At 38.9% G+C, this 63,912-nt stretch overlaps 1 non-coding gene across 1 annotated transcript; it reads left to right on the top strand.

Annotated features, from left to right (window-relative positions):
• Nucleotides 1–23,956: 23,956 nt before the first annotated feature.
• TRNAF-GAA lies at nucleotides 23,957–24,029 on the top strand. Its single transcript has one exon. It is a non-coding gene; the product is annotated as a tRNA-Phe (tRNA).
• The last annotated feature ends 39,883 nt before the right edge of the window (nucleotides 24,030–63,912 follow it).

Genomic DNA, 63,912 nt, shown 5'->3' with positions numbered 1-63,912 from the left:
AGACTCACACTCCATGTCCCTAAATACCCTGGAAAATATTAGTGTCCAACCTAATACTCTCATACTGGTTGATATCAAGTACCCCACCATTAACTGGGAAAGCTACTCAAGTACCGATACACATGCCCATCACATCGACTTGGTCCTTGCTAACATGGGCAACTGTTGGTGTATACCAGTAGTCAACTCCTCCCTTTTTATATCTGAACACAAATTAATCACCGTTGTAAATCCACAGCCCCCCCCCCGCACAGGTAACCATCATGAAAACCCTTTCCAAAGCTAACTATGGCCTCCAAAAACAGAGGTGGCTAACCTCATGGCAGCCATGCAAATGGAGACTAGTTGCATGGGTGCTGAATCAAACAACAATGCACTCTGAACATGTGCACAAATGCATGGACACCACCATAGCCAATAGAACCAGGGCCCTTGCCTTCAAAAAAAGGTAGCCAGTCCCCAGCCATAAAGAAACTGGACAACAGTAGGAGGGAACTGATATGGAATAAGGTGAAGTCCCGATTCCAAGATGGCCGCCGAATAGTCTAGTCCTTACTCTCTGAGCTCCTCACAGCTATTTAACTTTTGTTTTTTTTTACAACTTTACATCAACCTTTTTTCTCAAGTTTTTATACTAAAAGATTTTATAAATCTTTTTCTACGCATTTGGATTATTTTTTCTTCTGGAATTATTATCCTGGGATTTATTTTACCTCAGAACATTCTTGGTCTCTCTGCTGCTGGGACTCCTACTGCTCCAGTCTGTTCCTGGTTCCTGGTATCCTGTTAACTGCATTCCATTTCTGGGCATGGCTACAAAATCTGACTCCATGGAGACTCAGCCTACAAAGGCCAAATATACTTCAATGCTCTCTCCTGAAAAAGATTCAGGTTCAAAAAGACTGAAATCATCTAGACAACCTACAGAAACTTTTAATGTAAGTAATAAAGATTTAAATGGCTCAAATTTCCTTTTAGAAGAACTAAAAATAGCATTAAAACCAATCCAAAGTGCTATACAAAACTTTTCAGAACAGTTTGCAGACTTTAGTAAATCTTTAAAGCAAATAAACGATAGTATTGTTACTATTGAAAATAAAATCTTAGCTTTGGAGGTTAAAACAGACTTATTGGAAAGTGACTTTAAATCTAGAGATAAAACTCTTTCAGATTTGCAAGCTAAAATATTGGATCTGGAAGCCAGGAGTCGAAGAAATAACATCATTATTCGTGGTTTACCTGAATCTTATGACAATAAAAACTTGTTATCTGTGACTAAAAATATCTTTGAAACACTGTTAAATTGTGAAGCTTCTTCAAAATCTATAATTGTAGAGAGAGCACACAGAGCACTGCATACAAAGCAAGATTCTTCCACACCAAGGTTAATTTATACTAAGTTACTAAACTTTCAAGACACTTTCCAGATCCTAGAAACTGCTAAAACAAAGAAACAATTCATATGGAAGTCTCACAAACTATCATTTTCCCAAGATCTTCCTGCACAGATCAAATTAAATAGACAAAACTAACCCCTATTGTGCTGACTTGATAAAAGAGGGATTAGATTTCGAATGGCATATCCTAATACCTTGTCTTTCACAGCTAATGACAAAAGATTTGTATGTTCAGATCCTAAAGATGCAAAAGACATTTTTCTTAAAACATTTAAAAAGCTTCCTGACACTGTATCTTAATATTCTACTGTTAAAGAACTACAATAAGGTTTGATCTTTTCTTTTCTTTAATCTGACAGTATTTGTGTTACATGATTTGTAATTCTGGTGTGACATAATTATATTACCTTAAGAACTTGTCATGTAATTTACACATGATGGATTTGGTGTGACAGTGTGCAGTGACAGGATATATGCTTGTTAGATTTGTGTGGATTAATAGAAGCATTTAAATTCCTGTATTTACTTTTTTCTCTTTCTCTCACATATGCTTGCTGTGTAAATAGATAATATGTTAATTTTACTACAAGCTTTGGAGTTACAGCCTTCTGTGTAAGCTAAATGATTTTTGGAGGGAAAAACAGTCCATCTCAACATTCTATCAAGAAAATCTTCCCCTCAGAGTTCCAGCTGATGCTCTGCATGAACATGCGCACACTACAGTCTCTCTGAGATGGATGGTGATGTCATCATTTGTGAGGAAAGAAGGACAGTTTCAAATACACAAGTCTGCTTGTTTTCAACAAGTATTCAATAGCACTAACTTTTAATAGATCTGGCTATTATTTAAAGTGTTTTCTCTTCATAAATGAAGGTTGCTTTTAAATTTAAACAGATTCATGTCACATAATATATTCAGTGACTTTTAGTGTGTCTGCATGACTTCAAAGCAAGCTGCTACTTTCATAAAGCAGAGTGAAAATGTTTCTGGAAACAAATGAACAGGTTAGTTTTATATATTAAAATTCTAAAGGATGTGTAAAGAAATGAACATATTTTCCTATTCAGAATATTTTTCATACAATATTTTATATTATACTGAAGTGTTTAATTTGACAAATGTTACAAAGTATACCTGTTCATATGAAAGTTTCATGTTCTTTCTATTCTCTGCTCTCTCTCTTCTCAGAGGCTGGATGTGATATTTATGATTAGTAGTTTATGTTTAAGAAAGCCTTTACTTATTTGAAAGGGTTGAAATAACTATCTTTAATATGATTAGCTGAATCTACCTGTATATATTTAAGCCCTTAGATTTACTGCATTTAGCTTGCTTGTTTCTGTTTTAATTAGATGTTCAAAATGTTTACTTTAAAAGCCTTGTCTTTTCATGCTGTTTTGCTATGTTACATCTATAGCTTAGAAGAATAGTATGGCTACATAACCTAACAGAGTCATTAGTAAAATATTCAAAAAGTAGATTTAAAATTATATGTATGCACATTGTTGTACATTCAGTCCAATATATATGATGCTGTTTAAGTTACTATTCAATAATATAATTATACTTTATTCATGTATATTAACTAGTGTTAAAACCTTACAGCTTATAATATTTCATTTTGAATAGTTCCTGTACTATTTTTATCTAGTTAATAGATGCATCTCCAGACTGAATTGTTTTTCATTTTGAGATATGGTTGCTTGGTAGTTGTTTTTTGCTTTATTTGAACTATAACTAAATACTCATTCTACAGGTATTAGTGCTTTTATCATACTAATGGTCATGTTGATTAATGAAATTATCACTAAAGTACTAAAGAAGGTTCAGTAGATAGTGCATGACTATTATCTTTAGTTCAGTAATGCTATGCTTATTTACTTATATTATAATGTTACCAGTTGGTTTTGTTATACTTATATATGTTATCTTACATATCTTTCAGTTTTAATTGTATTACTTCTTATGATAGAATGTTCTAGTTAAGCAGAGTGTGATTTATTTATTATTTACTTGTTTCTCTTTCTCTTGAAATACTTGAGGAAATACATTTAATCACTATAAATTTCAATTTAAGGATAGGAGCTTTAGATTAGTATTAGAAGTAGGGATTAAGCATGTTGGACGTCTTGAAATTAGTTAATTTTGTATATATTTTTAGTAGTATTACTCGGACTTTATGTTATGTTAGGCTTCCTTTGAGTAATTTGTATTCTAACTTGAGGTTATTATTATCTATAATTACAATGTTTTTTTCATGTTCTTCTGCTCTTCCTTTATCACAGGGGGATTGATGGGTAGGCACTAGGGTTAGGATAAAGGTTATTATTATACATTTCATGGTTCTTAAAAAACCTTTTTTCTTTTTTTTTCAACAAATGTTATTTGATGACTGGCTTGAATACTTAAAGACTGTTTTTTCTTTTATTTTTTTTCTTCTTCTTTTTAATGTTGTGTTGGATTTGCACCTTGAGTTCACTTTTATAGCATCAATAATGATTATACTTGCAGAATATGCCTGTTGACATAATTTTAGATTCTTGGAATGTTAGAGGCATTCAAAATAAAGCGAAAAAGTCACTATTATTGCATATGATCTTTAAATCACAGGCTAACATTTGTTTTATTCAAGAGACCCATATTTCACATATTGATTGGAATAAAGAGTTAAAAAAAATGGATCGAAAAGATTATAGTTTCAGGTGACTCATCTAACTCCAGAGGTGTAGCTATAATCATTAAACAAAAATTCATTGGGAATATTATTGATGAGAAATTTGATGATGAGGGGAGGTGGTGCTTATTTACCGCTTCTATTGCTGGTTTGGACAAACCCTTATTAATTTTAAATCTATATGGCCCATGTAATTCACAACATTTGTTCATTTTAAAAATTTACAATATTCTTGCATCCTATAAGGATCATCATATTATAGTGGGTGGTGACTGGAATGCAGTTATAAACCCTGTAATTGATCGTTCCCGCTCCACTGTCACCTATAATCTTCAATCTACTCTGGCTATAAATGATTTGATGACAGAATATAATTGAATAGATCCCCTCCGCACTGTTAAAAATATAAACAATAATGATATATATACTTATTATTCTAAGTGCTATCATTCGTGGTCCAGATTAGACTTCTTTCTAATTTCAGATTGTATTTCAAAATATATTGTGGACTTTACAACAGAACCCAGATTCTTTTTGGATCACTCAAGAATTTCACTAAAATTGAACATAAAACCCAATATCAAAAATAAAACTATGTTTAATAAGTGGACCTTAAATAATAACTTATTGTCAAATGAAGATATTTGCAAACAAGCTTCAGAAATCCTAAATGAAATGGTGAATAGTCTTGAATCATCAGATATTCCTTATGACATACAATGGGCTGCATGTAAAGCAAGATTAAGAGGTTTATTTATTAGTAAAGCTGCTTTTTTCAAAAAACAATACTTTAAGAAAGAGGAATTCTTAAAATCAAGAATTTCTTCGTTGGAAAATCATCGTAGTCTGAACTATGATGCTACTTTAGAAAAACAAATTTTTGATTGTCAGAAAGATTTAATTCTGCTTCACCAAAATAACCTCTCCTTAGCTGAACAAAAGCTACTTGCTTCATATTCAGAGTGGGCCCAGGTTCCATCTAAATTGTTAGCGAGAATTATTAAAGTTAACTTCAGAAATCCAAATATTACATCTTTATCTTATAATAACAGGTTATATAATACTGATGAAGAGATTATTCAACTTTTCACCTCTCTTTACACTGAGTTATATTCAGGTTCTTCTAATTCTGTTAAAGATAATCACTCAAAACTCTTTTTAGACTCTTTGCAGTTCCCTAAACTTAATGATAATCAGCAAAACTACTTTCTACCCTATATCGGTACAAGAAATCTCGGATTCAATAGATAATCTTAAATTGGGTAAATCTCCGGGACCTGATGGTTTTACTCCAGAATTTTTCAAAACTTTCAAATTGGTAGTTCTTCCCTTTCTATTTAAAGTTTACAATCATATAAGAGTTAATGATATCTCAGATATTCATTGGAACACATCCAAACCATTCTAATTCTAAAAAATAATAAAGATAAATCTGACCCAGTAAATTATAGACCCATTTCTTTAATTAACATGGATATTAAGATTCTGTCATCTATTCTGGCTAACAGATTGAAACGGATTTTACCCTCAATTATCTTGTCAGATCAATCAGGTTTTATGTCTCAGAGACATGCTTGGGATAATACTCTATCTTTAGAGACTATACTTCATCTCATTAAGAAAAATCCAAACCCTATATATGCTTTGATTATAGATGCATCAAATGCCTTTGACAGAGTATGTTGGAACTTTCTATTTCAAACTATGTTATGTTTTAATATTCCCTTATTCTTTATAATTTTTTTAAAAGTTTTATACAAGAATATGTTTACTAGACTATACATTAATGGTCAATTTTCTGCTCCGATAAAGATCACTAAAGGAACAAGACAGGGTTGTCCATTGTCCCCTTTTCTTTTCAACATTTACTTAGAACCTTTGCTATTGTTTATTACTCAAAATACTTTTCATAACATTCCTAGAATTCTTAATACTAATATTCATTTCTCTGCTTTTGCGGATGATTTAGTAATCTACTTTCAAACTCCATTATCTGATTACAGAATAATGAATTCTATTGATTATTTTTCTTTGGTTTCCAACTATCTTTTAAATTCTACAAAAACTCATATTTTTCCCTTAAATCATTTAGCACACAAATCTTTTTTGTTTCCAGACGATCATTTTCAGTTTACTTATAATATAAAATATTTAGGAATCAATTTAGAACACAATAATAAATCTTCCTTTCAAAATAATATTAATAAATTATGGAACTCTATATTGTCTGATATGGACAGATGGAAGCATCTAAACCTTTCATTTCTTTCAAGGGTGCCATTATTAAAATGAATATTCTGCCTAAATTTCTTTACCAATTCCCATCATCTGATCAGATAATTTCAAAAAATTTTTTGGAGTCTGTAAATAAAGCTTTGGCAAAATTCATATGGTTCCCTAAATCTGTTAGAATTTCCTATTCTAGATTGGCATTTTCGAAGGACAAGGGAGATTTGGGTTTACCTAATCTTTATCTCTATTATTTGATTGTCTCATCCAATAAACTTCTTACTATCTCTAAATTCAATAACACTTCTTATCCAAATCACTCTTTATGGATAAAATTATGGTATAATTATGTCATTTCTAATAATTTAAATCCTGAAGCTATTCCCTTTATCTCTCTGGATAGTTTATTTATTAAAAATATATCTACAGTATTTAAACAAAAGATTAGAGATTTCCAAACCTTACTCAAAATGTGTAAACTAGAAAAGATCTGCACCATGTTCAGCCAATTCATCTAAACCCAAATATATTATTGGACAATAAACTTTTGAACTTAACAAACTATCCTTTAATTAAAAATCTAAAAGTAGGAGATGTTTTGAAATATCTTGACTTGCCTTTATCTGACTGGCATAAGTTATTGAAAGTAAACTGGAATTACTCACCAATTCTTACACAACTAAGAGCAATAATTAAAAACAAATTTGTATCTCTGGTCCCCATAGACTCACAATTGAAAAACCTTAACACGATTATCAAAATACTTTCATCATCTGATAAAATGCTCTCAAACTCATATAAATTAATTAATTATTTAATGATGGACCACAACTGTCTTTTATCTAATGTTTGGTTGAATTATAATTCCCAATTGTCAGAATCTCAGAAAGTCCTGGCTATTAGACACACTAAGGAATTTATCCCTTTTATAAAATTAGCATACACACAATTAATGATTAATAATGATGCCTACTTTACCCCAATCAAATTAAACAAATTTAACCCAAATAAATCCCCTTCGTGTTCATGCTGTTCTCATCCCCAAGCAGACCTCCTTCATATTCTATGGTATTGTCATTTTTCTCACAGATTGTGGACATCTTTGAAAGTCAGACTGCAGAAAATGGGATATCAAAATCCACGTTGACGTGGGAATTTGCTATTCTACATATTCCATTGATTCATCTTTCAAAAGTTGATATTCATGTTATCATTTTTATTTGCTCATTTCTAAAACTTTATATAATACAAAATTGGATTGATCGTTCTAAATTAAAATGGGTTACTTTCCAGAAAATGGCTTTTAAATTTATTGATGCTCAAAGATACTTAGGTGGAAGTCCAAAAAAAAAGCTATTAGAAAGGTTGTGTTAGAAAAGGTTCTAAACATATTAAATAGTTAATGTTAAATATATATATATTTTTTCTCTCAGGTTGCCTAGCTTGTATATAGTGTACATATGGTGTATGTTTTATTTCTAAATAACTTATCAAAATCTCATGAAGGTTGTTATCACTAGATGAATTGTTATATGTTCATTTATGCCTTCTTGTTATGTATAATCTTTTAATTGTCTTGCTATTCATATAATTAATAAAACATTTTTTTGAGAAAAAAAGGTGAAGTCCCAAGACTGAAAAAAAAACTCTTATCAGCTTCAATTAAAGGTTGAGATACCTCATCAAATACTACAAAGTTAGCTGTGAAAACAGAATTGTAAAGACAACAACTAGACCACCTACAGTTATGTAAAGAATCTCCCTGGCAAAAACAAGATTTTCTCTGTGCTACTAGACAATGGTACCTCCTAGACTGAGCCAACAAATATTGCCAATATACTGTCTGACAAACTGAGTACAAACTGTTCTTCTTTCCCCCCAAAGGACCAATCACAATACCAGTACACTGCCAGGCACCCAGTATTACTGCTGCACAGGTTAAAACACCACTGTCCAAGGCCAAGAATATAGCTTCTATGGGACTTGACAATATCCCTGGCTGTGTTCTACATGAACTACAGAGTAACCTGGTACCTCACCTGTGTTCCCTGTACAAGCACAGCCTCACCTCAAGCTTTGTCCCTACTGACTTGTGTACTGCTACAGTGATCCCTCTCCACAAATGAGGTGCAACTACAGACCCTAGGAACTATCGCCCCAACTGCCTGACAAGTCTGTTATACAAAGCTATGGAATGTATCTTTATGCACCTAATAAACAGGGATATAGGAATCTGCAGACTCAGGATCCCACACAGTTTACTTATGTGAATGGTAGGTCATACCTGCGCAATCAACCTGGTCATCTTCTTTGAGTCAGTCACCTGAGCAGTGGATGAAGGCAAAGTGGCACGTACAGCCTACCTTGATCTGGCCAAAACCTTTGATAACATTCCCCACTCAGGAATCATGCAAAAACTCATTAAGCTAGACATCAACCCCTATATCACTGTGTGGGTTGCAAACTTGGTCACAGATAGGACTCACAGTGTGGAAATAGCTGACTACAAGTCAGACTGCTGAGCAGTCATAAGTGGAGTCCCACAGGGTTCTGTCCTGGGTGCTCTCATGTTTGTTATGAACTTCTCTGAAGTTCAAACCAACATGAAAGGACTCTGACTGACAAAGTTTGCAGACACTTGCAAGTTGGGAGCTATTATTAACAACCCAAGTGAGGTTGGCATCCTACTGAAAGGCCTCACTGAGACCAATGACTGGTGTCAGAGCTATGGCATTAAGCTCAATATCAGAAAATGTGTTGTCATCCCCTTTGGGGAAAACCCTGATCCCATGATTTACCACATTGATGGTAGTCCCCTGAACAAAAAAGGCATTATAAGAGATCTGGATACACAGATAGACAGCAATGTCTCTTGACCACCACATTGCCACTGTGGTCACAAAGTCCTTCTATGTGGCACATCTCAGTACTAATGCATTAGCATCCAGGAAGGAAGAGGTCATTGTCCCCCTGTAATCTTCTTGACAGAGTGACACAGTTTGTTTCAGCATACATATCCTGATGGATGTGAGGTAGGCAAATGAAATGTATGTCCTCATTTTATGACAACAGTCATATCATTACAATGATTTTCCAGAGAAATAATAATCTGTAAAACACACCAAAAATATGAGCAATAAACCTGTACATCCTGAAAAAATCCAACCAGTTGACAAGTATGCTCAGAACCCCTTTCTGCAATGAATCTTGACCAAGGCTGACAAACTGGTGGGTGGCAGCCATGAAAATGGGGATGTATCTAAAGTACTGGCATAGATAAGCTAACACATTTGCTGTAGTAACACCCTCCTTTGTGCCAATATGGCCATAGCATCTGACCCTCTCTGCAGTGGAAGAGATCACAACTATACCTCTCAGCTGTACAGATCTTCACAAAATGTCCAGATTTTCCCATCATATTTGTTGTTTGTTCCTCCTGAAATCTATCCATTTCAGGAAATATGATTTGGAAGAATATATGTCCCAACAAGACCTGCTGTATTAATGTCCTGCTTGACAACTACTATGGCCATAGCATCTGACCCTCTCTGCAGTGGAAGAGATCACAACTATACCTCTCAACTGTACAGATCTTCACAAAATGTCCAGATTTTCCCATCATATTTTTTGTTTGTTCCTCCTGAAATCTGTCCATTTCTGGCAAATAGCTGAGGATTGAAGTCATCAAGTAATGACAAATACTTGAGCTTAAGACTCCACATCCTTAAGAACATTCACGGTAATGCAAAATGTATCAGTCTATAAACTTCCTACTTTTGCAACAGGAATATTTAAAGTCTGCCCATTTTTATCCCCCCATAATTTTAGGCTTTGCCCAGATGTGATACTCTAAGATGTTGCGAGGTAGGCTTGCAGCTCAGGAGCCTGACTCACCCTGGGAAAGGACAGCTCACATATGACAACTGTTGAGGTGTCTGTCAAACAGTTGTGACTGTGCCATTGCTTGGCCAGTTAATGGGATGGTGTCCAGATCCATATGTTACCTGTGAATATGATTATGATGCATGTTTGTCTTGTAAAGCTAAGAGACCTATATAGGCCATATGTATAGTAAAGTACTGTTGCAGACGTGGGTTGAACTGCATGTGATATATTAAATTAATAACATTCAACCATGCAGTGTTCTGCTGGACATTAATCACATTTGTGACTGACATCTGTAGTCACATACACATATACCTGTGTTATGTCAGCCAAACCATTGGCAAGTCTGTGAGCAATGACAATGTAACATAATAGCCTACTTATGACTGTTGGACATCTTCCAGGTTATCATAGTGATGTCAAAGACTACTGTGCAATCAACTTACTAATGTATGGTGCAGCTATATTCATTCAGGATCAATACTGATGTCCCTTTCGTCTCCCATTTATGTGTGCCATTGTCCAGATGTACTGCTATAACAGGTTGAGAAGTATGATTGAGCAGCAAGACAATGTGCCATACTAGCATAGAACAGAAATATAAACCTGGTACCCCTGATCACATGTATCTATGCGTATGTCTAGCTGGAAGGCACAAAACTAATCACATGGATTTCAAGCACTCAGGTGCATAGGTTGTGTATGCTGCACATGTATGTAATATCAGTGTCAGTGCATACAACAGACATCAATGTGTTTCGCTACTGGTTGTTGCATTGCCCTGACACTGATGTGGGTGCTAGAGTAGGCATAATTATTAGGTAGTAATAGGATGTGTCCAACTGTGTTATGACACTCTGTCCATTCCAACCAGTACCAGTTATATCAACACCTATATACAGTATATATCACAAGTGTATACACCCCTGTTGGAATGCTAGGTCTGTGTGTTGTATGAAAATGAGACCACAGAAAACCATTTCATAATGTTTCTCATCTTGAATGTGACCCCTAACCTGTACAATTCCATTGAAAAACAATCAAAGGTGTTTCTAGGAAGGAGAGCAACTATTGCCAAGTGAAGATGTGCCATGATGTTAGAGTCCAAACCAAGACAAAAGGATGGTGTAATCATCTCTAGAGGTGCATACACAACACATCAGTTTAAGGGTGTGCACACTCATTCAGCTGGCTTATTGTACTGATTATTATTTCCATATGTTTTCACAGACCAGATTGTTATGTATTCAATTGTACAGGCTATAAGTAACATTAAAGGTGGGAATTGTTTTGAAATGAGTTATTGTGGTGTCATGTTTCAATTGCACAAATACCAGGCATTGTAACAAGGGTGTGCACCCTTTATATCCACTGTAGCTATATGGACTCAGCAGTACCTAACCTGCATAACCAGCCTCCAACCAACATAGAGTAATTTCCTTTGGTGGACAGCAGCAATACACAAACCACATAATAGGTTGCTATATTGGCTGTACAAGGACACATAGGTGCAGGCAACAACTTGTAAGCAAGTCGACCTCAATCTGAGCAAGCATGTAAGTTCACAGGTGACTGCCTGTAAGGCTGACTATGACTAAAAATCAGACATATCCACACCACCAAGGACAATTACAACAGTGTCTCCACATATGTTCTCAGTCTCAGAGGAAACAACACAATTGACCCTGTACTGGGGGTAGAAAACACCTCATACACACATGTCATGGATATAGGCAACATGCATCAGACAGGTTAGGTGGTAACATCGCCACCCTGTCAACCCCAGTTGTATAGGGGGATATGCACATCAACCAAACTCTTCCCCTCAGCAATGGTGAGCATGCACATATTGCCTACTGATGGTAACAAGAGCAAATCTCCATGGGGCATAAAAACATCACTGTCTGCCCCTTACATGAACTTAGGCATGTGCTCACAGCTCCATCACACACCACAGTCAAACACAGACCTGCCACCATCCACACACCATCCACATGGAAGATGGCCACTGCCAACCCTCTACACAGAAATGAATGGAGAATAGAGGATTATCCAATTAAGTGTTTAACATTGGGGGGGAATAAGATATCTCAGGGCCAGGAGTATAATGCAAGCTGCTATAGCCATGATAGATTGGAAGGTTATGGTGTAGTCTGGAATATTTGCAAGTAATATCGACTGTTGATGTGCAATTTGACAACTGTATGAGGTCATCTGACCTTTTTCCTGTTTATGTCTTCCAGGTAGCATGCAGAGGTCTCACCTACCAGCATTCTCTGTTGGGGAAACTGACACCATCACCCAACATGTGATCGAACATTTTGCCCTGTTATTTGGACGGAGAGCACAAGATGTGCAGGAGAGGACCACCCTGTGGAGTGATCTGGTCTACAGGGTAAATGATGCCAGCCTGCATAGCAGAACTTATAAGCAGGTGGAGCATTGAGCCACCGACCTCATCCACCATGCCCATCAACAGGCTGCTGTAGTGAGGGACTGGCTAGCTACAGGTGGGTCCCAGCCATCCAGCCCCCACTGACACCCACCGAGGAGCTCCTCACAATCCTTGGAGCACCCACCCAATGCACAAGCTATGAAGCTGAGGAAAGCATTGTGGAGGTGGGTTGCAACCACACACTGGATGAGAAGCATGCAGGTAAGAGCCCAATGTGGATTATTATACTAATGTATCAGACATACATGCATCTGTATTGTATATACAGCCATGTGCCAGGTCCAATTGCAGGTATGGCTGGGGTTTTCTAATGCACAAAGGTGCACATCTATGGCGAGGACAGAACATTGTGTATTATTGGGGTTAGTACTGTAAATGTGCAGACATGCTGCATCCATCCAGTACCAAGGCCACATGTGAGTCTGCTGACAATACCTCCCCCTCATAACTACCTAGGACTCTCTGGTCTGCATATGGGACAGCAGCCTGAAGCTGGTGAGTATGACGTTGTTCTGTTGTTGCCTGGCAATACCCCAGGCATGTGAAGGGCATGCAGTTTACCATGGAATGTATTATATAAATAAAGACATTGGCAACCTTCAAATACTGGACCCCACCCAGTTTTGGTTTGTTAAGGGCTGTTTGTGTCTCCTGAACCTGATTGACTTCTTTGAATCAGTCTCCAGAGCCATGGACAAGGGTAAGGCAGTCCACACAGCCTATCTGGACATTGCTAAGGCCTTCAACACCATCCCCCCACTCTGGAATCATAGATAAACTTACTAAGCTGGACATAGATCCCTACATCACTCGATGAGTTGCCAACTGGCTTACTCACAGAACCCACACTGTAAAAGTAGCCGACTCCAAATCCAGCTCCAGACAAGTGACAAGTGGAGTACCTCAGGGTTCAGTCCTGGGACTGCTCTTGTTTGGCATCTACTTCTCTGAAGTACAGGCCAACACTGGGGGACTCTGGCTAACAAAGTTCGCAGATGACTGCAAACTTGGAGCCAATATTGGATCTCCAAATGGTGTGGATATTCGACAAAAAGGCCTTACAGAAACAGATGCTTGCTGCCAGAGCCAGGGGCTCAAGCTCAATGCCAAGAAGTGTATAGTTATCCTCTTTGGGAAAAAACATGTACCCATGAATTACCACATAGGTGGCAGTACGCTGCACACCAAAAGTGTGATAAGACACTTAGGAACACAAGTGGACAGTGGTCTCACCTTTGATAACTACATCACCACAGCAGTCAGGAAATCCTTCTGTGTGGCACACCTCATCACTAAGGTCTTTTCATCCAGAAAAAAGGAGGTCATTGTCAAACTGTACTCATCGTTCATTAGACCCATCATAGAGTACAACTTCACCATTTGGTATGTACCTCACAAGACATCTGCAACAACTGGAAAGGCCACAGAAACACCTCACTAAAAGAATCACAGGCCTAAAGCAGATGCCCTATGCTGATAGACTAAAAAAACCTCCAGCTATACTCTGTCACATATTGTCTACTCAGAGGCAATCTCTGCTTAACATACAAGGCCATGACAAACCCAGAGCTGATGGACATGCTACACTTAAAGAAATCCCAAGCCATCAGACCCACATGCTCCAGGGACCTAAACCTTGTCATCACAATGAACAAAACATACTGGAGGGATAGGTTCCTGACCCAGAGACTCCCCATACTCTGGATTAGACTGTCCATACATGTCAAGCAGAGCGTGTCCTTGGCCCTCTTCAAAAGGAACCTTGATAACTGAATGGGAGATAGATAATTTACCCCAGGGATCATGCCAGTCACCCTGCTAGACAGGGTTCCAGTGAAGTAAATATTGTGGGAGGAAATAGCCAAGGAATTGTTCTGGCTAGGCTTGTATAGGCCCTGGGGCCAATAGCCTAGTATCAGCCTATTAACCTATACACAAAACTATCAGTAATAGCTATATTGCTTTATGTAATAGCTATATTGCTTTATGTTTATGTTCACTTGTGATAGGGTTAACTGCATTGCATCATATCTGTCACCACTTGGGCCTATCTGACATGAATTCAACATTTCTGTAGCATACCTCACAAGTTGTCAGTGCCAAGATGTCTGGACAGAGGCCAGCAAAATGGGCTGGACAAACAGACTATGGTAGAGACGTGTGACACATTAGTGGTATACAGTGTATATAAATTGTGTATTCATCCCTGTTAAGATGCAAGGTGTTCCTGTTACATACAAATTAGAACCACAATATGTCAGTCCACACTTCTTCCAGCCTTTAATGTGACCCATGACATGAACAGTTCACTTGTAAAACCAAGCATCTAGACAACTGTATTGCGCCTACAAGGATGGCCACCTCTGAGGGTGGCAGATGTCATATCAGCATGATGTTTCAGTTAGGTATGGCACCTCATGCTGTCATATGTGTCAGTACACTCACTGTGGCCTATTTGGCTATAATATCACATACATCGGCATTGTCAAGGCACACAGACCACTTCAAACCATGTATAGGTTGCAAACATCTGGAGATTCCAGACACATCTGTACAGAGAACAGTAGAATGATTTAACTTGCTGCATGTGAGACAGATGCTGTTACCACACTATATAAAATAATAGCAACAGGAGGTGGTCACCAGACATGTATGTATCAGAATGGTATAAGCCACAGAAGATATGATCCTCACACACACACACAAACAGTTGCCAGTATTGGTATTAGAATTCCTGCCTGTCTAGATATTGCTAATATAGTGCTACACAATTATCAGACACACCACAGAGCTTATACATTGTCACCTTTTCCAAAGGTACTTCTAAGGTGGATGACGTCAACAGGGCTACTAAATTGGAGTGAGGGGAAGTTTAAAGGGTAGTACACAGGTCAAAGATGGTATAACCCACACACTACAGGAGTCTCACACATCCAGACAGTTGTCAGTATGGGGATTAGAACTCTTTTCTAATTAGTTGTTTCTACTATAGTGCTACACAGTTATCAGATGTGCCACAGAGCTTATACATTTCTACCTCCTCCAAAGGTACTTCTAAGGTGGATGGCATCAACAGGAGTACTAAATTGGAGTGAGGGGAAGTGTAAAGGGTAGTACATTGATCAAAAATGGTGTAACCCACACACTACATGATTCTCATGCAAACAACCACTCAGATACCATGACATGGCACATGTCAAAGGACCCATATTTAGCCTACACAGTGTGCCCCTCAACCTAAGCTCCAAAGGCTAACCACCTTGCACAATACAGTGATCATGGGTAGCTCAATACCGAGGCACACACGTATCCCACTCACTAAGTTGAATATGGAGCAGGTAACAGACAATTATCTATCACATGTCAGCATCCAACACATGACACAGCCTGTCATGGCACTCCACAACAACTACGAGTATCACTCTGTATCCATGTGGGTGTGCATGACTTGGGAGACACCTCCCTGGACTACATGATAAGAGACATGGTTGAACTCTCTGATTATGTGGTCCAGAAAGGTGTGCCAGTAGCTCTGAGCAGTGTACCACCATCACCCAAAATGATGCTGCGGTACTATCAACAGGTGATTGACTGCAACATTGGCTTATGGGTTTTGTGTCATTCTCAGGGGAGCCAGTATCTCTCTGCTTGGGATGACATGATTGACAGAACCCAATGACTTGACACAGATTTTCTACATCTGTCAGCACTGGGTTTCCAGGTTCTGGCTAAGTGTCTTGCCACCCCTATGATGCCTTATTAGGCAGTGTTCCTAATGTAATTACCACCATAACAGCTAGACATGTATGCAGTCTGAGGGCCATGCTGCTCAATAGTAGACACCTAACTGTCAGGATGCAGTCACTCAAGGCACTCAGAGTGGAGGACATTAACATGTCTGCTGTAATGGAGAGGTGGTGCACATCAGCAGACAACAGCCCTGCAGTATCAATCTATAACTTATTCCACAGATGTCAGCCCCCAGACATGAACCATACCATACCTCCAGAGCTGGTGTTGTTTCCATATTCATTATGGATAGGAACTACCTCCATAGTAGTATCCCAGTATAATGGATTGTAGATACTTCTGATACAACTGTCTTGGGTTAATAGTGCAATCCAGACCATAGCCTGCTATGAGTCCACATTTATGTCCCTAGACTGTCAAAGCACATTCCTCAAGACTCTGCCATCTATGATGGTCCAACATAAAACTGACATAGTATGAAACTTCAGCTACCCCTCCTTCACCTGGGGAAAGTAGCCAAGTACCAGTACAGTAGCCCAACATTTCCTGGGATTCATCATTTCCAATGCCCTGGGTTGGCTCATACTGACCCTCGGTACAGGATGCAACAACCATGACCTGTGTTGACTACTTAAATATGGGACTCTTGCTCATCCACAGTTGTCAATCCCTGCATGGTGAGATCCACACAGGCTGTAATCAACATGGAACTCAACATGTCAGCCACACCCCCCACAAAAGTAATTACCTTGCAAAACCTCTCCAACGTTGACTTTGCATCCATGAAAACAGAGGCGGATGACTTCACTGCACTCATGGCAATTGGAAATAGCTGCATTACTGTGGAATCATACACATATGCACTATACAAACAGGTACATGAATATATGGTACTAGCCAGAGCCAACAGAACCCAGACACTGTTCTCCAAACACTGGGAGACAATGTGATAGTCCCCTGCCATTACTAAAGTGTACAACAGAAGGAGGACACTGCTGCAGAAAAAGGTGGTGTCCCATGACTGTTGAACTCCCTTGTTAGCCTCAAACAAAACTTCGGATCCTTCATGGAATCCCCTACAGGCATCTATGAAGGCAGACATGCAGCAGACACTAATGACAATCACAACAGCCTTTGATAGTTGCATCAACAACCTCCACAGCATTAAATACAAGTGCTGTGAGTTACTGCACAATGTTAATACCTATCTTGAGACAACGGATATTGGCCTGAGTCTTGGCAACACATTCAGTGCCAGCTTTACCCCTCTCTCCCCCACAAGTGAAGTGCTGAGTGAATGTGTTCTCACATGCTGTATACTATTTCTGTTCTAGGTATATGTGTGCCACCAGGATGTGACCCTGCATCAAGACCAAGTGGTATGGCAGTGCGGTAACACATCCACCATGTCTTAGGCAGGGTACAGCTGTATCTGCATGGATGTCCCAGGTCTGTAACACAGTGATTGCATATGCCTCACAGATTATAGGGCTGAGGATTGTACATGGGTATATGTTAATTGAGTACATCAGTTGTAGAGTGGAGAATGGTACATGTTGTGGTTTGGGCACACATCCAATTGCACATAACCACAGCCATAGGGGATATTCATCAACCAAACACACTGAGATTACTATTCACCCACACATACACACACACACACACACACACACACACACACACACACACACACACACACACACACACACACACACACATACTTGCAAGTACTGAGATCCATGGGTTCATTGCTTCATAGGTGTGTAGTAGGTGAATCTGCCTGAGGGCTCTACAAGGCTAGCCCAAGGGAATATCCTGGAATCAGGCCACATGACAATAGTCCCCAGTGTGGCTCAGGAGAATAGTCACTGGAGTGGTCCTGAAGGGTGGGTATTGTATTCCCCATCTACTCATCCAGATGTCTGTTGTGGGTGGCCAGTGATGTGCACTGCTTCACATGTATGTGATTTATATTCCATAATATGGAGAGTGTCTAAGTTGTGCACCTGTCCAACAAGCATGTCATTTGATGTGTGGAAGTATGTTTGAAATCTCTAGGGCATGTTTTTTGGACAGATTGGTATCTTTTGATGTAGAATTCCTGACCTAGTTTTGTGAGACATGGCTGTGTAACTGAGGTAGTGATTGCACCCACATAGACAGTATGATACGGGGATTAATTGGAGATTTTGGAGTCTCTCCATACCGGGCATGTGTATAAGGCATGGCATTCCTTTTTCCAGCAAGTAAAAGGACATGTATGTATTCTTATAGAGAGATTGGGTTCATGCTGCACTCATTTCCTACAGCAAGGATATGACCTGTGATAAACCTGTGGCTGATGATGGGGTGAGCTGTGTGCATGTGCAATATGGAAGCTACTGGCACTTGTCTCACAGATACACCTGGGACATTCCCCTTATGTTGGTTTGTGTGTGGACATCTGCTGGTGATTGGCCAGACTACCAGTATTCCATACTAGAGAGACAACTAATGTGATGCTAACCAATATGTATAATTCCAAAGTTGTGTGCAGTTGACAGTTATTTTATATGCACTTTGTGTAGGTTACTTCCACCTGTGTACTTTTTCTATGTATGGGCCCCCATTCATGGCGTGTCCAGCTTTCCGACAGTGACAAATATTGACATCTGGACAGTGAGCATGTACAACTGCTGACATGAGTATAACTGGGAAGCAGTGTGGTTGGCACTGCAGTTGTTGGAACATGGCCCTGCTGATCACTGTGCTGTACCTAGGCCACTGAGACACATCCATCCAGGCCCACATGCTGACCACTTCCAGGCAATATTAAACACACAACAAACTTACCACACTGACCCCTGCATATTGCACACATGCAACAATGCATTTTGGGACAGCTCTGGTAATCTGTGCTCCAATGATATTACTCTTCAAACTTACATGTTACTGCATTTCTAAATGGGATTGTGTGGAGGGTGCACACCTGAAGACTTTAAACATTTACAATGACTGCACTGGTATTTCAGTTACTCTGTTGGCTTCCATTTCATATTGTATTGTGACCTATCATGCAGAAAGGAGGCATATCAGTAGAGTACACATGTTAGATTTTAATGGCATAAATTTCAGTTTCAGACTTCTTACCCTTCAGAACTAAAATTTTACTGCCAGACCTGTTGTAATATATATGTGTAGGTCTGGAGGGGGGTGTACACCTGTCCTGCTGGGTGAGGCTGGTGGTGGGTATGTGACCCTCACTGGCATCCATGTGTGTGACCTATTGACACCCACAGTTATTTGGGCCATCACATGTACTGCGGTGGGAGTTGTTACCTTGTGTAGTAATCCCTAGTATGTTGACATCAGTATCTGTTATGGATTTCCTGCTGTCCTATATAGCTGTCAGCTGTCTACTGCTATCCCATTCAGTCACCCAATTCCCTTGCATGCTTGCATCCATACCATACATACAACTTGCAGAACATACTACTCCATTCAGTAATTGATAGGAATGGTGACTTACCTTGTTGCTGTGCCAGTACTTAGAATGGTTCTGGAGGGCTGACTATGTCGGATACACATAGTACACTCCCTATACATGGTAAAGCACATGTAGTGTCATGTTTGGCATCCCTTTTACTGTATGTGTGAGTCAGAGAGATGTATCAGTCCCTGGGTCCCTACAGTGTCAGTGTGTGTGCTATGAGTTGCCTTTTTGCCAAGGCCTGGGCATAGTGGGCATGCCTCCTTCTGCCTACAGGGGTAGGCTCAGGAAGTTCCTCCTCTGAGTCCCTCTGTACCTGTGCTGGGCTTGGCAATGGTGGGGGCTGTGCTGTTTCTGCTGCAGCTGTTTCCACGGGATCATATTGTGTAGCATACTATGAACATTCATGTACATGTAGCTGGAGAATACTGCAAGCCTCCACCAGATATGTCAAGGCAGCAAAACCATGACTTGAGCATCCCAAACACATGTTCTATAATGATCCTGGTTTGTGCACGTGCCTCTGTGTTTGTTGATACCTGATTTTGTGAACATTCACACTTACTACACTTCCCCTACCCATCCTTTAGCACTGCTGCTGATGTCACTCACCTTCAAAGATACCTTTGGACAACTCTCCAACATGTAAGCTTCTTGGCACATGCAATAACTTACATTACACTATATTAGCAATGCATAGCCAGGTAGGGGTTTGAAACTCAGTATTGGTAAGTGCATCTGTGTGTCATCAGTATCCTGCATGGGTGTTGGGGTGATTGTCTAATGACCGGATCCATTGCAGTGTGGGATTTGCTGCATTATTATACTGAGGACCTATATGTCCCAATATCCACATTACAAGACCAACAGTTTTCAAACACTGTAGAGATTGTTGTAGACAATCCACAGCCATAAATGTCTACTGCCATCTGCAATTACTGTGTGACAGTATGGACTAGTAAACAATATGGGCAACTGTTATAATACCCAGGTACCACTCTCCACCCACGGATCATACACAAACTTCCTTGGCTCTTTCTCTCTTCCTTTCTTACTTTCTCTCTTACTCTCTCTCTCTCTCTCCCTGTCTGGTAGATGTGGAAAAATACATCTTTTTTGCATAGACAGCAGCTTGACTTTTGTAGGTAATGCTCATGATTAGCTGATGGCCTGTGCAGGAATTGGAGTCTCCCACTTGCTAATTGCATGTGGAACAGCTGTGGTATCATTCCTATAGCTAATTGCATGGAAACATACTCCTATAGCTAAGCAATTCATGTGGGTCTTGGCCCTTTTCCTTCACTGTGAGCAGGAATTCATGTGGGTGACTTACAAACAGCATCACAGAGGGTAGTTGGAAATACTTCTTACAACAACACTATGGAGACAGGCCAACACACAGGAGGGGATGTGCTAGATATAGGGACAGAATCTAAGTATTGCTGTTCTACATTGGAAGTAATATTTGTTTAATAGGATCTGTGTGGATATGGCTGTTCTGCATGATTTAAAGTCTGGCATGACAGTGTTATGTGGTTGAGGAAACTCTCACCTGTAGGGCTATCTGCAGACTGGCCAGAGTTTGGAGTCTTACATGTGGTGTGTTACTTACATATTTTCTGTCTTTAGAAATGCAATAGTATACTCTGATGATTGCAGTCAATAAATGATGACATCCATGTGTGTTACTGACTTCATATCCCTCAGAAGAGATATGTCACAACAAATCCTGTTACTCCAGCAATTTTCTCAGTTTATCACAGCAATATGTCAATATTGACACTGTGTTTGTGCCTCAGTCCCCCAAGTCTGTCACCCTTTGTCCATATGTCATGCAGTAAGAGGTGCATATGTACAATATATCATTATTTACTGACATCATTCCTGATAACAAGTCAGTGATATATCAGACTGCCAGACACATTATGTATAGTACGCCTTATATTTGAGGACAAAACCTGGACATTCTGTTATAGTCTGTACAGTAGTGAGGCTTGTGTACTTATGGTGATTGTTGACAGAGTGTCACTATTGTGTAGCAGTGTATTGTGAATATGTTACTTGGGCTGTGTACAGACTGTAACAGATGTCAGTGTTCTTGGTCCTGTTCTATCTGACATTGCATGCTGCTCCAGTTTCTGGTACCCTATCAGTGTATATGTTTGTAGGGCCAGACTGAGACATGCCTCATACCACAGTCAGGCATCAGACTACATTGGGAATTGGGCCAGTATATGTAGGGTTAGCGTGTGAGTGGTAAATATGACGATGGTTTTGTTCACACAGTCCATATACTGTACTATTAAGTAGGCTTACTATAATGTGAATGTGTTCATATTGATTGTGGGTATGCACTTTCACACTGGTGCCTGTTACTCCCTGCTGTTACATGCCTGCAATGCCTGCTATATTTGCAATTACATGTGTATTCCCCCATAGGAAACTAGGGTTAGTGTTGTGGCAGTCTGCCTGTAGTTTACACAGTGCTTAGTGACATGCCTAGCAGCTCAGTGTATTTACCTAGTGTGATGTTATGTCCATATATTAGTCAGATGTACTGTTGCTGGGAACCATATGTGTTGTGTATTTCTGAAAATGCAGTGGGATGCTGTAAAGATGTATGTCACTAACTAGTAGGAAGTATGTGGGCTTGGGACCACTGCTCCTCCAGTTAATATGTGTTAGGACAGACAGGAGGGTGTGAATGCATCAACTGTGTGAGCTTATCTACTCCAGTATTTGTGTTATATCCCCATTTTTATGGTTGTAAACATCCCCTTTGTCAGGCTTGATCCACACATCTTGCATTAAGGAGTTCTGTGTATACCTCTGGAATGACCAGATTGTTTTAGACTGTCCACGCTTATTGGTCATATTTCTGCTGTATTCCACAGGATCATTACTGTGATTTGTGTGATGCTTCACTACGATGATTTTATGATGTCTATCAAAAACTGATGGTGTACATGTCAGTTTCAGAAGAGCCTTCCTACACAACATGCCTGTTGACATAATACCTCTTACTGTAGCAACATTCTACATTTATATAGGCAATACTTTCATTACATTCCCTTGCACTAAGAGGTTTTGAGTTATGGTGCGGAGGTATAACTCCACTACATGTTATGGGCATATGTTATACATACATACATACACATATATATATATATATATATATATATATATATATATATATATATATATATATATATATAGATATATAAATATATATGTATGTACATGTACACATATATCTACATATGTATATATATATATATTTATATATATATATATATATATATATATATATATATATATATATATGTATATATATATATATCCTTGTTATGTGTAAACATACGTGTTGTATATACCCTCTCAGATGTATCCCACTATATTTATCTGATCTGTCTATATTTATATATATATAAAAACATGACTGATTCAACACTATTTTCACTAACAAGTAGTAAACTATTGTAGTAGTCAAAGTAGTTGTTCACTGCTATTCAGTATGTGTACTGAATAATATATTTGAACAAGCAACAGGCATTTGTACAGCTCAGATGGCTTTGTGATTAAGTGCTGTGACTAGTCTACAAGGTCCTGGGTGCAAGGGCTGTTTATTTTTTTGCTTGGCAGAACAAGGGCTGTTGGATACAGAGTGGTTAAGGCAGTTTTGAGCATCTTTAAGTGGGTTTGCGCAGGTTTGTGTGATAGCGGTGCTAACGTATGGTTAAACAAAAAGGGACTTATGCCATGTAGGCTTTACTTACCAGTGCACAAATCTGCTTAGCATTTACATTTAAGCAATGCTTACATCTTGCTAAGCATAGCTCAGCCCTAATCCCCAGTGTTCACATTCCAGTCTGATAAAATAGCAGGGTAATGACATCTTTAATAGGTGTATTTAATTCCATGTATATAACATGCTTCTATGTGCTGTCATTACAGTAGCAAGGGGTATAAGTATACTGTATGGGACAACTGAGTATACATGGCTGGTACCACAATCTTTTCTCTTTGCATGTGTTTCCTACATGGGAAGTATTCCAGGTTATATGCAGTCACACTTGCATATATTGTATCATTATGAGCCGAAACAGCTCAGTTGGGAGAGCGTTAGACTGAAGATCTAAAGGTCCCTGGTTCAATCCCGAGTTTCGGCAAATAAACCTTTTGGGAGGGTGGCCTAATGGTTAAGGTGTTTGCTTTACAAACACAAGGTGCAGGGTTTGAGTCTCACAAGGGATAATTGGCTAGGCTTACAATGGCTCGCAAGGGCAGTTAGCTTAGTACTAACCTATGAACCTATGAACCTATGTTACTACTTTTAACAGTGCTTTTCCAAGTAAGAGTAGATTGCACATTGTAGTACTGGAACCATACACTCCTGCATGCAAAGCTGGACTCTGAGTACTGACTATTGTGTTCTTGGTGTGTGAGCTGTATGTTATTAAGTATCTTCTATTGGATATTGATCTGATATGTTGATATTAACTGTAGACTACTGTGTGTTTAGGACATGTCATTGAGGGCTGCTGCCATGTAGTAATGGCATACCTATCAGTGTCAGACGTCTATCTGTCAAAACATTCACCCTAATGCATAACCTGTTGGCTAGCCAATTTCTGACTGTCCTCTGTACAGATGTGCAGATGTCAGGTATCCATCTTGGTTGCTTACAGGCAGTCTCTGATTGACTGACACTGATATGTCTGCGCAGCTGTGTTATGAATTCCACCGCTAGGAAACCCCACCCTGTATGCACCATATGCCATGGATACCTCAACCAGACTACCACTATCAACAGAACATGCTTGGTTACAGGTCTCTAACCCAGACACTGGCCGTGTTATGTAATATATGTTGCATACATGTCAATTGGAGCACCTCACTGTCCCTCTGTAAGAGAAAACCAGATGATTGGATGTTGAATTTAACTGTCACCCTGGGGATCACTCAAGTGGCATCGGTTGATAGATGACTTGCTGACAAATGTCAGGTGGCATGATACCACTGTACCACATACCCTACTCTTCTCATCTCTCCATGGACATTAGCCTGGTGCACACCTAGGAACACCTGCACCTATGGACCTCAGTACTTACAAATGTGTCAGTGTGTATTACTGAGAATAACAGTGTTTGTGTGTTTGTAAACTTGTAGTTGAAAATAGACTGAGGGCCTTCTCACTCACTACACCCCATTGCTATACTTAGAAATGTCTGCTGCTGTAATTAACATTGAATGTACCTTGTTACACTCTTCACCATATGAGCTAACTGGAGCTTGCAGTACCAGCATAACACTGTTCTACAAATGGGTAGATAGGTGTGGGTTACCCTCTGAGTCCTGGAAAGTGTTTGTATGTGTGTGCAGTTGTGTGTGAGTTTACATATTTGTAGGAGACAGCATTCTGAGGCTAGATTCTCCAAATACAATAAGCCTTGCCATACATTATAAGGGATGGCGATGTTACTGACATTAGGAGAGCCATGACAAACCCTCACCCTACTATCCCTGTGGCATATGCAATAAATGCATATCCCTGTAGTAGCACTGATTAGCTAGACAAGGGTTTGTATTGCAGTCCTGGTTAATGCATGATTGTGGGTATGTCAGAGCATTATAATGGGTTTCAGTGAGTACAATATCCAATGTGGGGTGTGGGTTCTGGGTATACTGCCTTTACAACCATGGTACCCGCAGTACATGTCCCAAGGTCCACTTGTATGTGGACCGCTATCACCATCAACCGTACAGGTAACTGATTAAACTATCCAGCCCAATGATGCATGTAATGTGTACAAAAACTCTGTAACAGAATAGACTCACTGATAAGGTAGTTAGCACTTTTAAACCCAAGTCTATCAAATGTGTCTATGACTGTATGTGTTTGTCAATATGTATATGAGAGTAGGTCATACTATGTATTGTTCATTAACACCCAGTACACACCACATTAATGTACTGCACAAGGCCTGGTGATGTTCTTCACTTAACATGAAACTCGGGACACACCTCACCCTAAAAGCTCTGTGGTGTGTTCAATTAAGACCAAACACATAAGTAAAAATAAGTACCTAGATAGGGGTTCTACTCTCAGTGTTGCCAAGTAAGTGTGTGTGTGTATGTGAAGGGATGTACTTCAGTTTGCAGAAAATATATGTCCCAGGAGATAATCTGTCCGAGAACTAACTGGCAAAAGGTAACGTTTCAGAGCAATCATCTTGTGAAAATACATTCCATCAAAACTAGTAGTGGATGTGAAAATGCCCTCTTCCCCACTGTACAGCGATACTGGAGTTGGTATATATACATGTGTGTGGTTGTTGTGGACACAGCCACCCACATTGGGGTTATTGTTGTGCATATCCCCCTGCTTAGTGTGTTGTTATACTGTACAGTTTATGTTAACAGGTTAAGTCATTGTTAATCACACTATGTGTGGTTCTACATCACCCCACACCCTCCAAAGTAGGGGTCTGTGCCACCCTCATGAGTATACCTATGTTACCAACTCCAGGAATGCACTACATTGGGGAAGGGGACATATAACCTGCCAGTACCATTGTGAATGACATTAAACTGGTGGACTGATCATTTACTGATGTGATGTTTTGGCAAATTGGTCTTGGTGGAATTACATTTGCCAAAATGAGTTCACTGCAAAATGAAGTACATCCATGTGAACAGTATTCTCTGTGTATTGCATCAACACAAAAGCCTCTGTGTGTGCGTGTTATTCACAAACATTTGGTGTGTGCTACCCAGTACACTTACCATTGTCCACTGTAGAAAAGCTGCTGACATCAGCCACCATGCACTCACCTGTATACACCCCTCAGATCTATCAGCCATGTGGCACATACAGTAACTGTTATACAGACCTGTTACTTGTGTTCAGCTGTACCTGGGATATGACACAGTCAATGTGTCACCACAGTGCCACATCACTTGTAGGAAAGGACAGCAGACCAACATCCAGCTGACACATAGACACCTAGAACACAAACAGAATACATTATGGAGATCACAATTAGTCAGTGTTAAAAACAGCGATAATGCATCATGGCTAGACAGTTACACACCCTGACATGAAAGCATTAATCATTCCAGCTGAAAACATGTTAAGCAGCATTACATTGCTAAACATTAGTACATTCACCCTGTGCATCAGAACCATATTAGCATGTCTCTGCATCAATGGTATGGCTGACAGGGATGTGGCACAGGTATCATCATATGCACAGGGTGTGTTGTGGGTTTGCCAAAGGCCTGAGCTGAGCCATTTGTATGACATCATGTGTATGGGTTAAGGGGTTCTTTATTAAATGGGCTGTGCAGACGTGGGATATGTGTGTGTATGTATGCACACATTTCTGCCATGTGGCTGCCGTGTACAGGAGATTATTGAACAGCTGCAGACCGTACATGGCAGGGTGTATGGAATTCTCCCCTGATGATGGCACTTGTCTACTGGATCCGCATCCCTCTTGGAATGGACTAGGACCATGTGCACATGGTCTGCTGTGTTGTGGTGTGGACAGCACCCTCCATGGAGTGCTGGTGCTGGTACTGCCACTACGGGAGTCACTGTGACTTGTTGCATATCCACGTAGACCTCCATCTGTTGGTGTTGCTGAACTATGTCAATGTGGCTGATGCCCTACTCCCACCACATGCTCTACAACAGACATCACACTCACCATCTCACCAAACCATCTATCCATGACCTCTGTAAAATAACGATGGGCACCTGCAAGTTCACGGATGTTGTCACATACAACAGGAAGATTAGCCCTCTGGAGCCTTAGACTATCTCTGGTGTAACCCTCCATATGTGCCTGTGCCTCCATGATGGCCCAAAACATGCATCTGGTGATACCTGCTGTGGCATTTCTGCCAGGGACATGATGGCCAGCAGCCCTCCTACGAGTACCGCTGTACATCTGCTTATGTGTTACCTCGCTGGTCATCCAGATCTGGCTGCTGTATACAGACACACTTGTCATAGTCACTGCACTTGCCTGTCCCATGCCACCACCCGCCAACTGTCCCTCATCTATGCCCACTGGTGATGAGGTATGTATGGGCATTGTGACTGTGTGCAGGGATGGGGTGGATAAAAGTGGGATGTCAACCAATGGCACAGAATCAGCCCCTGACAACCTTTCCTGTGTCTCACTATGCCTATCATCATTGTCAGAGTATGTATGGACATTAACATCAGTTTGCCTGCAGAAGGGACCATGACTCACCTCGCCACCTGTGAGGGACAGACAAGAAATGTAAATTAAGACCTGTACATTATGGTTTACTTTTTCACACACACGCACACACAAACACACACACACACACACACACACACACACACACTTGCAGGTGAGGTTGCACAGATATATTACAAAGATCTCTCATTATCCAACTGTCAACATGCATGACATGTGGCACTCAAATGCAGCCATACTCAATCCTTGTTACCAAAATTATACATCTTTGTGATGCATGAGTTGTGTTAGTAGGTGATGCCCCTTCCCCTGGAACACACTGCACCCATGTAAAAAGTATTGCTATGCACCTGTACAGCACAATGGCATGTCCTGTGCACCATACTTCACAAGTGTACACACCATTGCTGAATGTGTATATGTGTGGCAGTTATGCTTGCTGTTTTGCTCACAGCCCCTATGTGTTTGTCTGACACATACGTGGGATGATATGAGGGCTGATGTCAGTAATAAATGCCTGTCCTTTGATTTACAGATCTCATCATCAGTGCATATTGTGCAATAAAGTCCAGTTACACTGACAACCTTCAAAGCTTAATGTGGATATGAAGAGTGTACACACCCTTATTGACATGCCACCCTCTTCTACGATATGCAATGGGGCCACAATACTGCATTTGTCACATTACAAATACCTGATATGTGACAGATGATCTGTGCAAACCAATGCAGTATCAAACAAATGTGTTAGTCGTGCAGATGCTGAATGAGATGCATACAATATGTGGTTTGCATACATGTGCACACCTTTATCACAATGGTTTGTTAAAGCACCTGTTAAGTGAACTACAGTGGTCACTATTACTAGAAGGGGTATATTAGCATGGCCCATCTTCACTTGCCATTATTTGATCACTCTGTCATACAAATGTCCCCCAACTATGCCAGATTGCAAGGTCAGCTCATTTGCACAGCCCTTGGAGGTGACACAGTGGCTTTACTATTGCTGTAGAGTCAGGGTTATGTCTGGCATGATTCATAACCTTCACTGTGTTATGATACAGCCATTCTTAGCAAGCTTTGGATGTATGCTTCAGTTCACTGTTGTGTTTCAAGCCAACACCCCTCCCCATCCTCAGTCTTATTGCAGATGCTTGACAACTATGGTCCACACATGAGTGCTATTTTGCAGTGTTCCAAATTCTACACCCCATGTCTACTGGCCAATTCCAGCTAATGAACAGCAACCCTAAAGGTATACATTGGCACCAGCAAGCTAAATATTGGGGATGGTGGCCCTGAGGTGGTGTGAGGTGTTACTTGTGCACCACAGGTATATTTATGCATACTGAAGACCACAGATGAAGAATCCACTTAAAACTCCAGTTTATTGCACCTCTAGCGCTTCGGCAACCATCTTCAAGGAGTATAAAACATCACATAACTTACACAGTTTATATACCCTAATACATCTAACAATTAAACAAGCAGCCTAAACCAATTAATCAATAAACATTAAAAAATACTTAATACTACTTTCTCATCAGATAAGAAGCCTCCAGTTACTATTATTATTTATGTGTTGACATGTCCGTGTAACCTTGTATATATAGGAGAAAGAAAAAGGAAGTTTAAAACTAGACTGCAGGAGCATGTCAGGAATATTATAAATAATAAAGAAGATAGCCCTGTTGCTTAACATTTTATGCTGGCTCACAATTCTAATCCAAATGGGTTACAAGCCACTATCTTAGAACATATTATGAAGGGTGTATTTTCTGATGATTTGTATAAAAAGAAATTGTTATATAAAGAAAGTATTTTCATTTTGAAATATGACACTTTATTTCCTCAGGGTCTGAATGTGGGATGTAACTGGAGGCTTCTTATTTGATGAGAAAGTAGTATTAAGTATTTTTTAATGTTTATTGATTAATTGGTTTAGGCTGCTTGTTTAATTGTTAGATGTATTAGGGTATATAAACTGTGTAAGTTATGTGATGTTTTATACTCCTTGAAGGTGGTTGCCGAAGCGCTAGAGGTGCAATAAACTGGTGTTTTAAGTAGATTCTTCGTCTGTGGTCTTTAGTTTTATCTTTTCTTTTTGGTTCGTGCAGTGGTTGGTCTGTTTTTACGGCGAATGAATCTTCGTTTGGGATCCCTAGGCTCTTAATGGATGACACACTGGAAGGTAGTCAAAAAACTATGGACAGTTTTGTAATGCATCAGAATACTACAGGAATGGGTGGTTCCAACATTGCCAATACTTCTGCTTCAGTGGGTGTTTCCTCTACTTCACATTTTTTTGAAAGGCTTGAACAATCAAGGAATTCTAGAGTGAATGATCCATTTGCCTCTGTGGGACAATTTGGCCCTTCTTCCAGTCCTTCTGGTGAATCGAGTGCTTTAATGAGTAAGTTGGAAGAGTTACTGCATAAAGAAACTGCTGTATACTTTAATCTGTTAAGCTTGCAAAGATATGTTGACTTAGATATTACACCTAGGGACTAAGAGCCTTTAAAAGTCCCTTTACTCCTTTTGATATGTCTGATGAAAGGGATGTGCAATTTTCTAAGAAATGGTTATTGGCAGCTCATCGTTGTACTTTAGAATGTATTTCCATTCTATTAGAAAGAGATCGTGTGAAACAAAACAAGCTTAAGGAAGACATTAGAGCTGCCTATAATGACTTATCTAAAAGACTTACATCTATGCAGTTTGATAAGTTTTTAGCAGATGTAAATATTGGTTTAGATAAATATGAAAAAGAACTCATTGATCGGAAATGCACAAAACTGAAAAGAGATCTAAAAGACTATCAAAGTAATCTTGCCTTTTTATGGCAAAAATCAACACATTTTCATCGTAATAAAGGCTCTGGTCCCTTTAAGAAATCACCAGCTCCTTCTAGGACTGTGTCTTTTGCTTCAGATGTTTCGGGTGTTTCCTCTAATGGTGGAGGTGAAGGAGAGCATTTTCCAGCATTACCAGCAGCTCAAAATCCATCTAGATTAACCTCAGATTTTCGGAGAGGGAACCAGCAGTTTCAGGAAGAGCAGAGAGAGCAGAGTGAGCGGAAGAGAGGAAGATTTCAGTCTGGGAACTTTAACAATTGAGAAGGACACAGTTTCAATGATAACAAGAGAAGCAAATGGTATTAGTGTGACTGTAAATAATGTTGTGCAAGATATTCTTGACAGTTCTGTGTCTTTTGTTTACAAAGATGTGGGTGAAACAATCCATGTAACTGCTGCATCTGAGTGTAAGAAAATTTCTATTGTTTGTAACATTTCTGGTGTGTCTTTATCTGTAGATCAGATGAATGTTTTGAATTATTGTCTTAAATATATACCCACAGTGCTGCTTCGGTTACATGAATTAAAGTGTGATATTTTTAGACTGTGTAGGAAGATACATTTAATATATTTTTTTGCCAATAACCAGTATAAAGAAGGTGATGGTAGTTGGTTAGAATCTGATAGTTTAGAGAACAGTTTTTATTCTTGTGTATCTGACCCTGAGGTATGCTTTGACTATGTAAGTGACTATAATGCCTATAGTTTGTTAAAAACTGATAAAATAATGAGCAAAAGTGATTTTATTCCTCCATACCAGCATGAACATATAAAGTGTTTTTCTCAAATGTTGAATTTTGCTGTAGAAAATGCTTTTTCTGATTTTTATGCAGTATAAGCATAAGTTGGTATATAACTTGAATAAAAAGGAATGGAGGGAACTACAGGCATTAGCGAATAATGAACATCTTATTATTAAACCATCTGATAAAGGTGGTAAGATAGTGGTGATGAATGTTGTTCATTATTATAAAATGTGTATGACACATCTGGATGATACCAATACCTATGTTAAGAGTAATACAAATTAATATATTAAGGCTATGAATGATTTTGACAGCCTTATATCTAAGGGAGTGAGGTTAAAATATTTTTCACAAATGACAAAGATAAAAAGTTTAATACTGATGACAGTGAGTTAGGTTTATTTTACTGTCTTCCAAAAATTCATAAAAGTGGGGTTGACCCACCTGGTAGGCCTATTGTATCTGCTCAAAAATATTGTTTTATCTAATAATGGGAAATTTTTGCATGAATATTTATTCCCTTATGTAATAAAGTTACCTAGTTATATTAGGGATAGTTTTGATTTTTTGGAAAAATTATCTAAAATGCAATGCAGTGCAGATATGTTTTTTATAAGTGTTGATGTTGTTAGTTTGTATACTAACATACAGTGTCAGTTTGGACTAGAAGCTGTAAAATATTTTTTGGGTGATAGTCCAGTAACGTATTATATTATTGAAATATTGGAATTTTGTTTGAATAATAATGTTTTATGTTTAATGAACAAATATACAGACAAATCAAGGGCAATGCCATGGGGGCATCTTTTGCTGCCATGTATGCCAACCTGATGATGGGTTTGTATGAGTTAGAATGGATATATCATATAGATTTTTTTTAAAAATTATGTAGTTAGTTATTTTCGTTTTATAGATGGTCTTGTTTTTATTTGTAAAGGTGGGATATCTTATGTTGGTCAGTCTATATAAGTTATGCAACATAATAGATTTGGACTTTCCTTTGACGGCATACAGGTGGGCAAAGATATAACTTTTTTAGACATACATCTGATTTTGGAGGACAGCAATACTTTACGTACGTCTGTACATAGAAAATTTGCTGATAGTAATCAGTATTTGATGGAGACTAGCTGTCATCCAGTTCATACTTTGGTCTCCTTGCCCTATGTGGAATGTATGAGACTTAGATGGCTATGTAATACTGACATGGACTTCTTTAAAGAAATAAGTGTGACTAGTGAGATGTTTAGATTGAGGGGCTATAGTGAAGCTAGTATTCAAACAGCTATAGATAAGGTTATTAATGAACAACATAAAGTTGGTACTTATAAGTGTGGAAGTAAGGGGTATAAGTTAGATGTCAGCAATCAAGAGAAAAGAGTAGTTTATTTTGTCTCTACATATAGTGTTTTCAGTGATGTTTTAATAGATATTGTTAAGCACTACTGGAATTTTTTGTTTAGATCAATGGACCTAAAAAAAATATTGTCTAGGTCTTTAGGCATTTCATTTCGTAGAGGTAGGAATTTAGAAGATATTTTGGTACATAATAAATTTAAATATCCCACTGAGACATTGCAATATAGGACCATGCAGAGAGTAGGAAATTCACCCTGTGGTCATTGCAATGTTTGTCATTATATTGTTCCAACTTTTAAGTATATAAATGGCCATGCATTTGAGGTTAAAAATATATATAGCTGTAATACTGAAGGTATTATTTATGCGTTGAAATGTCCGTGTAACCTTGTATATATAGGAGAAAGTAAAAGGAAGTTTAAAACTGGACTGCAGGAGCATGTCAGGAATATTATAAATAATAAAGAAGATAGCCCTGTTGCTAAACATTTTATGCTGGCTCACAATTCTAATCCAAATGGGTTACAAGCCACTATCTTAGAACATATTATGAAGGGTGTATTTTCTGATGATTTGTATAAAAAGAAGTTGTTATATAAAGAAAGTATTTTCATTTTGAAATATGACACTTTATTTCCTCAGGGTCTGAATGTGGAATGTAACTGGAGGCTTCTTATCTGATGAGAAAGTAGTATTAAGTATTTTTTAATGTTTATTGATTAATTGGTTTAGGCTGCTTGTTTACTTGTTAGATGTATTAGGGTATAAAAAACTGTGTAAATTATGTGATGATTTATAGTCATTAAAGGTGGTTGCCGAAGTGCTAGAGGTGCAATAAACTGGTGTTTTAAGTGTATTCTTCGTCTGTGTTCTTCAGTTTTATCTTGTCTTTTTGGTTCACGCAATCTTTATGAATGCTGTCTGTAGGTTTGAGCCTTAGTCTCATGACACCATTACACATTGCAATACATGCCTTTGGGAGACTTGATGTTATGCTTATGCTACCTGTACAGAGCCCTGGATGATGTATTATGAGGGACAACTCATCCATCCTATTACGCTAACCCATTTGCCACATTTATGCAGAATCCAGGCAATAGTCGACACAGGTACTGCACAGGCAGTACTTGCTAGACATTCCTGCAAGTCCCTCAGTGTTGCTGCATGTTTTTGGGCAGCCTCCATGACATGACCAGTTTTCAACATGTTTTGTCATCTGTTTTGGATGGGCATCTGTTTATTTTCTACATCATTGTTGCCCCATACTTCATACACACATACATGACTATCTGCAGTATTTGCCATGGTATATGTAGTGGTGAGGTAAGGCTACTTTTCCCACTCTTAAGTGCTACCTTTCAGATATGGGATCCATTTAATGGTTTGTAAGATGTGTGCAAGCCACGGCTGCCTCTGTTGCAGGTGAGTGGACAAATGTCATGGACATACTTCTTGGACAGCGGACCATGACTTGGTGTGACATTGAGACCCTGTACTTGATGGGAGGTGTGTACTCAAGAAGAGTGAATGCTGTCCATACATCACAAGCTGCTTCCACAATATGTTATTTGGAGTGTATGCACACATACGTTTCCAGTGTTTGTTAAGTTATGTATTCCCCATATTTGTTGTCCTAACATAGGATTCCATATTACACATTCATTGCTCATGTTAGGATCACATTACAGATTGTAAAAGGTGTGGAATGTGGTATTGTGATTTGCTGTTGTTTATATCAGGAACAGTTGCCATTGTAATAGTGGTGTATACACTGTTGTAACCACTGTATAAGTGTAATGTTTCAGACATGTACCTACTGTAGGCCATTTGTCCCACCATTATGTTCATCTCTGTCTACACATCTTGCACTGACAGTTTGTTAGGTATACTGCAGGACTCTTAAATACCCGTCAGATATACCACCATGGTGACCACTGTGATGCAGTGCTGTTAACCCCAACAATAAGTGAACATATACAGCATGCATTGTGGGTAGGTGTGAAATGTGTGCATGGCAAATAGCATGGCCATAACATCGCTGGTGTATTGGCAAACCTGAACATAACAACTCCATACTCACCAGCTACAGGCTGCTGCCCCAGTTGTATACCAGAGGGACCTAAATAGTTGTGAGAGAGAAGTAATGTCAGTAGCCACACCTGTGGCACTGGTACAGGGTGGGAGCAGCATTTCAGCATATCAACGCTACAAACCCACAATACTAGAAATTATGCACATCTGTTCATTACTACACTGCAGCAGCAGAAAATCTTATCTGTCATATGCATGTAGATACTTTACAGATGAAAATGGATAAGCAACAGTGGTCTAGTAATGTTCCATGGAGGCTTACCTGCATGTTCCTCATCCAATGTGTGGGCGGCACCCACCTCCACAATACTTTCTTCACCCTGCTGGCTTGGCCGGTGTGTGGGTGCCCCAAGGCTGAAGAGAAGCTCCTCAGCATGTGTCAGTGGTGGTGGAATGCATGACCCCCACCTGTAGCTAGCCGGTCCTTCCTAACTGCAGCAGCATGCTGATGAGTGTGCCGGATCTGATTGGTGCATTGATACTGCACCTGCTCATAATTTTGGTTGTGTAGGCCGACATTGTTTACCCTGTGGGTGAGTTTGTTCCACAGGGTGGTCCTCTCCTGCAGATCCTAGGCCCTGTGGCTGTAGAGGATGGCATGATGCATAGATGGACTGGATGACTGCATCCTTTTCCAGGTTTGTGAATGTAGGCAGACGTTCCCAGGGCATTTACCTGGAAGAGGTAAACAGGAAAAAAGGTCACAGGACCTCATATGGTGGTCCACATGCACATCAGCAGTGGATATTACTTGCAAATGATCCAGACTATACAATAACACTGTAAGCTATCATGGCTTTGACATCCTGCATTACACTCCTGGTCCTGACCTGTCCACTTCCCCTAACATTGGGCAGTTAATGGCATAATCCACTATTCACCATTCTTTTCTGTGTAGAGGAATGACAGTGGCCATCTTCCATGTGGATGGTGTGTGGCTAATGACATGTATGTGATTGTCTGTAGTGTGTGATGGAACTGTGAGCACATATCTGTGTTCATGTAGGAGGCAAACAGTGATGTTCTCATGGCCCATGGAGACTTGCTCTTGGTGCCATCAGTCGGCATTATGTCCATGCTCACCATTGATGTAGGCAGGAGTGTGGGTGATGTGTGGATTCCCCTGTACTAATGTTGTGGACAGGGTGCCACTGCTCCCACCTATCCTGTCTGATGCAGGTTGCCTGTATCCATAGCTTGTTTGTATGAGGTGCTTTACACTCAGTACAGGTTGACTTGTGTTACTGCCTCTGAGACTGCGTACATATGTGTAGATATGGTTGCAACCGGCCTTGGTGGTTTGGATATGTCTGATTTCTAGTCATAGTCAGCCTTTCAGGAAGTCACCTGTGAACCTACATGCTTGCTCAGATAGAGGTGCACTTGCTTCCAAGTTGTGGTCTGCACCTGTGTTTCCCTGTACAGCCACTATAGCAACCTATTATGTGCTTTATGTCTTGGTGCTGTCCACCAAGGAGGATTACTCTATTGATGGTGGAGAATGGTTGTAAAGATAAGGTTCTGCTGATTTCATATAGCCACAGTGGTTATGAAGTTTACACACCCCTGTTACAATGCATGCTACATGTGCAATTGGAACATGACCCCACAAAAGCACGTCAACACAATTCTCACCTATGATAATGCCCTATAGCCTGCTCAGTTCAATAGGGAACATAACAACCTGTCCTGTGGAAATATATGGGAATTAATACTCAGTACAGTAAGGCAAGTGAATGTGTGAGCACACCCTTACATATGTTCTGTTAACACCTGCTGAGATGATTACCACATCCATTTGTCTTGGTTTGTACTCTAACGTCATATCACATCTTCACTTGGCAATGGTTGCTCACCTCCTATGAAACAGCTTTGTTTCTTTTTCAACAGAATTGTACAGGTTATGGGTCACATTTAAGGTGAGAAGCATTCTGACATGACTTTCTGTGGTCTCATTGGCATACAGCACACAGACCTGGCATTCCAACAGGGGTGTTTACACTTTGATATCCAGTGTATATGGGTGTCGATATAACTGTTAGCGGTAGGATGGACTGTGGGTCATAATGCAGTTGTACACTTCTCTGATTACTAAATGATAACCATGCCTACTGCAGTACCCATATCAGTGTCATGGCAATGCAGTACATTTTTTATTTTGTTGTATGCAGTGACAGTGATATTACACACATGTGCAACATGCACATCCTATTTTCTGGACTGCTTGTGACCCATGTTCCTACTTCTGTGCCTTTCAGCTGAACATATGCATACATACACACACTCAGGGGATATCCGGTACATATTTGTGTTCTATGTCATTATGGCACACTGTATTTACAGTCTTGCAGCTCAATCATACATCTCAACCTGTTATACAAGCAGTTCTGGTTATTGGTCCACATCACTGAGTGACAAGACAGGGAAGTCAATTTTGATAAAGTATTAATATAGCTGCCATAACACAAGTATATGTGTAAGTGACTACAGATATCTGTCACAACTGTGGACATTGTCCAGAAGAACACTGTACAGTTGAATGTTATTAATTATATATATCACATGCAGTTTAACACAGACATCTGCAACAGTGCTTTACTATGCCCATGCCCTATATAGGCATACTTGATTTACAATACAAACATGTATAATACTCATATTCACAGGTAACATATGGATATGGGCAACATCCCATTAACTGGCCTAGCAGTGGCACTGACACGACTGTTTGATAGACACTCTAGTTGTTGCCATATGTAAGCTGTTCTTTCCCAGGTTGCGTTAGGCCCCCTCAGCTGTGACCCAACCTATCCACCTCTTTGACCATCACATGTGGACAAAGCCTAACATTGGGGGAGATATATAGGGACAGATCATAGATATGCCTCTTACAAACATGTGAAGTTTGTAGTATGGTAAATTTCGCATTACCATGATTGTTCTGAAGGTGGTGGGGACTGAAACTCATGTGTCTGTCATGATTTCATTACCTCCATCTCAACCTAATTGCCAGACTAATATAGATGCTTGGAGGAACAGAACAAACACTTTGATGGCTAAATCTTGACATTTTGTTAAGATCTGCACAGTTGACAGGTATGGCCCACTGCAGACAGAGCCAGATGCTATGTCCATGCCATTTGTTCAGCAGTACATCATTACAGGTATTGATGGCACATATACATCTTTCATAATTATCTATCCCATTATTACAGACCAAGTACTACATTCAATTGCATGCTTACATGTTTCACATACCTGGTTTATCTACAGGTTCCTTCTGTGTACAGGATGTCTTCCTGTTTCTCATTTCTTATTTTGAGGTTTTGTTTATGCGGGGTTGTTTGGTCTCTCTCTGTCTCTGTGTCTCTCTCTCTCTCCCTCTCTCCCTCTCTCTCTCCCCCTCTCTCCATCTCTCACTCTCTCTCCCTCTGTCTCTCTCTCTCTCTCTCTCTCATCATGTTGGCATTGTCCCTTTACCTTTCCTGTATGGAAGACATCCTTCATGTGTGGGGGCAGCAGTATTACAGACAGCAGGCATAAATACCTCTTACAACAGGACTTGTGGACACAAACCAGCTACATGTTTGTATAAGGTTCCAGACCTAGGGACAGTGTGTTAGTAATGCTGTTATATGCATTGAATACTGCTAGTTTTACAGGGTTTGTGTGTACATGCTAGTTCTGCATGGAATGCAGTCTGTCTGCATAGCTCTCAACTGTGGGCCTATCCACATGATGGCCAGAGTTCAGGCTGCTATGTGTTGTCTGTTCCCCACTCAGGTCTTGTCCATGACATATCAGTGGCATTCTTGCCGTTGATTGAAAAAAAAATGTGTTTTCCTTTTTTAAATTGTCTCATGATGTATATTACACTTGCTATTTTTTTTTGAATGTATGAATCCTACTCTTGTATTTCATCTCAATCATTATGTAACCTTTTTTGTATTTTGTAACCTTTATTGTACTGTATTGCACATGGAGCTTTTCTGCCCGGGCCTCCACTGAAAATGGGCACTTCTTGGCCCAGTGGACTTCCCCGGTAATCAAACTGAAAATAAATAAATAAATATCAGTACATGGCAACATCCATTTGTGTTTCTGACTTCATATTCCTGAGTAAGGGTATGTTGCAACCAATCCTGTAACACCAGCAACTTTCACAGTGTATAACAGCAATATTTCAAATATGGCCCTATGTTTTGGCCTCTGTCCTCCACTTATATAATGGGCTTTATTCCGATGTCATGCAGTAAGAGATTGATAGGTACAGTCTATCATTATTTAGCGCTGACATTCCTGCTATCATTCCAGTGATATTGTGGACTCCCACACAAGTTGTGGGGTAGGGTCTATATATATATATATATATATATATATATATATATATATATATATATATATATATATATGAATGAGGGCTACAGCAGGACAAAAACATGTGTCACCATGTACAGTCTGGAGGTCAGTGTGTAGAGAACACTGTTATATGCCCTTGTAAGACATATTATGGGGGAGGGGTATTAAATGTTTTTAACCTTGGCTGTTACAACATGCGAGGAATATCACTAATAAGAAACATAAAAGTATATGGCTGTACATTTTCATACATTTCATCAAGTGAAAAGTGGTGGGCTAGAGCTTACTGTCTTGCACACAGTTCTGTTTGTCAGTGTGATAGTGATGTTTTAAGTTAAGCATTGTTTATGTAATGGATACATTTACATTGTTACAATTGATACTTTTCCCCGGGTTCACTACAGAGTGTAATTGGAGGCTGTTGAACTACATCTGTAATTATAAGTGTTAATTGATTCCGGTCTTCAAGGCAAGTGTGTTTTTTATTGCTGTCCTACTTGAAGGCTTTAGCCTAGACAAAAAAGTATGTTATGTTTTGCATATGTTTTCTTTGAGAGTTGCATTAATTAGTTATTATGTATTGCAAACACCTACATGTTATAAGAAATGGCATAAAAAACTGAAATGGTACATGAATAAACATTTATATGTATGCAAACTGTGTGGTGTCATGTCCTTTGCACTGTGTATGGGTATATGTTTCATGCAATAATTCTCATTTGTAGGAAAGAACCAGACACTGGCTATTTGAAAAGGTGGCAACTGTAGGAATAATGGCTGTTTGATATTCTGTGCACCTTCTATATATACTCTCTCTCTCTCTCTCTATATATATATATATATATATATATATATATATATATATATGTGTGTGTGTGTGTGTGTGTGTATGTATGTGTGTATGTATATATATATATATATATATATATATATATATATATATATATATATATATATATAATGTGTGTGTGTGTGTGTGTGTGTGTATCATGAAAATGCTTAGTGCTTCAATATTGTACATTCCCTATGGTAGACTGATTGTTCTGCATGACAAGTTAGAGAAATCATCCCAGCACTTTACAGCTCAGGGGGCTTAGGGGTAACTTGTTGTGGCTATTTTGTTCAGGGTCTTGGGTTCAAGACTTGCAAAGGCTGATTATTTTGTTGCAAGACAGAACAGTTCAGGTGTGGAGGAAGGGATAATGGCAATAATTACAAGAGGTCCCTTTTTTGGTCCCCTTCACCCCCATTTACAGTGCATTTGTTGTGGCTATTTTGTTCAGGGTCTTGGGTTCAAGACTTGCAAAGGCTGATTATTTTGTTGCAAGACAGAACAGTTCAGGTGTGGAGGAAGGGATAATGGCAATAATTACAAGAGGTCCCTTTTTTGGTCCCCTTCACCCCCATTTACAGTGCATTTTTTCAGATGTTTTGCAGTGAAAAGTTCAGATTGTGGATCCTTTGTCCGAATGTACTATATATATATATATATATATATATATATATATATATATATATATATATATATATATATACTTTTTCCCTACTGTTGAATGTCTGTGCTACATGATATGTTTGAGAAAACATCAGACATGCTTATATCTGATAAAACTGGTAAAACAAGAGAGACAGATCCATCAAACGTTGACTTGTTTAATAAAATAAAACTTTTTTTCACAACGAACAGCATGCTGCAAACAGACTTGTAACAGACTCGAACCAATGTGACACAATCAACGATACTTAGCGCTTTCACCCCTACACATCGGGGTATCATCAGAGTATGCATTGTTAGCTTGTTACACTTTTAAATACCTTAAACTCTTAGTAATTAACCAATCACAAAAACTCTATTAAATACACATATATTTTAAAAATATATATATATACACATATATTTTAAAAATCCTACTCTAATATGCTTACTGTCCTACATAAATTTACATTCAAAACTTCTATTAAATGCATAAAATACGTAATATACAAAAATACATAAAATTATACAAAAAATTATACCAAAACGTCTCATAAATTCACTGTAATTATACTACCTATAGCCAAAACTTAATTTATTTTATTACTAATAATTTATTCAAATAATTGTTAGACTTAAAAATGTTACTATAATTTAAAATGTGTCAATATATATTTCAAGAATGTTCATTGTGTTCAATTAAACCACTATTATAAAAAATTTATATACAAAAATATATATATATATAAAATATATATAAAAATATACATATGTAAATATGTGAAAATGTTATAATGACTTACCAATTCATCATTAAAACGTATTACTTCTGTATCATATAAAGTGAGATTTATGTTTTAAAATACTAATTATAGAGATTTGTTCATTAATACCTGGTAATTGATTGGCGTTTAATCTTAGCTGCCATAAACATTCTTTAACCTCTAAAAAAGTTTTGTCATCACCGCCTTTACCAACGTTATATGGAACCTTATCTATAATGAAAAAAATAAACCTCTTAAAATCTTTACACTTAATACTGTGATTGTACAGTGAATTAGTACATTTTTTGTTCTTAATGTCCCTATTATGTTCCATAATACGGTCTCTTAATCTCCTGATGGTTTTCCCTATATAATATGCTTGACATGATAAACATGAGGCCAAATAAACAACCATTCTTGTATTACAATTACATAAACCGGGACACCTGATGGACCTACCATAGTTCTGTACTTCCACATATGGGCCATCATTTATAAACTTACATGTTCTACAAAATCCACATTTACTCATTTTTGAATTTTTGTAAATGTTGTTGCGACCACTGGTTTCAAAATGTTCTTTTAAATTTTTTCCCCTACTATATACCACATTCGGATGTTCCCCAATAATATTTGATAACTCTAGTGTATTCATAAACACACTTGACCATGTCTCTTTTAGTACATTTATGATTAATTTAGCTTCATCATTATATGGTAAAGAGATATATATGTTATAAACCAATACCGAAAGCAGGACAGAGCAATAATTTAAACAGAAAAAATGAAATAGGCAAAAGTAAAAGTGATGCTCTTATTTTGCCATATAATGATGAAGCTAAATTAATCATAAATGTACTAAAAGAGACATGGTCAAGTGTGTTTATGAATACACTAGAGTTATCAAATATTATTGGGGAACATCCAAATGTGGTATATAGTAGGGGGAAAAATTTAAAAGAACATTTTGAAACCAGTGGTCGCAACAACATTTACAAAAATTCAAAAATGAGTAAATGTGGATTTTGTAGAACATGTAAGTTTATAAATGATGGCCCATATGTGGAAGTACAGAACTATGGTAGGTCCATCAGGTGTCCCGGTTTATGTAATTGTAATACAAGAATGGTTGTTTATTTGGCCTCATGTTTATCATGTCAAGCATATTATATAGGGAAAACCATCAGTAGATTAAAAGACCATATTATGGAACATAATAGGGTCATTAAGAACAAAAAATGTACTAATTCACTGTACAATCACAGTATTAAGTGTAAAGTTTTTAAGAGGTTTATTTTTTTCATTATAGATAAGGTTCCATATAACGTTGGTAAAGGCGGTGATGACAAAACTTTTTTAGAGGTTAAAGAATGTTTATGGCAGCTAAGATTAAACGCCAATCAATTACCAGGTATTAATAAACAAATTTCTACAATTAGTATTTTAAAACATAAATCTCACTTTATATGATACAGAAGTAATAAGTTTTAATGATGAATTGGTAACTCATTATAACATTTTCACATATTTATATATATATATTTTTATATATATTTTATATATATATATTTTTTGTATATACATTTTTTATAATAGTGGTTTAATTGAACACAATGAACATTCTTGAAATATATATTGACACATTTTAAATTATAGCAACATTTTTAAGTCTAACAATTATTTGAATAAATTATTAGTAATAAAATAAATTAAGTTTTGGCTATAGGTAGTATAATTACAGTGAATTTATGAGACGTTTTGGTATAATTTTTTTGTATAATTTTATGTATTTTTGTATATTACGTATTTTATGCATTTAATAGAAGTTTTGAATGTAAATTTATGTAGGATAGTAAGCATATTAGAGTAGGATTTTTAAAATATATGTGTATATATATTTTTTTAAAATATATGTGTATTTAATAGAGTTTTTGTGATTGGTTAATTACTAAGAGTTTAAGGTATTTAAAAGTGTAACAAGCTAACAATGCATACTCTAATGATACCCCGATGTGTAGGGGTGAAAGCGCTAAGTATCGTTGATTGTGTCACATTGGTTCGAGTCTGTTACAAGTCTGTTTGCTGCATGCTGTTCGTTGTGAAAAAAGTTTTATTTTATTAAACAAGTCAACGTTTGATGGACCTGTCTCTCTTGTTTTACCATGCTTATATCTGAGATGGCTTAGTGGTAAATTGATGTGTCTCTGGTGTGTAGGGTTTAAGACTTGCAAAGGCTGATTTTTTTTGTTGCTGGGCTGTTAGATACAGAGTGATTAAGTCACTTTTAAGCAGTTGTAAACGGGTCTGCGTGGCGGTAAGCAATGCTAACTTTTGGTTAAATATGCTTCAGACAGTTAGCCTGAAAGTACTTAATCTGTGTAGATATTGCTTAATGCCATGCTAACAGGCTTAATCCTGCTTGCTACTGCGTAAAACTGCTTATTACCACTTACCTCGAGCTAATTTCTTTAAAAGAAAAAAGGGATGATAGGAAAGTGGTGAAAAAGGGGGCATGCAGAGGGAAAGACAAGGAGGGATAGTAGCTAGGGATGTGCAGGACAGGTGTAGGGAAGGTCCATAGCTGTCCATTTCTTCTACTGCAACAGTTGTGCATATATACTGAATTTGGAGGTATATTTGGACACTCAATCCCCTGAGAGAAGGGTGAGGACAACAGTAATGTGTTGTGAAGCCAATTTGACCAGATTACATGTGTCCAGTGGACACGTGTGCGAAATGGACAGCTATGTATGAGGCAAAATCTTTAGGGGGGTAAACAGATTTCCCTTTTTTTTTTTTAAGGTGAGAGTGGGATGTTGGGGAAGGATAGTAGGTTTATTTGAGGTGGTAGGTTGTGTAGAAAGACAGACAAGACAGACAAGACAGCATACAGGGGCAGTATATAACACAGGTGGGGGATAAACACCTTAAATGTGGAGGGGTGTTTGGAAATCGGAAGTCCATGAGCCCCCAAATGGACACCGTGGGACTGTCATGGGCAGTCACCACTGCACCTTCATGGCCCTGAAAGTGGTTATGTTGGGAGCTGTGCAGGAGGGGCAGGTTGACCCTCTATTTGTGCCATGTGGCCCTCAAGCTGGCATAGCAGATCTCCAAACTCCTTTTGGAGCTCACTATGCACCAAACCCTGGACCTGGCTTTTGGTGACAGGATTCTGTCCATGCCCACTCCTGGCGGGGGACGAGCCCCACCCCTTGAGGCAATTCCACCCGAAGGTGGTGTAGGACCAGTGGACAAGGAGTTGCCGGGGTGGGTCCCAGATGTGCTGGGGCCTGGTGCCACAGCCAGATGAGGTGAGAGAGGTGGTTCCGCTGGGACCAGCCTTCCCAAATCTGCTATGGTGTTACAGTTTTAGAACATATGTGGGTTAGTAATAGTCAACACAATCCAGGATTAGTTATAACAGCATGCACAGATATTCCCATTAACCCAAAATGACAGATTTGGATCAGTTGCATACAAACAGAACTCATGCATATATGGAACCACGGTATCCATTACGACATTCAGGTTACATTGATAGCAACAGGCCGTCAATGATAGTATTTCAACATGGACCATTAATAGAAACACATTTCAATATTTGTTGAACAATAAGACATATGTTCCAGCAGTAGGTTTTGGTGTAAAATATGCACATTGATTTGTGTGTTTAGATTATTGTTGCAGATATGGTGGGGAGGGACAGAGAGATGTCAATTAACAACTTGTATATCCTTGCAGTACTCACAACTTTAATGATCATTGCTCTAATCATTACTCTACAGGTATTATTACAATACTCTATGGCCTTGGTTTGGGCAGTGGTATGTTTGTACACAGTGTATACTTCAACTGTCTTGTAGCCAAATTCTACTTATCTTACTTGGTAGACCTGTGGAGGGAATGTTTGTTAACACTATCTAACTGCTTCTACACATATTCCCAGATTCCTATTTATAATTCTGCACATACCTCTCAACCTCTTAATGCAAATAATCTGTACAAAGCTTGACAAACTGGGGGTATGAATAGGGACATATTTTCAATGTTGCTGTTATAAACATTTAGAAAGTTGCTAGAGTAACAGAATTTGTTTTATTATACATTTTCTGAAGGATCTGAAGTCTGAAACACAAATGTATGTCATTATTTAGTGGCTACAGTCCTGAGATGATCCCAGTGATTTGCTAGGAAAATAGAGGAGCAGGCCAAAAATATGAGGCATAAATCTGGACATTCTTCAGAAATCTGTGCACTTGAAAGGTATGATTATGCATACAGCTTACTACCACTCCCGGGATTTGATCCATGGCTGTGTATGCTAAAAATACAACAATTTGTGTGTCACCAGAGTGAGCTATTTAGAAAGGGCTGTCTTTTCATTCAGCATTTTCTGTCTAAGTCTCTCTTGGTTGTACAATCTGACCTTGTAATTACAACATTCTTATAGAGACATTCCTAGACATATGTTTATGTAGCACAGTGAGAGAAACAGTTGACACAACGGTACTATTCACATACCAGATCTTGGTGTATGTAAGAAGTGAGGCCATACAATACCAGGGTAAACGCAACCAGTCCAGGATTTAGAACTTTATTGCCAGGCAGTTACACTTTTATTTAAATATGACCTATATGGGACTATTACTGTCACATTGGCTTATTCAGGAGAAACCATACCCATTTTTATAGTGCCAGGTTACATTTTACTCCTTTACATTTATTTGGTATGACTACTACAAACAGGATTGTTACTCACCAGCCACGCAATGCAGCCTTTCCAACCTGCTGGCATGGGCTTCCTGGTTTTTAGCCCACTCAGCTGTAGCTGTAATGAAAATAGAGAAATATTTATGCATACCTATCCATCACATACACAGGCTGGACTTTGGTAAACAATTATTGATATGGATACTTACACACAGCTGGGACATCTCCCCTGTCTCTTGCTTCTTGGACCCACTGTTCCAAGAGCTCCCTCTTCCTCCATTTCAAGTCGGCATAGTGGTGCCAGACCTGCTCACCAGTCCAAGGGATACCAGTGGCACTGGGGTGATCATGGACCAGACTTTCCTAGGCTTCCCTTTATATTGGCAGCTCTGGTACTGGTCCTGCAGCAGTCTCATGTCATGTTTTTTTACCAGGAGTCCTACCATCACCTTGGACTCCTGCATGCCCCAGCACTGTGCCCGGAAGTGCATGCCCTCTCCAGCACCTGCCATACTGCCTACAGTGTTGAGCGACAACCAGTTATGAACTGTATTCCCACCTGCAGGGTTTAAATATGGCCGATTTCCCACCCTTTGCCATGATTGGATGGTTTTGAAAATACTGAGCTAAACAAAGCTACGGGCAAACCTGCTTAGCTAAAGTTGGCAGTGCTTAAAGGGGCAGGTTCAGCATTGCTTACCAATGGGCAAATCCACTTCGCTGGGCTATCCGTTGCTTAGTATTCATATGTAGACAATGCTTACACCCGGTCAACATAGCTGTGCAATGCTTAGCATTGCTTATGTTTTATTATATTGGTCTACCATCTGTATGGGATTGATTTATCATTCATTACATAATATAGATTTATTTACCTTCCCTGACATCCCCCAATGTGCTGTGATTAATTTATTCTTGTGTGACTATACTGTGGGGCACTTGTGTTTATAAGGTGGCTTCACTACTTTATTACACGGACACCTCACATCTAGGCCTAATAAACTACTCTGGTTGAGAAAAATCAGTTACTTCTTACATAAATATGCAAAAAATTAAAATTTTGATGTTTACACACTCAAAATGGAAATGGTTTTGGTGAGGCTCAAACCATGAATGATTAAATGCAAGGAGCATGCGATAACCACTATTCTATTGCACTTATGAGTATGCTGGATGTCTATTACTTTTTAACTTATCATGCCGTTTAAGCTGGGCTAAGCATAGCTAAGCAATGGGGACACCTATGCAGCTATGCTTAAACTTTTGCATATATAATAAAAAATGTATTTGTTGTGTTTTTTTTTTATTTGTACACTTCAGAATATCCATGCTAAGCTGAACCCGTTATTCCATCAACTTTCTGCTTTGTGGGATGATTGTCCCTTTTTTGTCCACATTCCTTACTCTGGTGGGTTGGGAGGTGTGCGCTATGTGCTTTTGCTAAATCTGTTATTCTATCAATGTTTGGCTTAGTAGGGATGATTGTCCCTTATGGCTTTGTCTAGAGTTCTTACCCTGATGGGTTGTGGGCGTTACAAGCATTCTCGCTAATTTTAAATTACCGAATGGCAACTTTGGAGTCCAGGGGGCATGTGTATTCTGAGCGCTTTGCTCTCAGACACACCCCCTGCACTTGTACATGGAACCATGTCCATTTTACAGCACTGCAGCGCACCTTCATACATATGCATGACTGCTGCCGTGCTGAACAGGAACAGTCCCTGCCGTGCAGGAATAACTTATTCCTTCATGGCTGCTTGCTGAATCTTGGGGTTGATTTGCTAAATATATAAAATGAAAGTTTCATAGCCTGTGATGGATGCATAGAAATTTCCTGAGTTAAAAAAAGTACAAGAATAGCAACTAGGGGGATGTCTTTAAAATAGCCCAGCAGCTACAAGGATCTTCTGACTACTTCCAGGTTCTTATATTTGCTTTTAGTGCTTCTCACAATAACTAGATGTTACAATTTAACTTACATGGGACCCTGCTGGGCCAACAGAAATACAAGCAGGAGAAATGATTATTGTCTATTCTAACAGACCAGTTTGTTGGAACCCTAACCAAACCTGCTTATTCTTCAGGTTACATACAGCATTACAAATTTGCTGATAATTAAACTACTGTAAATTTTTTCTCTCATTTACACTTTACAATTGAAAAATTGAAATGAAGATCCCAATAGGTTTATCTGGTTAAAACAAATGAAAACATGTAAGCTTTTTTGTCTGTTGTGCCCATCAAATTGCAGGGCTTTTTTTCCATACTTTTGATAACTGTGTAAGTCTACTGAAAGGGTTCCCTATTACGTGATCAAAACCTTAGGTTATCGAACACCTACAGGTCAATCACTAAATGTCGAAGTTTGAAAATTATGAACGGCCGTTTCCACACAGGGAAATGAGTCATTTGGCCATTATGCGGATTTTGTTCTTTCTCCACTGTAGAGTGATCTCGGAGTTGGTATATTTAGTTAGGGGAGGTGTGGGGATGAAGCCCCCCACTTAATTTCGGTTTAAAACTTTTTTTTTTTTATTTGGCCAATGGCATTGTTTCCCTATGTGGAAATGTCTGTTTTTGAAGTTAAGGATTCGATATTTCATGATTGACCTTTAGGTGTTCGATAAGTTAAGGTTTTGTTCGTGTAATATGGACCCTATTGAAAGCAATTGTCCCTTTCAGGGTGATGCAAGAATATGATCTGTTCAAGTGACTTGCTCAAAGTAACATGACAAGCAAATGAAGATGGAAGGAATTAAACCCTGTTCCCTTGTCAGCAGGAAGCAGCTCATTAAGAGCTCACAGCCTTAATCCTCTACCTTATCTCTGTCAGACAAGTGCTGTACAATTTATGAGAAAAAAACTGAAATTGCAATACAACACTTTCAGGCATTGTGTCACAATGTGAGAAAAGACTTTTAACATTTATTCCATTTGGGCATCTATCACAGGAAAAGTAAACAAAAACTGTGTATTATTTTTGGATTATTATTGACTCATAGGTCTGTTTGCACAGTCCTTGTATAGTCCCTGACTGTTGATCCTGATGTAGTGTCATCCAGTGAATGTTTCTGTTCTCCATTTTTCATAGTCATTAAATACAAATGTGCTGAACAAAGTCAGACCCACTGATGATAACTGTTTATCAAAATATGATTTAGGCTATTTGCTTCTTCAGAAGTGCTCTGCTGAATTAGGAGCTATTTAGAGGAGTTGCTATTATTCTGGATGTCAGGACTTGTAGACCAACCTTCTCATCAAGATTTAGCAGACGAGTGGATTAAGTAGCTGCAGGAGTATGATCCCTGGCAGGTGATGATGTAATTGTGATACATGCAAGTATTGGCACAACTGAACCAGAACATTACTTTTAGGTATGGGCGTGTTCATTATGTTGTGTGCTAAAAAAGAATAAAATAATGTAATGGGCTTGATTACCATTTGTCTGGCATGTTATGCAATAGGCGATTGACTCTTCAGAAGATGTAGGTAGTCTTCCAACTAGTTATAAATCTGGATTCACAATGCAGATTAAATTCAGATATGAACAGGATGTAGTAGTGTTATGTGAGATTTCTTCTAAAGATGCACTGGCTAGCTACACCTTTACAGGGGGGTTGTATAACATCTTGTATGTCAAACATATATAATCATATATAGCTAATGTTATTATTATGTATCCTTGGCAAAGATATGTCCAATATTGCGAGTGAATGACATACATATCTGTTCACTTGACCAAGAAAAATAGGTCCATTGCCTGATCTAGTGCTCCTTACCTAACAAGAAGCCAGGTTTATTCTCCATGATCAGTGCCCCTCAACTCTGAGTTGAGGAGTAAAACTAAACTAGTGCTCCGCATCTAAGGCTTAGGAGAAAGCCTTATTCTTTCTCCTCTCCAAAATAAAGCAAATTTAACATGTGGCTTATTACAGCTAAATACAACACTGAAGCTTCAGCTTTGACAGACAATGCTTTACTGATGTTCATTTCTTAGCACAGCATCAGACCAAAGGTGCTGATGAACACTTTCTCCAGCTCTCCAGAACTCTAATTATTTTTGTATACAGCTGCAAATACATATACAGTGCAAGCTTATGCAAAAGTAAAATAAAAAACACCAACACAGTAACAGCATTTGGAAACTTAGTGCTGGTACTGAGGATCATGTTCCCTGATATATTCTGCCCAGGGCACCTGCCCATTCACCCCACCTTAGCTATACCTCTAAGATCATGAGTGTGTGCAAGCGTGTGTGCATGTGTGTCTGTCTGTGCAAGTGTTAATGAGACAGAGTAACAGAGACAGAGAATGTTACTGCTGTTGGGGGGAAGGGGTAATTAAATCTCTGGAAAACAACATTATATACAATATACTGATTAACCCTTTCCAGCTCAAAATTAAATGAAAGCTAACAGATTTTTCTCTCTGTTGTTTGGTTATCTGTTATATTAGTTTACCCTCTTTTTGAGACATACCTATCACAGACGTTTTATGTATCCAGGATTTCAGAGACATATAGAGCTACAGATTTCAGTATCCTCAGACACCCTGCTCATGTACACATGCATATACATAACTACACTTCAACATCTACTTTCAGACTGAGTGTTTTCATTGACAATGCAGGTATACTGAATTGACTTGGTAGGATGTTTAAAGCTAGCTGGTTGAGCTTTTTGTCAATAATTTGAGCTCTTAAGCATGCTACTCCTAGGGATGTTACACAGTACACATTAAGCTTCCATAGCACTGATCATGTGACAGCACTGCTTTCATCTGTACAGCTATTTACATAGCACACAGATAAACCAGTACTTAAGTAGGAATTGAGCTCAACAAAGTGATTTTAAACTAAAAGAAGGGAGATGCAAGATGGTCACAGCATACTCACACTAGATATAGTAAAATTTCTTGACATCATGACTTAGGAATAGCAGACCTCTTTGGTGATGGCTACAAATAGTTACACAGTCATGCATGATTATAAAGAATATGTACATTTTATATATTTGACTTAGAGATTTCATGCTAAGGCCTTGTTTCAGATACAACTAATCTTTAATATTTAGTAAGTAGTATTTTTGGCCTCAGATGCAACTAATCTTTGATCTTTAGTAAGTAATATTTTGCACTGCGTAAGTTAGTGTGTGTGTGTGTGTGTGTGTGTGTGTGTGTGTGTGTGTGTGTGTGTGTGCATATCATACATGTATATATGTATATAAGTATATTTTATATCTATGTATGAATATATATATATATATATATATATAGATATATATATATATATATATATAGATATATATATATATATATATATATATATATATATATATATATATATATATATATATATATATATATATATATGGATTCGCTTTAGTAGCTCGAAATACTGAAATATCGAAATTCAGTATTTCAAGCCCATCAAGTAGAATCCTGAAAAAAGCGAAACCTCAGTGTGAAATTCAAAATCTTGCATACTGGAGGTTTTGAGTTAGCACTTCTGGTGTTTTACTGTGGTTATGGATTCAGGTAAGTGCTGATGTGTTAAGGGTTTTGGGTAGGGGCTTTGGTGTGTGTTAGTGTGTTTTGTTGCTGTAATGTGTGTGTGTGTGTGTGTGAGGAGAATGTAGCTTGTGTGGTGGTGTTTTGTGTGTTTTTGTGTGTAGTGTGACCTACAAGTTAAAATATTTAAGTGGAGGGGTGTGGAGGGTGCAGCCCTCCACATAGGGGATGCAGGGGGGCTTGCCCCCTGCTTTTATGTAGTATAGAGCTTGTGTGTGTGTGTGTGTGGGGGGGTGTATTTGTGGAGAACAGAAGCGCTAATTCAAAATCTCCAGTATGCGAGATTTTGAATTTCACGCTTCTGAGTTGTCGTTCTTGTTAGGTTTCGACTTTATAGCCTCGACATACTGAATTTCGACATTTCAGTATTTCGAGGATATAAAGTGAATCCATATATATATATATATATATATATATATATATATATATATAAATATATATATATATATATATATATATATAAATATATATTTTATATACATATATATATATATATATATATATATATATATATATATATATATATATATATATATATATATATATATATATATATATATATAAATAAATATATATATATATATATATATATATATATATATATATATACATATATACACAGATGTGCATGTATATATGTGTGTGTGTGTGTATATGTAGATATATATATATATATATATATATATATATATATATATATATATATATATAGGGTCTATATTAGAACACCGAACATTCAAAATGTCGAGTTTTCTAATATCAAACCCTATGAATCGAAAATTCCAAACATCGAACATTCAGAACAGCAAATTTTTTCCTAGGGAAAAAATTTGCTGTTCCAAAACACAAACACACAACACAAGCACACCAAACAAACAACAATCCACACACATACACCTAAACTCTTACACCTATTCCTACACTAAACTATACATACACCACTAACTATCCACTTACCTTAACCCAAACCCTAACTCTAAGGTCCGTCACTATCGCACAGTTACCTCACCCGTGCCCTAACCCTAACTCACCTACCCCGCCCTAACCCTCACATCCACACAATCGCACACTTACCTGACCTGCGCCCTAACCCTAATTCAACTAACCCGCCCTAACCCTCACGTCCAGACAATCACACACTTACCTGAACCCAACCCTTAACTTTCCACCACAGCGCTGAAAATACAGAAGCAACAGAAATAGACAACCAAATTCTTTCCCTAGGAAAAAATTTGGTTTTCTGTTTCTTTGATATTTTCAGCGTTCACTGAAAACGGGTCGATATTAGAACACTCGACATTTTGAATGTACAGTGTTCTAATATAGACCCTATATATGTATATATATATATATATATATATATATATATATATATATATATAGATATATATAGATAGATATAAATATCCATACACACACATAGAGAGAGAGAGAGAGAGATAGATAGATAGATAGATAGATAGATAGATAGATAGATAGATAGATAGATAGATAGATAGACAGATAGATATACAAATGTCAAAAAGCCAAAATGCTTACTGGCACTCCAGAAACCACAAAAGGTTGAAACTCAAAATGCCAAAAAATGTGGCACATGTTTTTTTGCAATCCCATATGCACCCCCTCACACACCACACATTAATAAATATACCAACTCTGAGATGACACTATGGTCTGTGGGATTAGCAGTCTCCATTGTAGCACAATCTCATTGAATTTTTGGCCTTTTGTGTAAGGGATGGAGCGGTAGAGGGAGGGAGAGATTGAAAGAGAGAGAGAGAGGTGAACACACATGCATACTTAAATCTGTGTGCCTGTTTACCCCTATAATGTTTTAATTTTCCAAATTTAGTTAGTGGACCGTGTGTGGTTATTTAGTCCAGAAATTTGCTTAAATAAAAGTGATATTTAGATTATTCTATGGAATGCATATGCCACAGGCGCTTGCAGGTCAGCAAACAAGTCTTCAACTTCTAATATTTCTTCCCTTGACCCCAGGGAATGTTTCTTATACTTTGTGTCAACTACTGTTTTGAATTAATGGGTCACCACCTCTACTGCTTCCACACACTATTGTATATTGTTTTCTCTCTTGCCCAAGCCAGTGATTTTCTATTTATAGTATACTTTAAACTATAGACCTCTTTTGAATCCTCTGGCAATTCTCTCATGTTTATGCTCATATTTTATGCGGCTCCACAAAATTAAAACTGGTGACCTAAAATTTAACTCACTGCAACTTAAACTAATATAATCTTATAAAGCATTGCATTTATGAGGCACCCTCTGCACAACTGATCGCAAGTTTTAGAAAGCATCGATATTCTTCAGAAAATATGAAGGAATTTTTAGTATTCCACATTTATAGGTAAAATGCACTATTGTACTGAATGCACAAGTAAAGCCACAGTTCCTGTGCATGCAGTATGAGTTTCTTCTCTATGATTACAATAATAATTTAGTGCAAACATAAATGATCATTTTCCAAGGTATATCTTTAAAGCAAAGGCTTGAAGGAATCAACATTTATGCTGTGGAATGCTTATCTGCCTTAAACTCAATATCAATACAGATACTAACTAAGTTAAGTGACATGCAGGAATTATTGTAAGAGGTGTCAATCACTTGTTCTGGTGCAGTAATGGAGGAAAGGTTTGCCCACAAACCCTGATGCTGGAAATCAGTGAAAAGCAAATAGATGGTGAAATAATTATTTTCATTCTGTAGACTGGAGCACAGAGTTTGACTATGGCTAAGGAAATACTGTATTAAACTCTGATGGTGTGAAAAAATAGTTACTAAAGCACTATGCTAAGTGCAGAGTATAAATGAAACATCAACAAATCAAAAATGTTTGAAGTGAAGTGATCAAACATTCAGGAATTTTTTATATTAAAACTGCTACACAGGATTTAAGGGAGTGCCTTATGGCTGCAGAGTGTAGGGATATACTGCTAACTGTGCTACAAAGAGTTCTGTTAACTGTTTTCTTTCGGTCCTCTCTTTTCATAAACATCAAGCTTCTTTCTCAACTGACCTATAGACCCATTCATTCTCTTTGATGGTTAGACTCTGGCATATTTGTTCCTTCTTCGGAATGTTGAAGAGCCCTTTGTTGTGAGTGCCTGTAATGACCATCTATTCCTTGTCAGGTAAGACATTGTTCCCTTTCAGGAAGAGAGCCTGTTGCCACATGCATTCCCTTTACAGGTAAGATCTGGTCTCTGACAATGGGTCATCATTTGCTGTGATATTTTTTTTTTCCTTTCTCTTCTTTCTTTGTTTAATGTAACTAGCTCTCTCCCCCCATGTTGTCATTTCTATAATACCTCATCCATACGGCACAAGCATCATTCCACAAATTCAATTTCCTTGGCTTTATGTAGCATGCAACATGAATATGCTGTCATTACCCCTACCATCATTCTTCAGGTCATGCACCTTACACTCTTGTAGGTTTCAGCATTGACCACACTCCTCCAAAGATGGGTGAGATGGTGTCATCCTGTAACTCCCTTTCTTCCCCTCTTGGACACTACACCACTGAAGCTATTGATAAAACTTGGGTTGTCTGAGTAGCAGCCAGGTCTTTATTCCTCTATATTATGGATCCAGGCTACTGTTAGCTTGGTTTTATATCTGGAAAAGATACTCAAGGCATAGACACAAATTCCTGCCATGATCTTGCCCCTAGGGCCATATATTCAGTAAAATCAGGTTATATTGACTAGGACTTTAAGGGGTCTTAAGCTGTTAGCTGAGTAATCTGCCAAGAATGTATCATTTAGTTAAGATGCTACATATCCATATGCGTCATTTTATTTGCTATAGTACAAAGAAAAATTGTAAGTAAATATAGATGGTGGTGGCACACTTCCAAAAGCAAGTAATTATTAATCTTAATAATGGAGAAGATTTTAATTTAATGTTCCCTTTGCCTTAAAGGCATTGTCTGCAATGTTGAATGAATGTTTTTAATAGCTGCATGACAGATCTTGGAAATTAACCAACAGGAATTTATTATATAATTGACACATGTAAAGGAATATTTTAGTTTCAGCTATTAGGGTGGCAGCTTTGATTAATCCTTATTCTTGGGATATTAATGACTATTTCTTTTTTTCAATTTTTTTTATCTGAATACAGTTTTTAGAAATGGATATTGTAGACTTTCATACTGAGCACAAGGAACTCGAACAGAAGAGAAGAGATGAGAAGATGATGTAACATATTTGACCTCATATATGACATGACCATGTTCCCTTACTGGATATGTTACCACATGCAGGTCTGTAATGTCTATAAAAATTCTTTCCCGGGAGGTGGAGCCTAGATGGCTAAGTGAAAACAACAATTTTAAGTTTTTCATCAGAAAATATAATTTTAAAAGATAATTTACTTCACTGCATGCATTCTCTATACTGGGTTCTACATACTTCAAAGAATTGTGAACCTTTTTCAGCATTTTCTATCAAAATACTATGTAGATCCACAAGCTGCCTGTGTAAGATGAGCAATTCCAAGAACTTAACATACAGACTCCTCACTGAAAAAGATCTGTAACAGGTAATAACCTTGTTTCCGAAGTTATACTTAAAAATAGATAATTTTCAAGAAAATGGCCTTAAACAAACAGATATTTTTAAATAAGTGCTTCAACAACAGCAAATAAAAATTACAGACATAGAAACTGCTTTATCTGGCATGGAGGAATGGTTCAAAGAAGAAGAAGAAGTGCAAACAGATTTTATTTTAAAACAAAATACTAAGCTACAAAACAAATTAGATGTCCAGGAGAACAGGGAAAAAAGATGTAACATAATGATCGTTGGCTTGCCAGATAAAAAACAGAAGGTGAAGATGTGGTTTCCTTTTTGTACTTCTGAATTTGTAAATTCCCTTCAAGAAGGTTTTTCTTATGGTATTGAAAGGCATAATTGATCTATTGGTAAACCAGTACCATCCATCAACATCGCCAAGATCCATAATAGTAAACTTTCTCTCTTTTCCTGAAAAATAACTTGTTTTAAAAACAGCATGGGCAAAATCACCTCCAAACTTGGTCAGTACAATATAAGATTTGATAATCCCTGGGATTCATGAAGCTTGCGCCAGGCACAGGTGTAGCATAGGTGGTATAATGCCAAATATGGCCGCCGAGTGATTCAGGTACGATCCAATTCCACATGCACTACCGGCGTACGCCAGAACTGCGCAGTACTCAGCTTAGGTATGCTAATCACCCCATATGCAGTGCCGCACTATGCAAATGAAGGTACATAGCGACTCATGAAGTGGTGCAGGCATAGCGTAAGCCCACAGAAATGTAAACCAAAAAACACGGTTTACATTTTTCCAAACAGAACATCGGAGCTATGAAAGCGGACCAGACTCATGCATTACAAAGTTAACATATGCCAATGGCTAAATATACAGCCAATGGCATAAGAAAAGATGCAGTACACCTAAAAAACAACATTTAATGTCATGTCCACAATCACGCAAAGTACAACCGCAGGGCATGTGTGCACAAACGGGAACACAAAGAAAATATATACAAATGTCATAAAATCGCAATGTAATGCAAATCAGGATTTCACCATAATACTCAATGGTATGCATGGTACATCACAACCAAGCTGCAAGGGTTGCTAGGGGTCTGTGACAGTGTTCGGCTCGGTAACTATGAATTAGTAGGCAATGCCATGCAAATGAGGCAGGTAATACTGAATTGAAAACTTCCCACCGGATTAAGGATGTACCATACGGCGCAGCACTACAACACCAAGGAGTGGCTCAGAGGTATACATGACATCAGCAGTGGGGTGTGCTACCGTAGCTGTAAGCACATTGGAGCAATGCAAATCTGGCTTGGCCATTGCTAAGCAAAGCCGCAGGACAGGGTGGGGAGGTAAGTATAGCATCGTTTAGCTGAGAGCATATATGGTTGCTGAAAGCACATGTGTACGGGGATGAAAACGTGCCCGAAACCCAGTAAGCGGATGCACGTGCCGTGCACCATAGCACAAACAGGAAGGTCAGGGGAAGAAAAGAAGGAAATGCTGCAGTAGGGTAATTGGAGTACAACTGAGCAATTAACACCTATTAACTCACAGTGGGCAATCGACGGCAGCTGACAAGTCTGCTCGCAGAAACCTGCAAAACAGGATAGGGGAGGTGTCGGATTGCAAAGAAAGGAGAACTGTCATAGCAGAGCAAAGCAAACCTACAGTAGACCGGCAATAGAACACATTACGCAAGGTAAGCCAGGTCTAGGAAAGTACAAATGAAAGCAGGCTGCTAGATGCATGCCAGAAAATGGTAGGTGAAACGTGAAGAAATGTAAAGGGAAGGGCAGGAGGTAATCCACGGCAGCCAAATGTAATTCAACACCAAATGCACCACAATAGTAGTTCCTGTTGTAAAACACATAAGATACCCTGTAGCTATGATCATACATACACACCGTATGACATCATTGGTGTTCACAGCACAATAGTAAAAAGTGTGAAAGCACCCCACACACACCTGTGTATTGCCAAACACTGCACCATAGGTGTAAACAGATAGGGAACTTTTAAAATGTACATGTTGGGAGCTGTCATAGCTGTGATTCATCACCATGTGTTAGAGACTGACGATGTTGTGGATGATGATGCTGACAACCACCGCAGGCCCCGGAGGAGGAAAAGAGTGTTCAGACCAAGGGTAACCTACCAGGGTCTACATGATCTGGAGATAGTAGGGCATTACAGGGTGGACAGGGACATCTTACAGCAAATAGTTGAGCTGTGCCAGCCACATCTGAGATCCAGAAACAACAGAGGGGAACCCATCCCAGTGGACACGAAGGTATGTGTAAGCTTGCGAATACTAGCCACAGGTACCTTTCAAAGGCCAACTGGAGATATAATGGGGATCTCACAGGCATCAGCATCCAGGGTACTACACCAGTTCCTGGATGCCATGTTACCACATGCCAATGAGCATATATACTTCCCCCAAACTCAGGAGGAGTTGGCCAACAATATGCATCACTTCCACCATGTGGCACACTACTCGGAGGTACTGGGTGCAATAGACTGCACGCACATACATATCAAGTCAACACCCAGTGAGCATGGTAGGCACTACATAAACCGCAAGGGATTCCACTCCATCAACTGCCAGGTCATGTGCAATGCCCAGGGCATTATCATGGATGTGTATGCTGGCAACCCTGGAAGCTACCATGACTCCCATATCTGGCATGCCTCACAGCTGTATCAGGTATTTGTCAGGGGGGACATCCCACATGGCCACCTTGTGGGGGATGCTGGCTATGCACTGGAGCCATGGATGATGACTCCCATCAGAAATGCACACACACCCATGCAAGAACGCCATAATGAGGCACACGCACAAACCAGAATCATCATAGAGCGTGTGTTCGGGATGCTGAAATCACAGTTCCGTTGCTTGAACACATCTGGTGGAGCCTTGCAGTACTCTCCAGGCACGTGTGCCCACATCTTCATAGTATATGCCATGCTACATAATATGATCCTGCGGAAACAGCTGCAGCAGGGACAAAATGGTGAAGGCCCTCATAGCCCACTGCAATTGCCAAGGCCATCACAGGCACAGAGGGATTCAGACCATGAACACCTTGTGCCAGCCCCAGTAGGCAGATGGAGACATGCCCAATATGCCTATGCCTTGGCAAAGATGGAACGTATAGCACATACTCTGACAGTGTAAGACCCTACGGACTGACACACCTCTCCACCTGCACACACAGTAAAATGGATGGCACACACACACGACCACCTGTAAATTGTAATGTATAGGTGGGCTACTGTGTGAATCCTACATAGGCAGCCCTCAACCATTGTACACACAACAGCTATTGGAACAAGGAATGTCAACACCTGAACAGTACACGCACCTATCAGCATATGTTGGTACTGTGTGTATAGGTTCCTAGGTACATCGGTAGGTACACGCCCGATTGTCAGAGGCCATACACCAATCGAGGCAAACAGTGTCTGCTGTTGCCACAACATCGAGTAACCAACTGTCGCTCAGTGGAGCAGAGGCAATCGCAGGATCCCATGTGTGTAATCACTGTTCCCCACACACTCTGCACGGATTCCCTGATGCATTAATGAGGGGCTCCACATAATGTAATCATGGATGTCATGTCAAGGCATGGGGTGTACCCATGACAGGTATCTGTCACCCCAGCATGCTCCACCTACGGTCGTTTGTAGGTGTAGCACATTATAGTGTGTGTCTCACTGTGATATACATACCCAATGCTGGAGCACATCCATTAAACATCACATGGACATACCATTAATAGGACTCATCCATATGTAAACTAACTGAGTTACCCATGTGATTGCATTATGGAGTAACAGCCGTAGTATAGTCCACATACAAAATGCCATAACACGTGTACAAATCCCAGATTCCCAAGTATTAAATGCAGTGACCGTCGTGCATGTTCCCAGACCCATGTCCTGCAAGGGGTGTAACGTAATCCCGAAGGCACGAATAATGCATGTCGGATGCAGGTCATCAGATCATGTTTAGCACACATTAGTGGGAATATGCGTTGCCCAGTGCTGGTAAGCGCCGTTTAAATATGACTATATGGATATGCGCGAAACAGGGCTAAGCTTCTCTGAATATCGCGCAGATCACGGTCAATGATGTCCAGAACAGGTGAAACCAGCATTATTCACCCCTGTACTAATAGTGCCTGCTCGGAAGGGTAAAACGACCACTGCCAGGAGTAGAACACGCAATCATGTACACAATCACCTAACACTATGGTAGCCAAGATGTACCTATGGCAGGTGTGTAATGTGACAGGTTCAAACACAAACGTGCGGAGTCCAGGAAACAGTATACACCGACAAGTATACAATGAAAGGTGTATTCTGCCTGTCACTCTTTCTGTCAGAGATATGTATAGGTATATATATATATATATATATATATATATATATATATATATATATATATATAATACAGATAGAAAGGGTGATAGAGAGATATATGTTGATATATACGGATTCACCGATATCTGCAAATATATAGATAGGTCAACGACATGTACACAAACATAGAGGTACAAATAAATAGGATACTGCCAAGTATGGAATGTGTCACATACCGACACGCGTAACCACGAGGCTGAAAGACCGAAAGAACACAGTACCAGAACACTAGAACCACAAGTAATATTATCACGATATGAAGGGACATTTAGTTACCGCTGCCGGTGTTGTGGTCCACGTAGGTACTGTGTTCAACTATGTTTGTGATTGCCGTAGTCTGTGTATGTGTGTGTTGAGGGTGCTGTGTGCATTTCCGTGTGACTGTAATGTGTGTGTGTGTGTGTGTCTGCATCGTGTGTCTGTTAGTGCTAACTCAGAGGTAGATCATTATGGTAGGTGTGGTTATAGCTAGCCATAGGCATACGGTTACCACCTGTCCCACATTAGGAGGGACAGCCCCTCCCTGGGCAGTTGTGTCCTGACATAAAACATTAAAAAGGGCAAATGTCCAAGATTGTAGGACATAATTATTTCCCATAGATTATGTAATAGTTGCATTAAATAGTTATGCCTGTATGTAAGAAACGTAAATGTTACATGCAATATGATAAGTAGCCAAAGTCCTACAAGAATAAGTATGTATTCAAGATAAAAGTATGTGCTATCCTGTGTACTGACCGTGAGTATGTGTCAGCCTGTAAACACCGATGTGTGTCCCGCAAATGTCCCACTATGGCCATTTGAAAAGGTGGCAACCCATGCCAAAGAGGTTCCATTACCAACACAACTGCAATGAGTGCAAATATCTGGGACAGAAATACATGGGACAGCTGTTATTTAGTAACATTCCTTTACATATCGCTGTATTTCCGGAGGTATGGAAGTATCAACCTCACCTGCATACTATATAGAAACCAATTAGCAATGGCCCAATGTATATGCCCGTAACAAAAGTCTACTAACTGATAGGTCTGTAATTAGGGAAGGAGCCCACACACATATATGGAATATGTAGAAATGCAAGCCCCACAAACCTCTATATGCTACGTACACCCACCTACATCCCCCACACATGAAACTATAGCAATACAGACTGTAATAACATCCACTCACTCAATTACATCTGCAGAAGTGTTAATATACCTTGTGAGAGACACATTTTTAAAGGCGCCATGTGAAATCATAGCAGCTGTATAATGGAACAGATGGCGATGTTACAGGTTTTGTTTGAAATAGTCCCTTATCAGACGGTTGAGATGACAGGTACACTCACATGTAGAACCACATACTCTAGCCATCACACACAATCCACGGGGGATATGAATCCAAAATATCCATGTCTCTACACATAGCAGTTGCAATTACACACAACAAAACACATACAGGCCGTCTCACCAAAGGTAGGGCAAATGGACAACACCCAAGTGGAGAATTCAATTATACCCCACTGTTGTCGCATAATTGGCGAATGGAGTAGCTGCACAGCTGATGTGCAAGTAATAATTCACTCAGGAACACCAATTGGTGGCAGGAAACCACATGTTACAGGTATCGACATATATAAGGATGACTTGCCAGACATTCAAACCGTATGCTCATACCATAGAACTGTTTAAACAGTGTAAGAGAGATAGTTATGAAAGTTCGGAACGCTAACAAGGTATGTAGAACACTGAGTATGTTAGTGTATGTATAGCCTGTTTTGTATTAATTAAAAGTGCCCGCAATGCATAAAGTGGGAAAAGGTATTATGTAGTGATGTCTTGCTGAGCATAGTAACGCTTGTAGAAATTGTGTGTCCTGCAGTGGGCCACAAGGTAAACATCACAGACACCACAAGGGATGCTACATGAGGGCTTTAAACAGAACAATTCCATACCACCTGCCGTCAGTGGTAGGGTATGTCCATCAAGTATGTGCCATAGCAGGGGATAATATATATAGATATACTGTCGCAGTAGGCATGTGTATGGGCATATAATGACAATGACATGCCTAAGGTGGTCCTGCTGTGCAAGTATGCTTTGCATTATGGGATAATATGTAAAATATGTGTAATGTACAGTATTGTAGGTAGATATGTCAGATATTCTACACAGCATAACAGTCATATCATGCATACCAAAGGTATTGTCTATTGGCATGTACAATATACAATAACAGGATACATATGGCTTGTAGTCACGGGACACTGTAACAGTATGATAGCTAATTGAAATTGAAGAGCTACTCAATTAACCATGCACAAAGGACATGTAATAGCTTCACAGGTTCATAGTGTGGTACTATGCTGTCTGGCAAGTCTATGTGTAAGCCCAACTACAGTGTTTACACCAGCGGCACCTCTCTAGGGTAGTGTCCTGTCTGTGAACAGCAGAGCCATGTGTTACCTGTACCTCTGCACAGTACAGTCACTGCAGTGATCCCTGGTGTACATGTGTGTCTCCCATCCACCAAGTGAGGTATCACATGAACAGTGCTACTGAGTGTCCCTGCGTGATGTACATAGGAGTCATGTTCCAAAGAATGGTGAGTGTCTGGTTTGGGAATGTAACCCTCAAGCACATCCCACTCATCGTTGCGTGTGTGCACATATCCATGAGCATGTTGCTCTCAGTGGCTTTTGCTTATGTCGCTTATGTGAAGTATATCCATAAATATTGTTGTGGACATGGGCCCTGTCTGTTCAGCAGAGGTCACCCCTGAGTATGCAAATGTGTACAGTCGTGGCATCCGTAGTTCTGCTGCATACATCAACCTTCGGAGCTCAATAATCCTTATGGCGTGTTAATGTTGTGGTATGTAAAGCCGTAACTATTATGTAAGGTACACCCTAAACGGG

This window comes from Protopterus annectens, chromosome 5.part0 (genome assembly GCF_019279795.1).
Source record: "Protopterus annectens isolate FY-2018-M chromosome 5.part0, PAN1.0, whole genome shotgun sequence".
NCBI classification, from domain to species: Eukaryota; Metazoa; Chordata; order Ceratodontiformes; family Protopteridae; genus Protopterus; species Protopterus annectens.
The sequence above is the reverse complement of the archived record's forward strand: the minus strand, read 5'-3'. Positions and strand labels throughout refer to the sequence as shown.